Genomic DNA, 72089 nt, shown 5'->3' with positions numbered 1-72089 from the left:
AAATATTAATTTTAAGCAAATACACACACACACAGGGACGTACGCAGGAGAAGGGTTCTGGGGGTCCGGACCACCTCCAAAATACAACTTTTGAGTAAATTTAGCCTAAATTTAGGGACAAGTTTAGGAATTTCAATATTAAATACACTGATATTGAGTTTGGCCCTTCCCGAAATAAATTCCTGCGTACGCAACTGCGCACAGACGCTCATACACGCACACACACACACACAAATGGGCACCTTTGAAAATTGTCTCGTCGGCAGCGTACATAATTTTAATATATAAGATACGTGGAAAAGTGCCCCTTTCGATTTAATAGTTTTAGTTGCGGGTCCGGTTGGAATGAAATGCCGTATAAAATAAAGTCAAGCTTATTTTCAATCACCTATGCGATAAAAATAAACTTTCAAAGAAAGAAAAAGTGAGAGATAAACTTGTTGGGGATCGAACCCAGGTCTTTTGCACAGTAGGCTCACGTCGTTCCCTTACACTACTCAATTCCTTAGATTTTGGATTTCCTACTTACTGCTCACATAGTACTGGTACGTAGCGGGCCGCGTCCGTGGAATTATATACCTCTATAATCGGAAACATACTTAATTGTTTGCATACTTCCACAAAACATACAAACACCAAATTTTGCATACTTGTTCGTCATGGGATGTGAGTAATGGGAAAATTCCGATATCACGAAAAAGGCGACATTTTCCATGTAAATGAAGTGTCGAAATTTTTCGTCGTTTCGAAATGCTGGTTTTTAGAGTAGTTCCACACACCATAGGAACGTCATATTTTGTCAGGCAGTGAAGCTAGGAACATAGTTTATGATAGAAAAAAGAGCATTAAAATTCGTTTTAGTTTCGCGACGCAAATCGAAAAAATGTGAAATTTGTAATGGCTGTATGTAGGACGTTGAAATTTCGAGGTGATGTTTATTCTGATGCGTAGTTTGCGAATCCGCCCTTAAACTTGAAAAAAATAGTCATGTTCGGTGTAAGAAAGTGCTAGGAATGCTATAAGGGGGCGTCTAATTCTACACAACTTGTAGATATGGTGGAATCACGAAATTGCGTTCAAGTGTGTAGATTACAGCGCATGTGAGGGGAAAATTCCGACATGTTGGAAAAGTCGTCGTCTTCGATTCAAAATGGCGGCTCAAAAAATTTCTAACCATGAAAATTGTAAGTTGTGCTCTTGGTAGGTAAGCCAGGTTTCGCTATGTTATTAAGGACATAATTCAGTTTAATTGAAGAAACAAATCATTGGAGAAGTCGCCATCTTGAATGCAAAATTGCTATATTTTTGAATTGCCTTCATTTGGATTCTTATGTGGTATATTGAGGAGAATAAATGAAAGAGAATTCAACGTAGTAAGTTAGCTCCGCGGTAAAGAGTCTGCTTTCTGAGTAGCAGGTCTGGGTTCGAATCCCCGCAGACCGTTTTATCTTGCATTATTTTCTTATCACGTTGCTTCATTTTACCAAATAGTTTCTGTTGGCATTGCGTGAACAAAATATTTTCGTTATTACAGACAGACGGAAAGGATATATTTATACGCTAACTGTTGAGATGGTCTCGAAACTAGGCAGTATGTTTGTGTAAAGTTTCGAGACGATATTGAAGTATTTACAATCAAACATATGTAGCTTTGGAAATGGAGCATCACCAGTGTCTCTATCGGAAACAATGTTCAGGGGGGGGAGTATAACCCCAGGGGCACTGCTGATAACATTCTATTTGCTATTGTATTATAAAGTATTATTTTGATCTCGCCAGGGGCGCTCTGAGGAGGCAATGTCCCCCGAAAAGAGTCTGAAAGAAACATTGGGCATCATTTTCACAATATAGTGTCCATAAAAGACAACAATACATTTTGTCTCGCGACAACAGTGTCTGCTTCAAACCGGAAACGATTGCAAAATATCTCTCTCCCCTTTTAGGTTCCTCGTTAAGATACATGCGTATACCAAATTTGAAGTGAATACCACAAATGGAAAGTATAAAATATTAATTTTAAGCAAATACACACACACACAGGGACGTACGCAGGAGAAGGGTCCTGGGGGTCCGGACCACCTCCAAAATACAACTTTTGAGTAAATTTAGCCTAAATTTAGGGACAAGTTTAGGAATTTCAATATTAAATACACTGATATTGAGTTTGGCCCTTCCCGAAATAAATTCCTGCGTACGCAACTGCGCACACACGCTCATACACGCACACACACACACACAAATGGGCACCTTTGAAAATTGTCTCGTCGGCAGCGTACATAATTTTAATATATAAGATACGTGGAAAAGTGCCCCTTTCGATTTAATAGTTTTAGTTGCGGGTCCGGTTGGAATGAAATGCCGTATAAAATAAAGTCAAGCTTATATTCAATCACCTATGCGATAAAAATAAACTTTCAAAGAAAGAAAAAGTGAGAGATAAACTTGTTGGGGATCGAACCCAGGTCTTTTGCACAGTAGGCTCACGTCGTTCCCTTACACTACTCAATTCCTTAGATTTTGGATTTCCTACTTACTGCTCACATAGTACTGGTACGTAGCGGGCCGCGTCCGTGGAATTATATACCTCTATAATCGGAAACATACTTAATTGTTTGCATACTTCCACAAAACATACAAACACCAAATTTTGCATACTTGTTCGTCATGGGATGTGAGTAATGGGAAAATTCCGATATCACGAAAAAGGCGACATTTTCCATGTAAATGAAGTGTCGAAATTTTTCGTCGTTTCGAAATGCTGGTTTTTAGAGTAGTTCCACACACCATAGGAACGTCATATTTTGTCAGGCAGTGAAGCTAGGAACATAGTTTATGATAGAAAAAAGAGCATTAAAATTCGTTTTCGTTTCGCGACGCAAATCGAAAAAATGTGAAATTTGTAATGGCTGTATGTAGGACGTTGAAATTTCGAGGTGATGTTTATTCTGATGCGTAGTTTGCGAATCCGCCCTTAAACTTGAAAAAAATAGTCATGTTCGGTGTAAGAAAATGCTAGGAATGCTATAAGGGGGCGTCTAATTCTACACAACTTGTAGATATGGTGGAATCACGACATTGCGTTCAAGTGTGTAGATTACAGCGCATGTGAAAGGAAAATTCCGACATGTTGGAAAAGTCGTCGTCTTCGATTCAAAATGGCGGCTCAAAAATTTCTAACCATGAAAATTGTAAGTTGTGCTCTTGGTAGGTAAGCCAGGTTTCGCTATGTTATTAAGGACATAGTTCAGTTTAAGTGAAGAAACAAATCATTGGAGAAGTCGCCATCTTGAATGCAAAATTGCTATATTTTTGAATTGCCTTCATTTGGATTCTTATGTGGTATATTGAGGAGAATAAATGAAAGAGAATTCAACGTAGTAAGTTAGCTCCGCGGTAAAGAGTCTGCTTTCTGAGTAGCAGGTCTGGGTTCGAATCCCCGCAGACCGTTTTATCTTGCATTTTTTTCTTATCACGTTGCTTCATTTTACCAAATAGTTTCTGTTGGCATTGCGTGAACAAAATATTTTCGTTATTACAGACAGACGGAAATGATATATTTATACGCTAACTGTTGAGATGGTCTCGAAACTAGGCAGTATGTTTGTGTAAAGTTTCGAGACGATATTGAAGTATTTACAATCAAACATATGTAGCTTTGGAAATGGAGCATCACCAGTGTCTCTATCGGAAACAATGTTCGGGGGGGAGTATAACCCCAGGGGCACTGCTGATAACATTATATTTGCTATTGTATTATAAACGTATTATTTTGATCTCGCCAGGGGCGCTCTGAGGAGGCAATGTCCCCCGAAAAGAGTCTGAAAGAAACATTGGGCATCATTTTCACGATATAGTGTCCATACAAGACAACAATACATTTTGTCTCGCGACAACAGTGTCTGCTTCAAACCGGAAACGATTGCAAAATATCTCTCTCCCCTTTTAGGTTCCTCGTTAAGATACATGCGTATACCAAATTTGAAGTGAATACCACAAATGGAAAGTATAAAATATTAATTTTAAGCAAATACACACACACACAGGGACGTACGCAGGAGAAGGGTTCTGGGGGTCCGGACCACCTCCAAAATACAACTTTTGAGTAAATTTAGCCTAAATTTAGGGACAAGTTTAGGAATTTCAATATTAAATACACTGATATTGAGTTTGGCCCTTCCCGAAATAAATTCCTGCGTACGCAACTGCGCACACACGCTCATACACGCACACACACACACACAAATGGGCACCTTTGAAAATTGTCTCGTCGGCAGCGTACATAATTTTAATATATAAGATACGTGGAAAAGTGCCCCTTTCGATTTAATAGTTTTAGTTGCGGGTCCGGTTGGAATGAAATGCCGTATAAAATAAAGTCAAGCTTATTTTCAATCACCTATGCGATAAAAATAAACTTTCAAAGAAAGAAAAAGTGAGAGATAAACTTGTTGGGGATCGAACCCAGGTCTTTTGCACAGTAGGCTCACGTCGTTCCCTTACACTACTCAATTCCTTAGATTTTGGATTTCCTACTTACTGCTCACATATTACTGGTACGTAGCGGGCCGCGTCCGTGGAATTATATACCTCTATAATCGGAAACATACTTAATTGTTTGCATACTTCCACAAAACATACAAACACCAAATTTTGCATACTTGTTCGTCATGGGATGTGAGTAATGGGAAAATTCCGATATCACGAAAAAGGCGACATTTTCCATGTAAATGAAGTGTCGAAATTTTTCGTCGTTTCGAAATGCTGGTTTTTAGAGTAGTTCCACACACCATAGGAACGTCATATTTTGTCAGGCAGTGAAGCTAGGAACATAGTTTATGATAGAAAAAAGAGCATTAAAATTCGTTTTAGTTTCGCGACGCAAATCGAAAAAATGTGAAATTTGTAATGGCTGTATGTAGGACGTTGAAATTTCGAGGTGATGTTTATTCTGATGCGTAGTTTGCGAATCCGCCCTTAAACTTGAAAAAAATAGTCATGTTCGGTGTAAGAAAGTGCTAGGAATGCTATAAGGGAGCGTCTAATTCTACACAACTTGTAGATATGGTGGAATCACGAAATTGCGTTCAAGTGTGTAGATTACAGCGCATGTGAGGGGAAAATTCCGACATGTTGGAAAAGTCGTCGTCTTCGATTCAAAATGGCGGCTCAAAAAATTTCTAACCATGAAAATTGTAAGTTGTGCTCTTGGTAGGTAAGCCAGGTTTCGCTATGTTATTAAGGACATAATTCAGTTTAATTGAAGAAACAAATCATTGGAGAAGTCGCCATCTTGAATGCAAAATTGCTATATTTTTGAATTGCCTTCATTTGGATTCTTATGTGGTATATTGAGGAGAATAAATGAAAGAGAATTCAACGTAGTAAGTTAGCTCCGCGGTAAAGAGTCTGCTTTCTGAGTAGCAGGTCTGGGTTCGAATCCCCGCAGACCGTTTTATCTTGCATTATTTTCTTATCACGTTGCTTCATTTTACCAAATAGTTTCTGTTGGCATTGCGTGAACAAAATATTTTCGTTATTACAGACAGACGGAAAGGATATATTTATACGCTAACTGTTGAGATGGTCTCGAAACTAGGCAGTATGTTTGTGTAAAGTTTCGAGACGATATTGAAGTATTTACAATCAAACATATGTAGCTTTGGAAATGGAGCATCACCAGTGTCTCTATCGGAAACAATGTTCAGGGGGGGGAGTATAACCCCAGGGGCACTGCTGATAACATTCTATTTGCTATTGTATTATAAAGTATTATTTTGATCTCGCCAGGGGCGCTCTGAGGAGGCAATGTCCCCCGAAAAGAGTCTGAAAGAAACATTGGGCATCATTTTCACAATATAGTGTCCATAAAAGACAACAATACATTTTGTCTCGCGACAACAGTGTCTGCTTCAAACCGGAAACGATTGCAAAATATCTCTCTCCCCTTTTAGGTTCCTCGTTAAGATACATGCGTATACCAAATTTGAAGTGAATACCACAAATGGAAAGTATAAAATATTAATTTTAAGCAAATACACACACACACAGGGACGTACGCAGGAGAAGGGTCCTGGGGGTCCGGACCACCTCCAAAATACAACTTTTGAGTAAATTTAGCCTAAATTTAGGGACAAGTTTAGGAATTTCAATATTAAATACACTGATATTGAGTTTGGCCCTTCCCGAAATAAATTCCTGCGTACGCAACTGCGCACACACGCTCATACACGCACACACACACACACAAATGGGCACCTTTGAAAATTGTCTCGTCGGCAGCGTACATAATTTTAATATATAAGATACGTGGAAAAGTGCCCCTTTCGATTTAATAGTTTTAGTTGCGGGTCCGGTTGGAATGAAATGCCGTATAAAATAAAGTCAAGCTTATATTCAATCACCTATGCGATAAAAATAAACTTTCAAAGAAAGAAAAAGTGAGAGATAAACTTGTTGGGGATCGAACCCAGGTCTTTTGCACAGTAGGCTCACGTCGTTCCCTTACACTACTCAATTCCTTAGATTTTGGATTTCCTAGTTACTGCTCACATAGTACTGGTACGTAGCGGGCCGCGTCCGTGGAATTATATACCTCTATAATCGGAAACATACTTAATTGTTTGCATACTTCCACAAAACATACAAACACCAAATTTTGCATACTTGTTCGTCATGGGATGTGAGTAATGGGAAAATTCCGATATCACGAAAAAGGCGACATTTTCCATGTAAATGAAGTGTCGAAATTTTTCGTCGTTTCGAAATGCTTGTTTTTAGAGTAGTTCCACATACCATAGGAACGTCATATTTTGTCAGGCAGTGAAGCTAGGAACATAGTTTATGATAGAAAAAAGAGCATTAAAATTCGTTTTCGTTTCGCGACGCAAATCGAAAAAATGTGAAATTTGTAATGGCTGTATGTAGGACGGTGAAATTTCGAGGTGATGTTTATTCTGATGCGTAGTTTGCGAATCCGCCCTTAAACTTGAAAAAAAATAGTCATGTTCGGTGTAAGAAAATGCTAGGAATGCTATAAGGGGGCGTCTAATTCTACACAACTTGTAGATATGGTGGAATCACGACATTGCGTTCAAGTGTGTAGATTACAGCGCATGTGAAAGGAAAATTCCGACATGTTGGAAAAGTCGTCGTCTTCGATTCAAAATGGCGGCTCAAAAATTTCTAACCATGAAAATTGTAAGTTGTGCTCTTGGTAGGTAAGCCAGGTTTCGCTATGTTATTAAGGACATAGTTCAGTTTAAGTGAAGAAACAAATCATTGGAGAAGTCGCCATCTTGAATGCAAAATTGCTATATTTTTGAATTGCCTTCATTTGGATTCTTATGTGGTATATTGAGGAGAATAAATGAAAGAGAATTCAACGTAGTAAGTTAGCTCCGCGGTAAAGAGTCTGCTTTCTGAGTAGCAGGTCTGGGTTCGAATCCCCGCAGACCGTTTTATCTTGCATTTTTTTCTTATCACGTTGCTTCATTTTACCAAATAGTTTCTGTTGGCATTGCGTGAACAAAATATTTTCGTTATTACAGACAGACGGAAATGATATATTTATACGCTAACTGTTGAGATGGTCTCGAAACTAGGCAGTATGTTTGTGTAAAGTTTCGAGACGATATTGAAGTATTTACAATCAAACATATGTAGCTTTGGAAATGGAGCATCACCAGTGTCTCTATCGGAAACAATGTTCGGGGGGGAGTATAACCCCAGGGGCACTGCTGATAACATTCTATTTGCTATTGTATTATAAACGTATTATTTTGATCTCGCCAGGGGCGCTCTGAGGAGGCAATGTCCCCCGAAAAGAGTCTGAAAGAAACATTGGGCATCATTTTCACGATATAGTGTCCATACAGGACAACAATACATTTTGTCTCGCGACAACAGTGTCTGCTTCAAACCGGAAACGATTGCAAAATATCTCTCTCCCCTTTTAGATTCCTCGTTAAGATACATGCGTATACCAAATTTGAAGTGAATACCACAAATGGAAAGTATAAAATATTAATTTTAAGCAAATACACACACACAGGGACGTACGCAGGAGACGGGTCCTGGGGGTCCGGACCACCAACGAAATTCCAACTTTTGAGTAAATTTAGCCTAAATTTTGGGACAAGTTTAGGAATTTCAATATTAAATACACTGATATTGAATTTGGCCCTTCCCGAAATAAATTCCTGCGTACGCAACTGCGCACACACGCTCATACACGCACACACACACACACAAATGGGCACCTTTGAAAATTGTCTCGTCGGCAGCGTACATAATTTTAATATATAAGATACGTGGAAAAGTGCCCCTTTCGATTTAATAGTTTTAGTTGCGGGTCCGGTTGGAATGAATTGCCGTATATAATAAAACCAAGCTTATTTTCAATAACCTATGCTATAAAAATGAACTTTGAAAGTAAGAAAAAGTGAGAGATAAACTTGTTGGGGATCGAACCCAGGTCCTTTGCACAGTAGGCTCACGTCTTTCCCCTACACTACTCAATTCCTTAGATTTTGGATTTTCTACTTACTGCTCACATGGTACTGGTACGTAGCGGGCCCGCGTCCGTGGAATTATATACCTCTATAATCGGAAACATACTTAATTGTTTGCATACTTCCACAAAACATACAAACACCAAATTTTGCATACTTGTTCGTCATGGGATGTGAGTAATGGGAAAATTCCGATATCACGAAAAAGGCGACATTTTCCATGTAAATGAAGTGTCGAAATTTTTCGTCGTTTCGAAATGCTGGTTTTTAGAGTAGTTTCACACACCATAGGAACGTCATATTTTGTCAGGCAGTGAAGCTAGGAACATAGTTTATGATAGAAAAAAGAGCATTAAAATTCGTTTTCGTTTCGCGGCGCAAATCGAAAAAATGTGAAATTTGTAATGGCTGTATGTAGGACGTTGAAATTTCGAGGTGATGTTTATTCTGATGCGTAGTTTGCGAATCCGCCCTTAAACTTGAAAAAAATAGTCATGTTCGGTGTAAGAAAGTGCTAGGAATGTTATAAGGGGGCGTCTAATTCTACACAACTTGTAGATATGGTGGAATCACGAAATTGCGTTCAAGTGTGTAGATTACAGCGCATGTGAGGGGAAAATTCCGACATGTTGGAAAAGTCGTCGTCTTCGATTCAAAATGGCGGCTCAAAAATTTCTAACCATGAAAATTGTAAGTTGTGCTCTTGGTAGGTAAGCCAGGTTTCGCTATGTTATTAAGGACATAGTTCAGTTTAAGTGAAGAAACAAATCATTGGAGAAGTCGCCATCTTGAATGCAAAATTGCTATATTTTTGAATTGCCTTCATTTGGACTCTTATGTGGTATATTGAGGAGAATAAATGAAAGAGAATTCAACGTAGTAAGTTGGCTCCGCGGTAAACTGTCTGCTTTCTGAGTAGCAGGTCTGGGTTCGAATCCTCGCAGAACGTTTTATCTTGCATTTTTTTCTTATCACGTTGCTTCATTTTACCAAATAGTTTCTGTTGGCATTGCGTGAACAAAATATTTTCGTTATTACAGACAGACGGAAAGGATATATTTATACGCTAACTGTTGAGATGGTCTCGAAATTAGGCAGTATGTTTGTGTAAAGTTTCGAGACGATACTGAAGTATTTAAAATCAAACATATGTAGCTTTGGAAATGGAGCATCACCAGTGTCTCTATCGGCAACAATGTTCGGGGGGGGAGTATAACCCCAGGGGCACTGCTGGTAACATTCTATTTGCTATTGTATTATAAACGTATTATTTTGATCTCGCCAGGGGCGCTCTGAGGAGGCAATGTCCCCCGAAAAGAGTCTGAAAGAAACATTGGGCATCATTTTCACGATATAGTATCCATACAAGACAACAATACATTTTGTCTCGCGACAACAGTGTCTGCTTCAAACCGGAAACGATTGCAAAATATCTCTCTCCCCTTTTAGGTTCCTCGTTAAGATACATGCGTATACCAAATTTGAAGTGAATACCACAAGTGGAAAGTATAAAATATTAATTTTAAGCAAATACACACACACACAGGGACGTACGCAGGAGAAGGGTCCTGGGGGTCCGGACCACCTCCGAAATTCCAACTTTTGAGTAAATTTAGAATAAATTTAGGGACAAGTTTAGGAATTTCAATATTAAATACACTGATATTGAGTTTGGCCCTTCCCGAAATAAATTCCTGCGTACGCAACTGCGCACACACGCTCATACACGCACACACACACACACACAAATGGGCACCTTTGAAAATTGTCTCGTCGGCAGCGTACATAATTTTAATATATAAGATACGTGGAAAAGTGCCCCTTTCGATTTAATAGTTTTAGTTGCGGGTCCGGTTGGAATGAAATGCCGTATAAAATAAAGTCAAGCTTATTTTCAATCACCTATGCTATAAAAATAAACTTTCAAAGAAAGAAAAAGTGAGAGATAAACTTGTTGGGGATCGAACCCAGTTCTTTTGCACAGTAGGCTCACGTCGTTCCCCTACACTACTCAATTCCTTAGATTTTGGATTTCCTACTTACTGCTCACATAGTACTGGTACGTAGCGGGCCCGCGTCCGTGGAATTATATACCTCTATAATCGGAAACACACTTAATTGTTTGCATACTTCCACAAAACATACAAACACCAAATTTTGCATACTTGTTCGTCATGGGATGTGAGTAATGGGAAAATTCCGATATCACGAAAAAGGCGACATTTTCCATGTAAATGAAGTGTCGAAATTTTTCGTCGTTTCGAAATGCTGGTTTTTAGAGTAGTTCCACACACCATAGGAACGTCATATTTTGTCAGGCAGTGAAGCTAGGAACATAGTTTATGATAGAAAAAAGAGCATTAAAATTCGTTTTCGTTTCGCGGCGCAAATCGAAAAAATGTGAAATTTGTAATGGCTGTATATAGGACGTTGAAATTTCGAAGTGATGTTTATTCTGATGCGTAGTTTGCGAATCCGCCCTTAAACTTGAAAAAAATAGTCAAGTTCGGTGTAAGAAAGTGCTAGGAATGTTATAAGGGTGCGTCTAATTCTACACAACTTGTAGATATGGTGAAAACACGAAATTGCGTTCAAGTGTGTAGATTACAGCGCATGTGAGGGGAAAATTCCGACATGTTGGAAAAGTCGTCGTCTTCGATTCAAAATGGCGGCTCAAAAATTTCTAACCATGAAAATTGTAAGTTGTGCTCTTGGTAGGTAAGCCAGGTTTCGCTATGTTATTAAGGACATAGTTCAGTTTAAGTGAAGAAACAAATCATTGGAGAAGTCGCCATCTTGAATGCAAAATTGCTATATTTTTGAATTGCCTTCATTTGGATTCTTATGTGGTATATTGAGGAGAATAAATGAAAAAGAATTCAACGTAGTAAGTTAGCTCCGCATTAAAGTGTCTGCTTTCTGAGTAGCAGGTCTGGGTTCCAATCCTCGCAGACCATTTTATCTTGCATTTTTTTCTTATCACGTTGCTTCAATTTACCAAATAGTTTCTGTTGGCATTGCGTGAACAAAATATTTTCGTTATTACAGACAGACGGAAAGGATATATTTATACGCTAACTGTTGAGATGGTCTCGAAACTAGGCAGTATGTTTGTGTAAAGTTTCGAGACGATACTGAAGTATTTAAAATCAAACATATGTAGCTTTGGAAATGGAGCATCACCAGTGTCTCTATCGGAAACAACGTTCGGGGGGGGAGTATAACCCCGGGGGCACTGCTGATAACATTCTATTTGCTATTGTATTATAAACGTATTATTTTGATCTCGCCAGGGGCGCTCTGAGGAGGCAATGTCCCCCGAAAAGAGTCTGAAAGAAACATTGGGCATCATTTTCACGATATAGTATCCATACAAGACAACAATACATTTTGTCTCGCGACAACAGTGTCTGCTTCAAACCGGAAACGATTGCAAAATATCTCTCTCCCCTTTTAGGTTCCTCGTTAAGATACATGCGTATACCAAATTTGAAGTGAATACCACAAGTGGAAAGTATAAAATATTAATTTTAAGCAAATACACACACACACAGGGACGTACGCAGGAGAAGGGTCCTGGGGGTCCGGACCACCTCCGAAATTCCAACTTTTGAGTAAATTTAGAATAAATTTAGGGACAAGTTTAGGAATTTCAATATTAAATACACTGATATTGAGTTTGGCCCTTCCCGAAATAAATTCCTGCGTACGCAACTGCGCACACACGCTCATACACGCACACACACACACACACAAATGGGCACCTTTGAAAATTGTCTCGTCGGCAGCGTACATAATTTTAATATATAAGATACGTGGAAAAGTGCCCCTTTCGATTTAATAGTTTTAGTTGCGGGTCCGGTTGGAATGAAATGCCGTATAAAATAAAGTCAAGCTTATTTTCAATCACCTATGCTATAAAAATAAACTTTCAAAGAAAGAAAAAGTGAGAGATAAACTTGTTGGGGATCGAACCCAGTTCTTTTGCACAGTAGGCTCACGTCGTTCCCCTACACTACTCAATTCCTTAGATTTTGGATTTCCTACTTACTGCTCACATAGTACTGGTACGTAGCGGGCCCGCGTCCGTGGAATTATATACCTCTATAATCGGAAACACACTTAATTGTTTGCATACTTCCACAAAACATACAAACACCAAATTTTGCATACTTGTTCGTCATGGGATGTGAGTAATGGGAAAATTCCGATATCACGAAAAAGGCGACATTTTCCATGTAAATGAAGTGTCGAAATTTTTCGTCGTTTCGAAATGCTGGTTTTTAGAGTAGTTCCACACACCATAGGAACGTCATATTTTGTCAGGCAGTGAAGCTAGGAACATAGTTTATGATAGAAAAAAGAGCATTAAAATTCGTTTTCGTTTCGCGGCGCAAATCGAAAAAATGTGAAATTTGTAATGGCTGTATATAGGACGTTGAAATTTCGAAGTGATGTTTATTCTGATGCGTAGTTTGCGAATCCGCCCTTAAACTTGAAAAAAATAGTCAAGTTCGGTGTAAGAAAGTGCTAGGAATGTTATAAGGGTGCGTCTAATTCTACACAACTTGTAGATATGGTGAAAACACGAAATTGCGTTCAAGTGTGTAGATTACAGCGCATGTGAGGGGAAAATTCCGACATGTTGGAAAAGTCGTCGTCTTCGATTCAAAATGGCGGCTCAAAAATTTCTAACCATGAAAATTGTAAGTTGTGCTCTTGGTAGGTAAGCCAGGTTTCGCTATGTTATTAAGGACATAGTTCAGTTTAAGTGAAGAAACAAATCATTGGAGAAGTCGCCATCTTGAATGCAAAATTGCTATATTTTTGAATTGCCTTCATTTGGATTCTTATGTGGTATATTGAGGAGAATAAATGAAAAAGAATTCAACGTAGTAAGTTAGCTCCGCATTAAAGTGTCTGCTTTCTGAGTAGCAGGTCTGGGTTCGAATCCTCGCAGACCATTTTATCTTGCATTTTTTTCTTATCACGTTGCTTCAATTTACCAAATAGTTTCTGTTGGCATTGCGTGAACAAAATATTTTCGTTATTACAGACAGACGGAAAGGATATATTTATACGCTAACTGTTGAGATGGTCTCGAAACTAGGCAGTATGTTTGTGTAAAGTTTCGAGACGATACTGAAGTATTTAAAATCAAACATATGTAGCTTTGGAAATGGAGCATCACCAGTGTCTCTATCGGAAACAACGTTCGGGGGGGGGAGTATAACCCCGGGGGCACTGCTGATAACATTCTATTTGCTATTGTATTATAAACGTATTATTTTGATCTCGCCAGGGGCGCTCTGAGGAGGCAATGTCCCCCGAAAAGAGTCTGAAAGAAACATTGGGCATCATTTTCACGATATAGTGTCCATACAAGACAACAATACATTTTGTCTCGCGACAACAGTGTCTGCTTCAAACCGGAAACGATTGCAAAATATCTCTCTCCCCTTTTAGATTCCTCGTTAAGATACATGCGTATACCAAATTTGAAGTGAATACCACAAATGGAAAGTATAAAATATTAATTTTAAGCAAATACACACACACACAGGGACGTACGCAGGAGGTGGGTCCTGGGGGTCCGGACCGCCAACGAAATTCCAACTTTTGAGTAAATTTAGCCTAAATTTTGGGACAAGTTTAGGAATTTCAATATTAAATACACTGATATTGAATTTGGCCCTTCCCGAAATAAATTCCTGCGTACGCAACTGCGCACACACGCTCATACACGCACACACACACACACAAATGGGCACCTTTGAAAATTGTCTCGTCGGCAGCGTACATAATTTTAATATATAAGATACGCGGAAAAGTGCCCCTTTCGATTTAATAGTTTTAGTTGCGGGTCCGGTTGGAATGAATTGCCGTATATAATAAAACCAAGCTTATTTTCAATAACCTATGCTATAAAAATGAACTTTGAAAGAAAGAAAAAGTGAGAGATAAACTTGTTGGGGATCGAACCCAGGTCCTTTGCGCAGTAGGCTCACGTCTTTCCCCTACACTACTCAATTCCTTAGATTTTGGATTTTCTACTTACTGCTCACATAGTACTGGTACGTAGCGGGCCCGCGTCCGTGGAATTATATACCTCTATAATCGGAAACATACTTAATTGTTTGCATACTTCCACAAAACATACAAACACCAAATTTTGCATACTTGTTCGTCATGGGATGTGAGTAATGGGAAAATTCCGATATCACGAAAAAGGCGACATTTTCCATGTAAATGAAGTGTCGAAATTTTTCGTCGTTTCGAAATGCTGGTTTTTAGAGTAGTTTCACACACCATAGGAACGTCATATTTTGTCAGGCAGTGAAGCTAGGAACATAGTTTATGATAGAAAAAAGAGCATTAAAATTCGTTTTCGTTTCGCGGCGCAAATCGAAAAAATGTGAAATTTGTAATGGCTGTATGTAGGACGTTGAAATTTCGAGGTGATGTTTATTCTGATGTGTAGTTTGCGAATCCGCCCTTAAACTTGAAAAAAATAGTCATGTTCGGTGTAAGAAAGTGCTAGGAATGTTATAAGGGGGCGTCTAATTCTACACAACTTGTAGATATGGTGGAATCACGAAATTGCGGTCAAGTGTGTAGATTACAGCGCATGTGAGGGGAAAATTCCGACATGTTGGAAAAGTCGTCGTCTTCGATTCAAAATGGCGGCTCAAAAATTTCTAACCATGAAAATTGTAAGTTGTGCTCTTGGTAGGTAAGCCAGGTTTCGCTATGTTATTAAGGACATAGTTCAGTTTAAGTGAAGAAACAAATCATTGGAGAAGTCGCCATCTTGAATGCAAAATTGATATATTTTTGAATTGCCTTCATTTGGACTCTTATGTGGTATATTGAGGAGAATAAATGAAAGAGAATTCAACGTAGTAAGTTGGCTCCGCGGTAAAGTGTCTGCTTTCTGATTAGCAGGTCTGGGTTCGAATCCTCGCAGACCGTTTTATCTTGCATTTTTTTCTTATCACGTTGCTTCATTTTACCAAATAGTTTCTGTTGGCATTGCGTGAACAAAATATTTTCGTTATTACAGACAGACGGAAAGGATATATTTATACGCTAACTGTTGAGATGGTCTCGAAATTAGGCAGTATGTTTGTGTAAAGTTTCGAGACGATACTGAAGTATTTAAAATCAAACATATGTAGCTTTGGAAATGGAGCATCACCAGTGTCTCTATCGGCAACAATGTTCGGGGGGGCGGGGAGTATAACCCCAGGGGCACTGCTGGTTACATTCTATTTGCTATTGTATTATAAAGGTATTATTTTGATCTCGCCAGGGGCGCTCTGAGGAGGCAATGTCCCCCGAAAAGAGTCTGAAAGAAACATTGGGCATCATTTTCACGATATAGTATCCATACAAGACAACAATACATTTTGTCTCGTGACAACAGTGTCTGGTTCAAACCGGAAACGATTGCAAAATATCTCTCTCCCCTTTTAGGTTCCTTGTTAAGATACATGCGTATACCAAATTTGAAGTGAATACCACAAGTGGAAAGTATAAAATATTAATTTTAAGCAAATACACACACACACAGGGACGTACGCAGGAGGTGGGTCCTGGGGGTCCGGACCACCACCGAAATTCCAACTTTTGAGTAAATTTAGAATAAATTTAGGGACAAGTTTAGGAATTTCAATATTAAATACACTGATATTGAGTTTGGCCCTTCCCGAAATAAATTCCTGCGTACGCAACTGCGCACACACGCTCATACACGCACACACACACACACACAAATGGGCACCTTTGAAAATTGTCTCGTCGGCAGCGTACATAATTTTAATATATAAGATACGTGGAAAAGTGCCCCTTTCGATTTAATAGTTTTAGTTGCGGGTCTGGTTGGAATGAAATGCCGTATAAAATAAAGTCAAGCTTATTTTCAATCACCTATGCTATAAAAATAAACTTTCAAAGAAAGAAAAAGTGAGAGATAAACTTGTTGGGGATCGAACCCAGGTCTTTTGCACAGTAGGCTCACGTCGTTCCCCTACACTACTCAATTCCTTAGATTTTGGATTTCCTACTTACTGCTCACATAGTACTGGTACGTAGTGGGCCCGCGTCCGTGGAATTATATACCTCTATAATCGGAAACATACTTAATTGTTTGCATACTTCCACAAAACATACAAACACCAAATTTTGCATACTTGTTCGTCATGGGATGTGAGTAATGGGAAAATTCCGATATCACGAAAAAGGCGACATTTTCCATGTAAATGAAGTGTCGAAATTTTTCGTCGTTTCGAAATGCTGGTTTTTAGAGTAGTTCCACACGCCATAGGAACGTCATATTTTGTCAGGCAGTGAAGCTAGGAACATAGTTTATGATAGAAAAAAGAGCATTAAAATTCGTATTCGTTTCGCGACGCAAATCGAAAAAATGTGAAATTTGTAATGGCTGTATGTAGGACGTTGAAATTTCGAGGTGATGTTTATTCTGATGCGTAGTTTGCGAATCGGCCCTTAAACTTGAAAAAAATAGTCATGTTCGGTGTAAGAAAGTGCTAGGAATGCTATAAGGGGGCGTCTAATTCTACACAACTTGTAGATATGGTGGAATCACGAAATTGCGTTCTAGTGTGTAGATTACAGCGCATGTGAGGGGAAAATTCCGACATGTTGGAAAAGTCGTCGTCTTCGATTTAAAATGGCGGCTCAAAAATTTCTAACCATGAAAATTGTAAGTTGTGCTCTTGGTAGGTAAGCCAGGTTTCGCTATGTTATTAAGGACATAGTTCAGTTTAAGTGAAGAAACAAATCATTGGAGAAGTCGCCATCTTGAATGCAAAATTGCTATATTTTTGAATTGCCTTCATTTGGATTCTTATGTGGTATATTGAGGAGAATAAATGAAAAAGAATTCAACGTAGTAAGTTAGCTCCGCGGTAAAGAGTCTGCTTTCTGAGTAGCAGGTCTGGGTTCGAATCCTCGCAGACCGTTTTATCTTGCATTTTTTTCTTATCACGTTTCTTCTTTTTACCAAATAGTTTCTGTTGGCATTGCGTGAACAAAATATTTTCGTTATTACAGACAGACGGAAATGATATATTTATACGCTAACTGTTGAGATGGTCTCGAAACTAGGCAGTATGTTTGTGTAAAGTTTCGAGACGATACTGAAGTATTTAAAATCAAACATATGTAGCTTTGGAAATGGAGCATCACCAGTGTCTCTATCGGAAACAACGTTCGGGGGGGGGAGTATAACCCCGGGGGCACTGCTGATAACATTCTATTTGCTATTGTATTATAAACGTATTATTTTGATCTCGCCAGGGGCGCTCTGAGGAGGCAATGTCCCCCGAAAAGAGTCTGAAAGAAACATTGGGCATCATTTTCACGATATAGTGTCCATACAAGACAACAATACATTTTGTCTCGCGACAACAGTGTCTGCTTCAAACCGGAAACGATTGCAAAATATCTCTCTCCCCTTTTAGATTCCTCGTTAAGATACATGCGTATACCAAATTTGAAGTGAATACCACAAATGGAAAGTATAAAATATTAATTTTAAGCAAATACACACACACACAGGGACGTACGCAGGAGGTGGGTCCTGGGGGTCCGGACCGCCAACGAAATTCCAACTTTTGAGTAAATTTAGCCTAAATTTTGGGACAAGTTTAGGAATTTCAATATTAAATACACTGATATTGAATTTGGCCCTTCCCGAAATAAATTCCTGCGTACGCAACTGCGCACACACGCTCATACACGCACACACACACACACAAATGGGCACCTTTGAAAATTGTCTCGTCGGCAGCGTACATAATTTTAATATATAAGATACGCGGAAAAGTGCCCCTTTCGATTTAATAGTTTTAGTTGCGGGTCCGGTTGGAATGAATTGCCGTATATAATAAAACCAAGCTTATTTTCAATAACCTATGCTATAAAAATGAACTTTGAAAGAAAGAAAAAGTGAGAGATAAACTTGTTGGGGATCGAACCCAGGTCCTTTGCACAGTAGGCTCACGTCTTTCCCCTACACTACTCAATTCCTTAGATTTTGGATTTTCTACTTACTGCTCACATAGTACTGGTACGTAGCGGGCCCGCGTCCGTGGAATTATATACCTCTATAATCGGAAACATACTTAATTGTTTGCATACTTCCACAAAACATACAAACACCAAATTTTGCATACTTGTTCGTCATGGGATGTGAGTAATGGGAAAATTCCGATATCACGAAAAAGGCGACATTTTCCATGTAAATGAAGTGTCGAAATTTTTCGTCGTTTCGAAATGCTGGTTTTTAGAGTAGTTTCACACACCATAGGAACGTCATATTTTGTCAGGCAGTGAAGCTAGGAACATAGTTTATGATAGAAAAAAGAGCATTAAAATTCGTTTTCGTTTCGCGGCGCAAATCGAAAAAATGTGAAATTTGTAATGGCTGTATGTAGGACGTTGAAATTTCGAAGTGATGTTTATTCTGATGTGTAGTTTGCGAATCCGCCCTTAAACTTGAAAAAAATAGTCATGTTCGGTGTAAAAAAGTGCTAGGAATGTTATAAGGGGGCGTCTAATTCTACACAACTTGTAGATATGGTGGAATCACGAAATTGCGTTCAAGTGTGTAGATTACAGCGCATGTGAGGGGAAAATTCCGACATGTTGGAAAAGTCGTCGTCTTCGATTCAAAATGGCGGCTCAAAAATTTCTAACCATGAAAATTGTAAGTTGTGCTCTTGGTAGGTAAGCCAGGTTTCGCTATGTTATTAAGGACATAGTTCAGTTTAAGTGAAGAAACAAATCATTGGAGAAGTCGCCATCTTGAATGCAAAATTGCTATATTTTTGAATTGCCTTCATTTGGACTCTTATGTGGTATATTGAGGAGAATAAATGAAAGAGAATTCAACGTAGTAAGTTGGCTCCGCGGTAAAGTGTCTGCTTTCTGAGTAGCAGGTCTGGGTTCGAATCCTCGCAGACCGTTTTATCTTGCATTTTTTTCTTATCACGTTGCTTCATTTTACCAAATAGTTTCTGTTGGCATTGCGTGAACAAAATATTTTCGTTATTACAGACAGACGGAAAGGATATATTTATACGCTAACTGTTGAGATGGTCTCGAAATTAGGCAGTATGTTTGTGTAAAGTTTCGAGACGATACTGAAGTATTTAAAATCAAACATATGTAGCTTTGGAAATGGAGCATCACCAGTGTCTCTATCGGCAACAATGTTCGGGGGGGCGGGGAGTATAACCACAGGGGCACTGCTGGTTACATTCTATTTGCTATTGTATTATAAAGGTATTATTTTGATCTCGCCAGGGGCGCTCTGAGGAGGCAATGTCCCCCGAAAAGAGTCTGAAAGAAACATTGGGCATCATTTTCACGATATAGTATCCATACAAGACAACAATACATTTTGTCTCGTGACAACAGTGTCTGGTTCAAACCGGAAACGATTGCAAAATATCTCTCTCCCCTTTTAGGTTCCTTGTTAAGATACATGCGTATACCAAATTTGAAGTGAATACCACAAGTGGAAAGTATAAAATATTAATTTTAAGCAAATACACACACACACAGGGACGTACGCAGGAGGTGGGTCCTGGGGGTCCGGACCACCACCGAAATTCCAACTTTTGAGTAAATTTAGAATAAATTTAGGGACAAGTTTAGGAATTTCAATATTAAATACACTGATATTGAGTTTGGCCCTTCCCGAAATAAATTCCTGCGTACGCAACTGCGCACACACGCTCATACACGCACACACACACACACACAAATGGGCACCTTTGAAAATTGTCTCGTCGGCAGCGTACATAATTTTAATATATAAGATACGTGGAAAAGTGCCCCTTTCGATTTAATAGTTTTAGTTGCGGGTCCGGTTGGAATGAAATGCCGTATAAAATAAAGTCAAGCTTATTTTCAATCACCTATGCTATAAAAATAAACTTTCAAAGAAAGAAAAAGTGAGAGATAAACTTGTTGGGGATCGAACCCAGGTCTTTTGCACAGTAGGCTCACGTCGTTCCCCTACACTACTCAATTCCTTAGATTTTGGATTTCCTACTTACTGCTCACATAGTACTGGTACGTAGTGGGCCCGCGTCCGTGGAATTATATACCTCTATAATCGGAAACATACTTAATTGTTTGCATACTTCCACAAAACATACAAACACCAAATTTTGCATACTTGTTCGTCATGGGATGTGAGTAATGGGAAAATTCCGATATCACGAAAAAGGCGACATTCTCCATGTAAATGAAGTGTCGAAATTTTTCGTCGTTTCGAAATGCTGGTTTTTAGAGTAGTTCCACACGCCATAGGAACGTCATATTTTGTCAGGCAGTGAAGCTAGGAACATAGTTTATGATAGAAAAAAGAGCATTAAAATTCGTATTCGTTTCGCGACGCAAATCGAAAAAATGTGAAATTTGTAATGGCTGTATGTAGGACGTTGAAATTTCGAGGTGATGTTTATTCTGATGCGTAGTTTGCGAATCGGCCCTTAAACTTGAAAAAAATAGTCATGTTCGGTGTAAGAAAGTGCTAGGAATGCTATAAGGGGGCGTCTAATTCTACACAACTTGTAGATATGGTGGAATCACGAAATTGCGTTCTAGTGTGTAGATTACAGCGCATGTGAGGGGAAAATTCCGACATGTTGGAAAAGTCGTCGTCTTCGATTTAAAATGGCGGCTCAAAAATTTCTAACCATGAAAATTGTAAGTTGTGCTCTTGGTAGGTAAGCCAGGTTTCGCTATGTTATTAAGGACATAGTTCAGTTTAAGTGAAGAAACAAATCATTGGAGAAGTCGCCATCTTGAATGCAAAATTGCTATATTTTTGAATTGCCTTCATTTGGATTCTTATGTGGTATATTGAGGAGAATAAATGAAAAAGAATTCAACGTAGTAAGTTAGCTCCGCGGTAAAGAGTCTGCTTTCTGAGTAGCAGGTCTGGGTTCGAATCCTCGCAGACCGTTTTATCTTGCATTTTTTTCTTATCACGTTTCTTCTTTTTACCAAATAGTTTCTGTTGGCATTGCGTGAACAAAATATTTTCGTTATTACAGACAGACGGAAATGATATATTTATACGCTAACTGTTGAGATGGTCTCGAAACTAGGCAGTATGTTTGTGTAAAGTTTCGAGACGATACTGAAGTATTTAAAATCAAACATATGTAGCTTTGGAAATGGAGCATCACCAGTGTCTCTATCGGAAACAATGTTCAGGGGGGGAGTATAACCCCGGGGGCACTGCTGATAACATTCTATTTGCTATTGTATTATAAAGTATTATTTTAATCTCGCCAGGGGCGCTCTGAGGACGCAATGTCCCCCAAAAAGAGTCTGAAAGAAACATTGGGCATCATTTTCACAATATAGTGTCCATAAAAGACAACAATACATTTTGTCTCGCGACAACAGTGTCTGCTTCAAACCGGAAACGATTGCAAAATATCTCTCTCCCCTTTTAGGTTCCTCGTTACGTGGAAAAGTGCTCCTTTCGATTTAATAGTTTTAGTTGCGGGTCCGGTTGGAATGAAATGCCGTATAAAATAAAGTCAAGCTTATTTTCAATCACCTATGCTATAAAAATAAACTTTCAAAGAAAGAAAAAGTGAGAGATAAACTTGTTGGGGATCGAACCCAGGTCTTTTGCACAGTAGGCTCACGTCGTTCCCCTACACTACTCAATTCCTTAGATTTTGGATCTCCTACTTACTGCTCACATAGGACTGGTACGTAGCGGGCCCGCGTCCGTGGAATTACACCTCTAAAATCGTAATAGTAATCGTGTTATATATGTGTTTTTAGGATGGTTAAGGAAATGATCTCTTGTTATTTGATTGTAATAAGAAATTTGAAAGTCACGATTCTAGTTCAATGTTTTACTACAGTGTAGAAAGTGGTGTTGTTTAAGTTGCTATAAACAATTTTTTTAAAAGCCTCCAATAATATTCATATTTTAAATTACCTAGTAAATAAACGTCTTCATTGAAACTATAAGAGTAAAGATACAGGAAGACGGTATGTAATTGTCCAGTATAAATATTCATTTCAACAAGTCCTGCTGCCCAATATTTACTTTTGTAGCAAAGGACAGCATTGTAATACAGTGTACTTCGTTACTGTGCAAAAACTGGTGTTCAATCAAATGTTATGAACTAATGTTTAAAAAGCCTTAACAAAATTCATATTTGTAAATTACGAACAAATTTAGTCTTCATAAAAATACAAGACGAGAGATACAGGTAGACTGCAAGAAATTGTCCAGTAAATACGAAATATTTCAAAAAGTCTTGCTGCAGGTAATATGTACTACTATGCCGAAGGGTTCTTTTATAAGGGACTTTTCTATATTACAGTGCAAAATAGTGTTTTCTCAAATGATACCAACAAATGTTTAAAAAGCCTCCAACAATAATCATATTTGTAAATCACCTACAAATGGTAGTCTTCATTGAAAATACATGAATAAATATACAGGGAGACTGCAAGAATTTGTGCAGTATATATGAAACTTTTCAAGAAATCTTGCTGAGGTAATATGTACAACTATGTCCAAGGTTTCCATTATAATCCACTGTACTACATTATAGTACAAAGTAGTGTTCACTCAAATGCTATGAAAAAAATTTAAACAATCTCCAACAATATTCATATTTGTAAATTATCTAGTAAATTGTAGTCTTCATTGTAAATACAAGAATAAATGTGCTGGAAGACTGAAATATTTTCCCACCCTTATATCACAGATATGAATTACTTTTCCTGCTGGTAATATGTACAATTAACTACATGGACACTATTATATTACATTGTACTAAATTACACTGCAAAAAATAATATTAAAAAATGCTACGAATAAATATTTGAAAGGTTGCAATAATCACATTTGTAAACAGTGAGTGTTTTCGCAAAATGCAAGGTTTAATAGGTAGGCTATTGGAAGACAATGTCCGCTGTTTATGTTTGAGAAAATAAATTCTGTTATTGTCTCTAACATGTATAGGTGTGTGAAAAAAAGTGTACATAATAAGCCATGCACATGATTGCCAGAGTAGAAGTAGTAATAGGGTTCTTTCTAATAAATTGTGTGTTTGCTTTTCAAAGTTACATGGAAGGAATAATACCGGTTGAATTGAAGTATGTGTTGGTAACAGGTGTCTGCTGTACAGGAGAGTGAATTCCTGAAGGAATAGTCTTCTAGAACATGACACCTCATGGCAAAAGCCTGACCGGGGGCCTGGGGGCGGAGCTCCCAGCGAGCTTTAGCGAGTGGATGATATAAAAACAGAAAAATTATACGCGAAGACGAACAAGTTAGCGGAGGACCGTGGAGCATGGAAGCTTCTCAGCTGCGGCAAGTGACCTGCCAATAAAGGCAGAATACCTATGATGATGATTAAATCTTACTGCTTCTTTGTGTTTTCCTTAGCAAAGCAGTGTAATAACGAAGAATTATTTATAATTTTGGAGAAAAATAAAGCAAAATAAGAAAATTATAAGCAAAACATTTATTCTTATGAAACCTTAGTCTGTCAAATAAGACAGACGTGAAGAATGTTTTAGGCGAAGTCCAAGGGAAATTTATTCGATACAGTGCACAAGTGTTAGTGACACCTCACTAACATGTGAAGTTATTAAACAGAAAAATGAACTGAACAGGAAACTACCGACACGTATTTATGCGATCAACATACACTTCATAATTCATGCACAGTTACAATACGCAAAATCAATCAATATCTTGAGATTAAATTGCTGAAAAAGACAGAAAATGACTATTTATAATTTCGAGTGTGAAGTTGAGCTTGGAGTGCTCTATTAGCACTATTACAACGTAGCCTTCCGTAAGTTGCCTCGGTGGTCAAGCGAGTTTGGTACTTGGTAGTGCTTTTGAAATTCTAGTATCGAAGGGACGACAGTTCGATCTGCCTGCGAAAAGTTTGTTTTTATTTTTTCGACACAGGGAAATACTTTCAAAAAGTAAATTTCTATTTTGAAGTGCTTGAAAAACAAAATCAGTTGAAATTGCACATTTCAAAGCTCAGTCACATTTATTCACCATATCCGTCATTTATGAGGCTATATACGAAGACGCTAAATTGAGGAACGTTAACACTCCTTAATACGTTAATACCCCATTCGTTATAATGAGAAGAAATTTTGGATTTGAATAACAACCTTCAACCATGCGTCAAAAATGAAAATATTATTGTGAATGTTATCTGATACCTATTACAATATACAAGTGTATATATAACGTGAGGGACAACTGAGCCGTAGCCTGGGAGAGAGCGGGGCAGCTGTCTCGGACGCTAATAGCAAGAGGACGCCAAACAAGCAAAACGAAAAAGTGTTGGAAATGAGTAAACTACGTGGTTCCCCGGAAAAGTATTGGCGAACTATAAAATCAATATTGGTGTCGGTTTGCAAAAAAAAAAAAAAAAAAAAAAAAAAAAAAAACATTTGTTGAAAATTTTAATGCACGCTCCGTTCGCAATCCAAACGTTTCAATAAGAGTCACAACGGTTCACTTATTACTTAAGGAATATTATTATATATGTTTATATATAATAGGAGGTATATATACATCCAAATATATATAAGGAATATTATTATATATGACGATATGATATACAAGGTGAAGAGTAATGACATACTGTATGCAGGAGCGTTTTGAAAACCAGAGACGATCAGTACGTGTTCGGCGTTCTGGTAAGTTTGCTTATTGTTGTTAATCACGCATTTCTACCCAATCGGGTTAATTAAGATGTTAAAAATGAAGGTATGAAAATGAGAGAAGTGTAGAGAACACGCGCGAGAATATTAAAAATGGATGTAAATAAGGACAATAATAACATTTCCGAACTTAAAGCAGTTGTAGAATAGGGAATTAAGTGGATAGAACTTAACCCAACGAACTTTCTCTTTTTCACGGATTATCAATGACTTTTTTATATTCCATACACATCAAATGTTTCGAATTGGAAGGGATTCATCTGGATTATTTCTCAATCCATTATTTGTATCGCAAGGATATTTTTTGTGCCTGCGTATATAGTTCTGTGATACTTTTACCTATTTACATACATACAAAACATATACACACACAGTATATATATATATATATATATATATATATATATATATATATATATATATATACAAGGTGCATCATTTATAATGTCCACCTTTTATAACAGGGAAACCAAGAAAGGGAGAGAATAGGAGCTTTACACTAAGCAACCATACGAATGGAACATATATCTATATATTGGGTAACATTACCAGATGAACAGTGTTGCGAACCCAATATAAAGTTCGCCGTGTGGACTTTGTGGTGGACAAACACCGTGCTCGTGGGTTTCGTCGGTGTTCTCCCGTTTCCTCCCACTTTCTTCATTCCACTATTTCACTCATCTCTCATTATCACCGTCTCCTTTAGCCTAACCGGCATAAGCATGGGACGTACAACAAAGATTTTTCCAATGTAAAGTTATGTTTTTTTAAATGCATTGACCTAAATTTAATTTCATAATTCGAATTAGTAATGAAAGCAAATATGAAAGAGATGACACTCACAGATCAGTGTTGTATATTTTTTGAGAAATAACGTTAAATATGTGTCAAATTTAAACGCCTTTTACACACACAAGGAAGGAAGTAGTAACTAAAGAAAATGAAATCCATAAGTTTTACGTCCGACGTTTATGCCGGTTAGGCTAAAGGAGACGGCGATGATGAGAAATGAGTGAAACTTTGGAACGCAGAAAGTGGAAGGAAACGGGTGAATCCCGGGAAAACCCACGAGAATATATTAGCCTGAGATAGCGTATAGGAAGATTAAACGACTGCAATTTTTTAATGAGGCCATAATGCCAAACCTTATCGAATGCCTTCTCTAAATCCATGAGAGTGAGACAGGATGGAAAAGCTTTGTTATATTGATTAGTAATTATTGAGCTGAGACGAAGTAGCTGGTCATTTATGGAAAAACCAGGGCGAAATCCCGCTTGATGAACAGGTAGCAGAGAAGTGGCGTCAAGATACTTATGGAGTCGGCATACTAGAATTTTTTCCTGTATCTTACTGAAAACTGAGGTGAGTTGGATTGGTCTGTAAGAAGCTACTGAATGTACAGGTTTATTCGGTTTGTGGATCATACATATTTTGGAGACTTTCCAATCTGAGGGGTAAAACCCGGTTCTGAGGATGAAATTATATATTGTGACGAGGAGCAACAAGAGAGATGGCGGGGCTTCTTTGATATGTCGGTAAGATATCGTATCGATTCCAGGTGCTGTATTCCTTTTCCGTTTTAGAGCAGAGTGCAGTTCATCGACAGTGATGGATGAAGTAAGAGGATGATCTAGGTCTATGATATGCTCCGTGAAAGGTTGTAAGGCAGGAAGACAAGAGATAGCTGTCCGTTCACAATTTTTGGAAACAGCTGTAGGGGTGAAAACGTCCTGTAACTGAGCTGCAAAAGCGTTAGCTTTGTCTTCGTCAGAGAAGACAGAAGTACCGTCGGCTATTAGAGGATAGGTGACTTTAGTGCTTTTGCCAATAAGTTGGTGAAACCGCTTCCAATAGCGAGAAGGATGTGCTTCCTCGGATAAGGTGTTACAAGATTTTATCCAGTTTCGACGTTTATAAGCAACAAGATAATTACGCACCGTTCTTTGCCATCGGTGATGTAGGCGTAAATATGCTTCGTTCCCAGTTCTATAATATTCTCGAAGATGTCGGCGAGCTTGCTGGATGAGTGGAACGTATGTCGGCGGTAATTTCGGTTTGTGCGGATGCACTTGTTCGGTTGGAATATGATGCTTAGCACTAGTTTGTATTGCCGTAGTGATAGTTGTAAGACAGGAAGCTAACTCTGTCTCGCTAGTTGGAGGCGTTTCACTATGAAGTGCGCGCTCAAGTTCTTGCTGGAAAAGAGGCCAATTTGCTTATCATATCTCGGGACATAATGAGGTGCGATTTCTTGGCGTGGTCGTTTTCCTCGAGTTAGTGTTAGTTTGACTGGATGGTGATCACTCCCAATTCAGTCTAGAACTTGAAGCTGGCAGTCAGTAAGAAGATTCAGAGATGTCATGACAACATCTGGTGTAGTCTGACTTATAGGTCTGGTGTGCGAAGGTATGACATGAAGATGGAGCTGGAGATTGTCAGTTAAATACTGTTGAAAAGCTACTTTTTCACGATCACTACGACTATGAATATTAATGTCCGCCCTGATAATATTATTTCGATAATTATTGGCAATGTATCCAATACTCTAACGGGATAGGTTATCGTGGTCGAATGTAGATCGTACTAAAATTGATGACTATGGACGGAAAGTATATAGAGCAAAGGAGGAATTCCGGGAAAGTTCTAAAAGCTGGTGGATTATACGAGCGAACTGGATACTTAGGAAAAAAGCCTATTGCAACCCCGCCTTGCGCACGAGCCAGGTGATCATGATAGTCATGACGTTCTAGTTGATAGCCAGGAATGCGGGCTACCATGCTCGGTTTTATAGCAGTTTCATTAAGCGCAAAGACATAGATATGTTCCTGCAACAACATTGCCTCTAACAACATTTTATGCTGCGAAAAGGATCGAATATTGACAAATAAGAAAGTAATCCCCATAATGAAATTTACTATGCAGATTGTACTAAACTGCAGTTTCCAGAGATCCAATATGAAAATGGACATAGTTGTTAGAATACGTTGCATGTAGATTGATATGGAAGATGGATTTTGCGGCAGAAATGATGTGATGAAGAATATTGGCTCGCTGAAAGGGAAATATATTTTGAAGCACCAGACTGATGTAGCGGAGAAAATCTTCGATTGTTAGTGGTGGTAAGATGGATTGGTTTGGTTTAGTGGTCGTGTCAGTCTTTTTTAGCGGTACTGTTAGCTCCGGATGCTCGGGAGTTGGCTCTGGTTTAGCTTTACAGCGATAACTGTAGGTTGGTGTTACACTTGGGTGGTCCTTTTAAGTTTGGACATGCTTTGGTTTCATGTAGACCCGAGCAGTATCCACACTTAGATGGATTAGAGCAATTTGCTGTAATGTGGTCATTGTACACCTGACATTTTTTCGCAGCGTATAGGTAAAGGTCCCTGAGTTTTAGAGGGTTCGACACGATGTATTTTCTTATAAATTGGTGCACCGAATCGTAACAGATAATCGATTGTCTCCTGTTGCTTAGAAAGCACCCGGACCGTGTAGGTCGGACCATTAATATTTCGAATACGAATGCATCTGTCTACTGTAATCCCCTTCTGTTTCAGCTCCTCTTGGATTTCAGCATCGGTAAGTTCAGGGGAAACACCCCTAATAACAACCGAGAAATATGGTGGTTTGCGAGGTGGTGGAGGTTGTTTCTGCCGTTTATCTGTTAATTTTGTAAGTTTGGCGCTCTTACCGAAAATTTCGTAGGATGCTTTGTTGCGAATGGTAATACCAAAATCTGGATCTTTCGATTTCAGAATATAGCCGTTTCTAGTGGGGACGATTTGAACAAGAGTATCCCGTACCCGTGGAACGTATCTCATAATTTGGAGAAAAATCATTTTAGGATTGGTGAACTTTGTATCGTAGTCTGTAAGAATGAAATGATAAAGAGGATTGGTATTTGACTGTGCAGCGGTAGTAGTCTGAAGCTCTGTAACAGTATTGTTACACTGCGGATTGACTTGAATATTCATAGATTCTATTGGAGACCGTGACCGTATCCGTTTTGCTGAGCGTATTGAATCATTTGATGGATGTCTCTCTCTAGATGTAGACGGTATTGGTTAACTTCCCCAAGAAAAGTGCCGAGTGCGATTAGGAGGTACAATGGGTGCCGTTTGTGCAAGTGCAGAGCTTGAGTTTGCAAGAAGAATAGCAGGTAATCCGGAATGTCGTCCTAGAATCGATTGTCCGTTAGTGTTGCCAGAGTCCGCCATTTTAATGAAGCTGCCCAGGGCGGAAGCCCAAACGAGGATGAAAAAGATGAACAAGATGATGAGATGTTGTTCAAAAAGCAAGTTTGCCCTTCGAAAGTGAAAACTTCCGTCAACCCTCTAAGTGTTGTATGTGTGCTTTGCTCCCAAATACGTATTGCAACACTTGTTCCTCGCTGGCACACTAACTAGCACAAGAGAGGTTAGGCTCCTTGATTCAGTATGACTTTAAATGTTTTTTTAACGTTCAAAGGGTTGCGCCCTTTCTTCGGTAAGAGTTAGGTAGAATAGCAGAAGAAGTCCAAGTTATCGTTAGAAGGTCTAGGTGCTATTTAATTATCAATTTATTTGAAACTTTATTAATTTTCATGGGGAGGGTCATCAATTGAGTGAGGACAAGCCTCAGTTGCAGTGGATGTTGGTCCAGATTGGCTGGCTTAATAAATTATGGTCTTTGCTGGAACTGCGGTGCCTGAAATGAATAAATACAGCAAACATATGGTGGTTTGTTGAACACATGGGGAGTTATGAAAGCATTATTGTTAACAGCTAAACTTACGACAGTCATTAAATCTGTAATGATGGATGGTATGAGGGTGAAGTGCTACGACGCCACAACACATGGGTGATGTTAGTTAGACAAATGCTGTTATCTTCTGTTCCTGGGGTGACGCAGGAACTGACGGAGACAAAGGCAGCCCTGTTAGTGGATGGTTTCACTGTGCATGAGATGGATAATGAGTGGTGAAACTGTGCCAGGATGATAAATGTCAAAAACTTCTGGATCAATGTTGTCTGGGCCGATGTTGAGATGGTAAAGGGTCATCAGATGCTGAAGAGGTGTGGGATAATATACAGCGGGAGTGTCATTGTCTCGGTCATTGCGGAAAATGCTCAGGAATATGGGATGAGCAGTTTCAATGCGTTTCTGAATGTACTTTGAGCGGAGAGCCTCAAGATGTGATAATAGTGGAGGAAAATTGATGCGCTCATAAAGAAGGCGTGTCGGATGTGGTAGACGGATGCGAAAGGCTAAACGAAACGCATGTCGTTCGAGAATGGCTAACTTAAGATAATATTTAGGACTTTAAATTTTTTTTTAGTGCTAGCTTGATGGCTAGCTCCCCCAAAGGGTTATGCCCTTTATATGGGAAGAGAAGGAAGAGGGTTGTGGATAGAAGGTATATAGTGCTGGTCTATGAGTGCGTTCTTTATTTATTAGCTTCAATAACAAACAAAACAAAAAATAATAATAAACAGGTATATTGCGAAGTTAAATATAGAAATAGATGTGAACGTATGATACAACTGCAGACATTATAGCATTATGCTATAATCATAAGGATGGGGAGTAGGTACGATTTCGAGCGATGGCATTGCCTTTATTTTGGTTATGGGATCATATGAATTTCCACGAGTAAACAGCGGCAACGTCCTGCCCGGTCCACGCGGCAGAAAGGGGACACCCCTGTAATGACAGATCTGAGTCAAGTTACAAAAACTACACGTCATGTACCCGAACGACATGCACCCTTGACATCCTCTGTAAGTGCTACAAATTCCGACGCTAGGTCCCAACAAGTGTCAATACCGCTGTCTATTTCAGAAACTGATTTCTACCAATTGACTCATCCGCTACCATATTAAGAGCTAAGCAACCCTCAGTTCCCACTGATTTGGATGACGGGGTACCATGCTCCCCCAAGGCCCCCCAGGTACAACACCCTCATCTCTCGCTTCATATGCGACAGTAGTACTTCATGATTCAGAAACAGGTCTTCCTTCTGCTAAGCATGGCATGACCCAGGATATATTGCTTCGTGCAGCTGTACCTCTGCCCGCTGACGTCTTTAGTGATGATACAAACTGTTTTTCGCCTATATTATCAGTAAAACACGTGAAAAAAACGTAAACCGAATATACGAGAAAGTGTGAGTGACCTCCAAACGCCTGACCTTGTGGAATAGCAACTGTGGTAAGACTTCACTGGTTTCTTTGCTTCGTTTCGTCATCACGAGTTGTATGCTGTTCTGGTGTTTTGCTTCCTGCTTGTGTTACTTGTGTTATGTGGGAAAGCTATGTCAATTTGGATTTTTTCTGCTTGTGTATAGCAAAGATATTAACCTATTTTCTTGAAGTTCATGGTTTTGTGTTTACAATCCAGAGCTTATTATTTTGTGTGTGTGTGTGTGTGTGTGGTCAACAATATGTACGGTGTTTCGCAGATTTAGTCAGTGTGTATATTGTTCTAGGGGCGAGGTACATTTGCAGGTATGTGTCCTGGATATTTTACGGCCTTGTAAGGTACACAATTATCTTGTAAGTACGCTTCTTGTACCTAATGAACGCTGGGGTTAACTCCCGTTCGTATTTAACTTTAAACATTAATTCCATAAGCAGCATACCGAATAAACAGCTATTAGCGCACTTCATAGACCTTCACGATGCTGATATTTATTGTTTGCAGGAGGTAAAGGATCCCGACTTATCCTTTGTGTCTAATTATACTGCCATTGTCAATATTGCGCTCCAACATCGGGCACTGGTTTACTTGTGAAACGAGACCTCCACGCTACGCATATCCACCTATCCTCGTCAGGGCGGGCCATTCGATGTGCTATTGATGGTATATGTATTTTGGCTGTCTACGACCACTCAGGAACAAATCAGCGTATGGCCCGCGAACGCTTTTATCACGAAGAAGTTGTTGACATGCTACCTATTACACGATATCCAATTTTGTTTCTTGGAGACATGAGTTGTCACATGTTTCCTCAAGATACGAGCGGTGAATATCACCCATCTCCAGGTTTTCATCGTTTTATTACACATTTGGGCTTAAAAGACATTTGGCTTCATTTTCATAAGAATCATACTTTTACTTTCAAATCGGCCAAAGTGGGCTCACGCTTGGACCGATGCTATCTCCCGGCAAGCCTCCTAAGCAGAGTATTTGATATACAGCAATATGCGGCTTGCTTTACAGAACATACAGGTATTAAGCTGGTATTACGCTTTCCGACGCAACTTCCCAAATTGTACGGTCATAGTTATTGGTAATTAAACAATCAACTTTTAACTATCGACCACGTCCGGTGTTTATTCCATGCTAGTTGGACACGATGGCTACGAGCTCGTACGATCTATCCTAATATTAACAAGTAGTGGTGTCGCTACATTAAACCTCAAATTCGAACTTTCTTTCAAGGCATGGGGAAATTACATCGTCAAAACTATCGCGAGATGCACCAATTCTTATACAGTGTCCTATGCGAACTGTGGAACCAACCAAGTAACGTTTCCAATATGGCGGTGATCATGCGTGTTAAGCACCAATTGAAACAGGTGCAACATACCCAATCTCTGAGCGTTCACATCGACGACACGACGACAGATAGACTTGTTTTATGAACCTTCGTCTTTATATCATTATGTTAAACGCCTCAGTCGCCAACATCAGTTTATCTCTCATGTCTGCACCTCGGATGGGCAACAGCTCACTATTAAAGACGCCTTGTATGAGCATTTTCAGGAATATTACATGTCATTGTACGCATTACCCGACGTTAATACAGTACCTCCCCCTTTCCTTACCAAGATCCCATCGTGACTATCCGAACAAGACTGAACTTTTTTACTTGCGCCCATCACTCTTTCCGAAATCAAGACAACCCTCTCCCAAGTTAAACGGAGTACATCTCCGGGCAGACATGGGATCGGATACCGCTTTTACTCATGCTTTTTTTTTTACATCAGTCCAATACTCTGTGAATTATTTAATTTTGTGTTGCAAGGTGGACCGGTCTATCAACATGCAGGCGTTATCATTCTACTACCCAAAGGCGGCAATCCGAAAAGCGTGGCGGACTATTGCCCGATCACACTTCTAAACACAGATTACAAACTTTTTACTAAGCTTTTAGCCACCCATATTATGCAAGTTATCCTTTCATACATCTGCCCCGCTCAAAGGGCTTTACACTCCTCCCACGATGTTCATACCGCATTTGCGACCATTCGCTATTTCCTTGCTTATGCACAATTTCAATCTCTTCCCGTAGGAGTTCTTGCATGGGATTTTCGAAAAGCTTTTGACACCCTAAACCATTTTTATTTGTTTGAAGCTTTACAATAGTATCACTTCTCTCCTCAGATACTTACCGTACTGCACCAGCTTTATCACAATGTTACTTCCCACTTACAACTTAATGGCCATCTTCTTTCCCCTTTTGGGATTCATAAAGGTGTTAGGCAAGGTTACGCTCTCTCGGGAATTTTGTTTTGCCTTGCAGTAGATCCTCTCCTTCATCATTTCCAGCACCTCCTACATCGGCTCTTCACAGCTTCCATCAATTGACAGCCATTTCGTATATGGATGATCTAACGTTCCTCTGTGCTACCACTGCTCAACTTGTCTCAGCGTTTCGAACACTTTTTCTAGTGAGTTATTTGCACCTTAACCTACACAAAACAACTCTTTTGACGGTCAATAACTTTTAGACCTTGCTTCCCAGGGGCGTCTTAACCTCTCTGACCTGCACGACAGAATCACTCATTTTAGGTGTCCGATTTCAAGTCGTATGTCGCTCGTCTTACGACCATATTTGGCAGACATTACTCCAGGTGCTGCGTATGAACTTAGCAATGTGCTGCTCAAGAGCTTTCACTCTAGCTCAACGCATTCACTATCTGAATATTTACATTAGTTCCAAACTCTGGTTCCTAGCGCGTCTTTTTCCACTGCCCGACAAATATGTTCATATGGAAAGGCTACATGTTCCGCGTGTAACGACGCGTTTTATATCTTCCGACTGCACGTGGCGGTTTAAATCTAATCAGTGTGCGTCACAAATGTCGAGCTCTTTACATGCTCACCGCCCTACATCATCTGGAACATGCCTCCTCCCACACTGCGCAATGGTTCCAATGCTGGGTAGATCGCCTTTGGCCAGGGAACAATCCTGCCCATGTTTGTTTTCCTGAATCGTGTTCAATATACATCTTATAGGTCATCCTTGCCTGGTCGATGGTTCCGAGTGACAATCCTTCCAAGTCTTGGACTCCTCAATCTGTCCACATCACATTGTTGCAATCTGTTATTCTTATGTTCTAACACATAAGAAAAACAGACAGCAGAACTGCTACTCATGTAACTGTTGTCAGATCTTTAACAAGTTTACAAAACTATTATTGTGACCGATTACAGAAAACATAGAACGCTATTAGATATTTGGTATAAATGCCAAATATAGTGCGTTAAGCTTCGTCCATATCAACAATAAAAACCAATGCAAATACTCACAGTCAGTAGAAAGTTATTTCTGATATACTCAGAAAGCGATATCCTCACTGTTGAATTAATATATATAATTAGCACGTTCAAGTGGTAGTCATTTTGTGTTGCTTCAACGCCTCCTTTTTTGCTGTATAGTACTAAGAATGCTATGTAATACAGAAGTTGAAATATGTTCATGAAATTTATTGTGAAATATAAAATTGGTGGGTAAATTTATCTTTTCATTCTCCAAGTAGTAAGTATGATTGGAAAAAGATTCGAAGGAAATATTTACCACATTGTATCAAACAGAATATTATCGTAAAAGTCACTATGGAAATTGATTTCGTATCACACTAAATATAGGAGAATACTTTCTGATAAGGTAAATTAAATCTCTTTTTACCCCTTGTTCCCAACAATTTAATTCTCGTAGCCGGGAAACTTCCCAGATGATATACGCATATGCTTTATTAGGTCAAAATAGAGGAATTATATTGAAAATGCTATCGTCGAAAATTGTTTCGTTATTACATTATGTAAACTGTATATACTATTTCCCAACGTGTCGTTTGATTTACTCCCCTTTTACAAGAGTTTCAGTCTTAGACAATACACTAATTTTTATACCTGCAGATAGTGACATGCCGGGTTTAGTCAAAATCGGATCAATTTTACGAAGTGCTCGTGAAGTTCTCGTGGTCGAATCAAATGGTGAAAGAGCTCTTAGGCTTGCTTTGATATCATGCAATAAAACACATTGTACGAAATAAAGTTACTAAAATACAAAACAATTTACTATTAAACGTTTATTAGTAAGTATGAAAATTATACAAAAGTTTTATAAAATATACAATTGTTAATATACAGTTATAAGGATATAATAATACGAATATAAAGATACACTATAAGTAGGAGATAATTTCATTGATGTACTGTGTCAGCACTGACTAAATACAAAAGACGTCCACTAATAAGTACTTATGTGAATTTATGAGAAACATATATAGATAACTAATTGTGAAATGGTTTAGTCCGTGGAATATATTTGACTACCTTTGCACCAAGTATGAAAACTCAATTTATATATTATTAGGAGCTCAAATGTACGAAATGAATCTGTACAAAGTTCAGTTCGTTTCTAGATTATTAATATTAAACAAATTGTTACTTTTTCTCTCCTATAAAAAGTTCATTTTAATAGTTCAACCTCAAATATATCATAACGTGCAAATAGTTGTAATGAATATTATTTTTAAAAAATCTTTGTTGCAGTTTCATAATTAAATAGAAAAGAAACATAATTAAATTATTACAATACAGTATTACTACTACATATAAACGTAAAAGCGTAACAGAAAATATATATAAAAATGTAAAAATAATAATACGAAGTGAAGATGAAGTAACTTATGAACAAAGTGTACAAAGTTAAAGCATCTCATCTGTTTAGTGATTATGATTACTTATATACATAACCAAGATCTCAGATTACTTTACACAGTATATCAATCTGAGCTTTCTTTGTTCAAGGATTCTTGTTAATACATTTCTCACGCTAAGTGGGACGAATTTATTCTTAACGATGGTGTTAATAGATGTAAGAATATATTTAATAAATCTAAAGATGTTTTAAGACAAATTAGTAGAAAGAAAATACAATATAACTTTATTGTTATCCCTTCACTTCTCAGACATATTTAAAACTTCTTAATTATCACGACCAATCATCAAAATTACATTTGCCATAAGAAAACCTCACTATAAGCATGGTAACGCATAGACTTCCATTGTAAGAAATTTCTTAAATCCCCCTAGACTTTGGGGTTGTCCAAAATTTTATATAATCAACAAGAAAACCATCTTTAATTATATTTTTATGATATATTGAAACAAGTTCTACCAAGAATTGAAGCGTGCATACGGGTAACAAAGTATGATACATTTTGTCACTTCTAAAATACAAGTTTAGTAATATGTAATATTTCATATTACAAAAATTACTATTTTACACCAACAGGTCCCAAACTTCCTGAGACTACGCCGCCAGTCGCATTTCACATTTTCACAACGACACCACTAGGTTATTTTCATTTTTTTTAAATGTAATTCATCACTGGAAATCAACAGCATCACTTATGCTTACAACCATGATCTCCTAGATGAAAATGAACGATATTCCAGACATAGAAATTCCTGTTTTCAGTGTTACTGCAATGTCAACTATTGAAGCTATATTATTAGTGATATCCGGTATTGGAGTTACGAACTCTTTGGGTATTCTTGAAAACTGTTTATGTATCAGTTCAATCAGGGGTAAAAGTGGATCTGGAAAGGTAGCGGGACGCACGCCGTCCCCAGTGCCTATCTTTGCCCATTGTAATTTTTTAGAAAGTGGAAGGACGCGACAGATATTTTCTGGAAGTGAGGGGATGACGTCCTTCGCGTTCCCCTGCACTCTTACCCCTGAGTGCAATGAAAACTATTGAAGCTGCATTATTAGTGATATTTGAGGTTGGATATGCTGACTAGTTACATATACCTGAATACGTTTCGAGTATTAATGCAATGAAAATTACAAATGCTATTCTATTAGTAATATCGTATGCTAGAAATAAGAACTTTTTCTATGCAAATTCGTTATTGGTCATTGGTACAATAAGAGTTATTAAAGGTACACTACATATTAATGATATCTGATACTGAACATAAGGACTGTCAGTTTATATCTGAAAATGTTGTGAGTGTTAACAAATAACTCATAAGAGAAGAAAAGCTATTGAAATAACACTATTATTAATGTCTTGTGTTCTATATAAGGATTATTTCCGTATTTGTGAACACGGTTTGGATATTAGTATTGGATACTAGTGCCGCGAGAATTATTTAAACTACATTAGCATGGAATTCCTGTGTTCAACATAAGAGTTACTTGCATATTCATAAACGGGTTTTCAGTTGTGATTGCATTCATTTATTAAGAAATTTATCTATAACACAATTTACATAATTAACTATAAAATCTGGAATATAATTGTCATAAATGTGTTCTTCTCATCAAGACTATACTTGCAAATTAAACAAGATCAGTAGAAGTGAATGGAAACTTGAGTCCAAGATCTGACTTAAACAAACATAGAAAACCATGTGGAATGAAAAAAATTAATTATATTATTTAGAATATCACGTATACAGAGTATCCGAAAAAGATAGTAAGTTTTCTTTCAAGTTGACCAATACGTGCAAACTAACAAGTAGTGACTGCAAGAAGATTCGTAAAATTTCATATGGAATATCCATCCCTTTCAGTTAAAGGAACCAACCAGGCGATAGAATTTTTTTTTTTTTTAATTTTGAAATAAGCAAAAGTAACATCTACTATTAGCGGTTTCAAACACCAATATTTAATAGAGCTGTTAGCAAATGAAGTAGCTGCAAATTGTTGCCGCAAATCGCTTGAACGATTATAGCAATTTCGCTTATTCTACAATACAAAATTGTATATGTAATTGGCTTGCTTTTCTAAAAGAAAAACTGTAAGGTTGGAATTTCAAACACCGAGTACAACAAAGTCCACACACACAGAACGCATAAAAAAGGAAAAGAAGAAATAGGTAAAAATCAATCACGGACTCCATGTACTCATGTGTGGAACAAAAACAGCTTATTTCTAAACATGTTCAAATTGTACCATGCACTTTTGCTAGGAAGCACACTTCAAATTTCTAGTGTAAGTTTAAGTTAACTTCTATGATTCCAGTGAAATTGTAGATGATATTCTAAATTTTAATCTTTGACAACTCTACTTATATCATTATTCAAGCAGTAATTTTTGTTCTGTTTAAGACATAAATTCAAAACTTCATCTATCACACTTTTTTTTTTACCAGTAGTGTTTTGTAACCTACCAAACAGTTTCTGACCCGTCAATCTCCAAGTAGCTCATATGATAACAAAATACACTCATGACACACATTGGCAAGGTAGCATTGAATACCACTCACAACATGGAAATTCGTCCATTACACTTATACATTCGCCTGATTTTTTGGATATCTTTTCTACTAAGGCCATCTCGTTGTCCAATTTTAACACCTTGAGTCTGTAACAAGATCATATAAAAAGGTTAGTAAACAAAAATTGGCCAAATATCCTTAGAGTATAGCTTTAAAGAAAGCAAATTCATTCTCAAATAAAGTCAAACAACTTCTAGCCTAACATTAGATTCGAGCAATCTTATAAAAAAAAATATAAATGAAAGGAAATCTTTCATTTTAACGTTCTATGATTATGTCCTTTAGGCTAAGGGAGACAGATCATTAAGACAAGTGAATGTTGATGGAAGAATTGGTGGAATGAGAATTTGGGAGGAAACGGGAGTACTCCGAGAAAATCAATGGACAGGATCTTGTCCACCACAAAAGTACTTGCCCAGGGCAGGAATCCCACGCGCTCTACTATTGAGTCACTGTGTCCCCTTAACTTAAAGTGAGATAGATCATAAATACAACGAATGGTGATAGAAACAACGGAGTGAAACAGTGAGGGAATAGGAAACATCCGGACATGACTCGGTCTACGTATACCCACTTGGTTCGTGATTACAAGGACAATTAGCAGCGGAAGCAATTATTGCAACAGAATCATAAATAAAATGTTACGTTTGTTTCAAATAATAAAATAATAGGATTATTGATTTTTTTTAAAAAAAAAATAATATTAACATATCTAATATATCTTAAGTTAGCATGCTATTTTAAACTTGTAAAAGACAAAGTAACCCCGGAAGCTGCCTGAAATGAATTCCATAAATAAGCAATGTTGGAAACACATCTAACAGCAAGGATCGTCTTTTTAAATTCATTAAATCACATAATATTTGTATCCTAAACTTGTAAAGAATACCTAATAAATTATAAAAGCGAGACCACGAAAGACATCGTGGATTGTTACTAGATCGCTCGAATTTTAGTCAACAAATGCCATATTTGCAGTTTCATTTCAGACATTTCCATTTTTTGGGGCCCATTGAGTAGGGTCACGAAATTCACATACATGAAATTCTTGTATTACTCTAAACACTAATTTTCTCTAACCAATCAGATGCTGAAATTCAAAATAAAATCTTATTATGCTCGTGAAAGAAGTTTTATATTCTTTTTTGTAATGTAATGTAAAAATGTTATACTAAATGGCTATTAAATAGGTTGAAACTCTCAGAGCATGAGCGCCCGAAGGGGAGGACAGGGTGGGGCCCGGGTCTCTCCTGGCTCACGAAAATATGTATACGTAACATAGCAAACCACGTATATTAAATAACAGAAATACCAGACTAGTATAGCAACCATGGAGATGCCACCCCGTAGAAAATTTTCTTCGGGCGCCCTTTTCTCAAAGTACAGAATTTCAACACTATTTCTGCATCTGGTTTTACCTTACTTCACTACATACATAAAAGTGAACACGGACATGAACATTAAATGTACATTAGAAATTTTAGAAAAACCCATCCTGAAAGTTCATCTTAATTAAATTAGAAAATTGTTAAACAGATCGTAAGAATTCAGTTTAATATTATTACGAAAACTTCGTCATCAATCAAACATTACTTCAGGACTACTATTAAGTAGCAAACTATAGATTGAGCTCTGTTATTTTCTCTTCTGACAATTCATTACTGTGTTATGAGAGTACAAGGTAAAGAACACAGATAATACAGTAAAGGAAGTTAAAAACTTTTGCGTTATGGTAAATGTGTGGGACCGGCTGCAATTGCCACTTGGGTCATCAACGAATCTATCCAAGAAAATTAAGTACAAAGTTGTTAGCATTTTTATGTAAAATATCAAAATACATCACTATGGCTCCACACCAGAAAAGGCATATATTACGCTGTTAGTCCAGACATGCAACATTTCAGAAAAAATGTTCTCGAAAAAAATACACCATCAATCAGCTGCTTTCGTCAGTCTAGAACATTCTACAAGTATGAACCAGTGTGAGAAAATTTCCAACAATACAAAACTTTCCCTTATTTTCTTTAAGTTAAACTTTCACAAGTTTGTAAATTGTAATTTTCCTTCACTCATGACATAAGTTTTCGTGTTCTCATGAAAATGTCCTATGTTAAATTGAGAATGTCCTTATAGATAAAGAAATTTGACAAATCCTCTAGTTCACCTAAATAATGGACAAATCAGATCATACTTTTGAAAATCATTGCAAGTAAATGTCAATGAAACAAAACCGAAAGAAACGGTCCTGTTTTTTTAGTTTTTATTCTTCTTTTTAAGCGAAGACTTTCAACAATATCGTAGACCTTTACGTTGACGGACCTAGTACCCCTTCTAATTGTCACAGGGACAAGAACTATAACTCGTTGTAAAACTTATGTAACATAGATTCTAACGAGCTAACTTCTGTACCCCTTGTGCCAAATTCGTAGGAAAAAAGATTTTGTTTTTAAAAAATGAAGTTTTTTTGTTTATGGAAAATTTGAGAGACTGGCAAACTGTTACTTATCGAACGCAGGAAAATATATTTTCACCTGTATGCCAGATATTAGGTACAATCGTGTAAAAAATTTTGCAAAACCAAGTTCCGAACATGTTTCCTACGAGAATCACTTTGTACATATTTTTCGAAATATATTTTGGTTACCCTCACGTTGGCAGTCGTAGCGACGTCCCTAATTGTCATAGAAATATAAGCTATATCTCGTTGAAAATCTTATGGAGCATAGATTCCAATGAGGTAACCTTTGTGCCCCCGTACCCAAGCCGTGCCCAACCCGTAAAATAAGAAGATGAATAAAATCAAAAAATTTTAAAAAAACATAAATTTTTAGCAATTTATGGGACTATGGCAAAACAGTTATTTGTCGTATCCAAGAGAAATGTTCTCACATATACACCAGACATTGGTGACCATTGTACAAAAAATGAGGGGCGTATAACAGAGCAAACAATTCGGAACATCGTACCTACGCGAATCATCCTGTATATTTTTCGATGGACTGTCGTCTATTCTGACGTTGGCAGCCTTTGCAACAGCCCCAATTGTCACAGAGACGTCAACTCTATGTCATTGGAAAGCTCAAGGGACAAATTTCAACAAGGTAACGTTTGTGTCTCCTTGGGTCTGGCAAATAACAGTGTTGCTATAGCCCCACAAACTTCGAAAAAGTGTATTTTTCCTGACTTCTTTATTTTCTTCTTCTTCCTCTTTTAGGGGTTGGGCACAGGGACCACAAAATTAACTCGTTGGAATTTGTGTCCCATAAGCTTTCCAACGAGGTATAACATATCTCTGTGACAATTAGAGCAAATTCCCCCTCATTGTGTATTACTTCTTTGAGCACATGTTATAACTGTAAGCACATGCTATTGTTTACAAACACGATTAGAAGCAGACGATACAAGAAAGAAACAGGAAGACGCGAAGCCGGCCCGGAAGAGACCGAAGATGGACGAACCACCTAGAAGTCACCCATAAAAGGGAACCAGGGGAGGACCAAACTATCCCCCATCCTAATGTACGCTCACCCGGCTTGAGACCATACATTCCAATGCCATCTTCGCCACCTCCAGGTGATCCAAAACAGGGCAGCCGCAGCTATAAAGGGACATTTCTGGACACCCGTATCTCACAAATTCACGAGGACCTGGAAATTCCTCTCCTAGCTGAACTATGCCACCTTCATTCCATGAAGTTCTGAACAACAACAGCAAGATCAGAAGATGAACCATCGCCACCCTTGGTACAAGAGAACCGCCCGGGAGAAGATACAGAATATTCAAACCACCGTGAACGCACAGCCATGAAGAACCAAAGGGGTCAGCGACAGTTGCGATCCTTCCAATGACATACGTTTGCCAAAATAAATGCCAAGTAACAATTCAGACAGAAGAGAAGGGCTCTTTCCCGAAACTTCTCACCTGAACTCGTCAAGAAATCTCAACGGCGCAACCAAACTATCAGTTCACAACTGATGAACTAATCTACAGCACCTACTTCTGACGTCGCACTGGACAAGGGAATTTCTTGATCCCAATTTTTATAATCAAATTGGTGAAGGGCTAATCCCGGATTATTATTGACTCTACCAAAAGAACATTTCAATATATTTAATCTCAATCCTTAGTTTTCTACTAAAATTTAAAGTGATAGAAATTCCCTACAACTTCCGGTTTCTATCTGTATAGAACAAAAACAATTAGAGATGGTGAAGGGCGGTTTGCTGGAATCGAATTACCGTTCTAAGAATGGGTACCATCTTCTCTTTTAACTCTCTATTCTAATCAGAAATGGGATAAATCAACTACTTCCGGTTTCAGCATTGATCGTTATAGAATGAAAATTGTAATGGATAGAGAGAAGCTTCTTGTGCCGTCAATTAAACGTCCGAAGAATATATTTATTCTACGCTTCGATCTCTAGTAAAACGGGAAAAGGTAGAATTCTGTTACCACTTCCGGTTTTAATATTAATTGAAAAAATATTATGTCATACAAACCAAACAACTTCACATGGTGTACACTGTTAATCGTTTCTAACTACAGTAATAATCCCAATTTTTGTCTGTCGTTATCTCTTAAATTGACCATCATTTGTACAGAATTTCCTTTCAATAAATGCAATCTACAAGGAAATAAGTCTAGATTGTAATAGCAGTTATACACTAACACTATTTTCTCATACCTTAGGAACAATTGTTGGTTTCCCATTTTTGGAGAATGCATGTGAAGAGTAATGCATGACACTGTTGTAGTCGTAAGTGACTCCTAAGTCATCCACGGCACTTCGAGGAAATTTCTTGAAATTCTCCTGGCGACCTAATGAAGCCAAGAAAAAATTAACAGTGCGTTGAACAGCAAGTTTTCACTCCTTACTATCAATTTAAACAAAATAAGTTTACTTTTCGAGATTCCTATTATATTACAAAGATATAAATTCGTATGACAATACACCCTGTTGGGGTTAAAAGTTCCCTTCAACATTTCTATAACATCACAACAATAGTTTATGGTAGATGTAATTAAAACAAGTTCTTGAAATTAAATAATTTTGAGTAGTGTTGGACACTTTAACAATTTTTTACCATATTTCCAGGACGATTTGAGATATAAAATACCTGTAAACAGCATTATGATCTTCACATATCGCACCTTCTCGAGAAAAGTAACACAACACAAAAAACCTAAAGGTCCAAGTTCGTATCCCTCGTGAGAAAAATGACATAACACGAAATTTGTCATTTTTGTCCCAATACACTCCGATTTTGGGATACTTTTAAAGCTGTATTTACAACACTTTTACACATAAAAGAAAAAAACATTGTGATTATAAAATAACTTTAAAAAGTTACGAGTTACGTCATTTTTCTCGCGAGGGATACTAACTTGGACCTTTAGGTTTTTTTGACTTGTGTCACTTTTCTCGAGAAGGTGCGATATATATTGAAAGGCATCTATGCCATTAGACGGGAGGCTTACCCAAGTAGTTAATCGAAATAAAGTTGTTTGAAAAAAGTAAAATTTTCAATCCCTTGTAACTTTGTTCCTATTCATTCTATCTTTCTTACAGAATTAAACACTAAAGTATTTTAAATGTACGTTGACCAGCCCGTATCACTTGCGTTATTACTGCTGTAGAAGTTACCAAAATTTGTTAACACTGTATAAAATTATTTCTCCTTTCAATGTTGCTCACCATAGAGCAAACACGGAACGAGATAGCGAGAAGCAGTCTTTTCCAATCGATTCAGGGTCCCAGCAATAGATTCAATTTCATCCGTTAACCTTCTGTTCAAACAGGAAGTGGTAGAAATCAACTGTTTCCGCTTTCAACGTTGTTTGCCATAAAACGAAGACTTCAATAGATAGCATGAAGTATTTGTTTTTACAGGAATTAGTACATTGCGAAAAATCAGTATAAAGGAAGTAAATGGGGTGATATAATTAGTGTATAGAATTAAAATTGAAATGAAATATTTTCACCCATACAAGCAACAGAGCCTGGTGAAACCACCTTGAGGTTTAAATGGTTAAGAGTGAGCAGAAGTGGATTAAGAACGGAGCTTCTTCGTGGCTAAGCAGTTAGCGTACGCGCCTTTGTCGTGGGAGGCCCGGATTCGATTCCCGGCGGGAGCTCATGTGGTTCGGATTCCACGTTAATCAGTAGGTCCACGTCTTATATAGCCTCGCTGCTGAACGGGACGTTAAACTCAAAATCAACTCAACTGGATAAAGAACTACGATTTGGCTTGGACCATAAACAATTCTCATTACATATTTCGGATCTATGGAAGTTCATTTTAATGGTTCAGTAGTTCAATGTATTAATGATGAAAAAATTAAATGAATTATTCTAGTTTTACGTCTCATGGTTATGTCAGTTAGGCTAAAGGAGACGATGATGATGAGAAATGAATGGAATGGTGGAGTGAATAAAGTGGGAGGAAAAGGGACAATCCCGAGAAAACCCACGCACACGGGGTCTGTCCACCACAATATTCACTTAGAGCGAGCTAGGATCGAACCAGGGACCCCATGCACCAGAGGTGAACGCTCTAGCATTGAGCCACCGCAGTTTCTTAAATTAATGATTCATTAATGCAGCTCTATAAATAGAAGCTTCATGAAGCATATTAAAGTTGTGATCTATTTTATTAATTACCCACTTCATTGTAATGTTTTCAATTATTAGCGTAATAAATTATAAATTTAATATGCCTTATGAAGCTTCCATTGGTACATCTGTAACTGTAGCAGATCTGTAACTTCCACTGAACTATTTTGTAATTTTTTTTAAAATCAAACCAAGAAAAGTCTTCATAGACTCGAGTGTCTATTTAATATAAAGTGTTTATGGCTCGCTTTAAATCGAACTTATTGATTCATACTAGCTATACCACCCACCATTTCTTCTAAAGTTCTTCCCTTGCTCATTGGACAATTTAATTTACCTTTCTGAATATTGTCCCATTGTACGGTGACGTATCTATCTCTTTCCGATCTGTTCTGTTCATGAAGAAATCCAGCAGAATGCATGAGTTCATGGATAACTGTTCCTGTTTTATGTAAACAGCCAGGACTCTGGAGATTTACTTCTTGGGCTCCACCAGTACGCCCTACAGACGACCAACAACCAGACTTTCCTCTTACGATCTTCAAATAGTCTCTTTCCTTCTTACGAGGAACAAATCGGACACAAGTTGTTTTTCTAAAAGCTTCAAATGCCTTCTTGATTATAGATAACTCTGAAGAGGCTGCAGGAGTAATTTAAAAAATATCCATAAGTTATTCATTTATTTAACAAAGGTCCAGACAGTTCTACGAGCTACTTAATACATGAATAATTAATAATAACCTATAAGAGCAACAGTATTGGAAAAGAGAGGTGAAGGAAGTCAAAGTTATATATTTAAAGGTACCATATTGGCTTTACAGGGATGAACTGGGTTTTATAAATATCACGATAGTACAGATATTGTGAAGATATCATACCAATTACTCGGAAAGAAGAATATTTTTCCATTTATAGATGTCTATGAACATATAATGGCTATAACCACATATGATTTTAACTTTAACGTAACACATAATTTTGAAATAAAGATACTTCATACAAAAATGTATTAGTTTGGTGTTTGATTACAGAAGTCAGCCACGATTCTCCGGCGAGCTATAATCTGATGTTAGCCAACCTCACACGAGTTTTGCAAAGTTATTACCAAAATAGATTCACAAGAAATGCGAATTATTTTCTATGTTATTCCAGGAAAAGAATACAAGGAAATATCATTCAAGGAAATTGGGGCTACTTTTTTTAAAAAAAAAATCTCCGCTAAACCACTAGGGAAGGAACAGAGAGACGAAGAAACAGGGATAAAGTAAAATTAGTCATTGGACGTCTCCCACGCTCATAGACAGAATACCATTCAATCGTAGAATAGCGAGCTTTAAAACATACGTATGTGTAGAGAGCAACTAAATCTTCCGTCAAGTGTAAACTATGTGATGTATGTAATGCGACTTTTCCAGGCACTGATCTCCAAATTTCAGTGAACAGTTCAGCAATCGTAGCACACACCTTTCACAAACTGCATGATTCTTGTCAACATGATCAACAAGGTGGTCTGCCGCCAGGGACGTGCCGTAGAAAATCAGCGCCCGGGGCGAGAATATACTACGGCGCCCCCATACATATATTCCAAGCAATTTTTCCTATCTTTTTCCTTTTTTCTCCCGAGTTTTTCGCCCCCCTTACTTCTGCGCCCGGGGCCGTCGCCCCGCTCTCCCCCCCCCCCAAGGCACGGCCCTGTCTGCCGCCATGGATTTTCATGCTGGCTGCCCTGCTCTACCGTATACGTTGGTAAGTCAATCTTAAACTATCTGCACACAACCATCACTTATAAAGTTCCCACTGCAATCTTTCTTCTTTTGACGATGAACTTGAGGCTCTATTATCTTTCTACCTGGAGAAATAGAATCACATTACTTGGCGCGGACTGTTTGATTGCACTCGGTATGTGTTCACCCTAGCTACTCCATACTGGTAAAACACTTGAACGGTACAGCATATTTATGGATGTAGGAGGTTGGGTAACGTCCAGTAAAGAGCTTCGTATTGTCTCCGTTTCTTTATCTCACGTCAGATGATTCTCCCCTGCTGGCTTTGCGGAGGTGGGAAGAAAATACGTAGTTTTCGCATATCCATTTTATTTTCGTTACCAAAATATACTTTTTGGCGGGACGCCACAAAAAAGGAGTGCGCAACCGGTGTTTGTACACTTACCCAGCGCGCCAGTCAACCAATGAGGATTTACCTGTTGGTACTCAAGAAACTATTGAAAAAGAAAGCATCAGTTAGGATGCCCATCCACCGGTTTCGAACCTAAAATGTTCCGATTACGAACAACATTAGCCATTGTTCTACTGAAATGGAAATGCTTTCAACAATACAAGTCTAAAACTCATATACTGTATTTATAAATAAGATAAAGTGAAGTATATCAAGGAAATAAGAAAACGAAGTAGAAATAATATCCTGTGTCAACGTGATGAAATCATTTACTATAAAGTGAAACATACTATAAAGTAATGCCAAATCTGTCCCTCGATTATCATTATATTTCTGGAATAATAAAATAAACTGACAAAAATCAAATGTCAACCTGTGGAAAGATACTGGGAGGCTAATAATTCGTGGACTCGTATTGTGCTGAGTCTCAAAGTGAAGAGCTTGAAATAAACAAACCAGAAATCAGTCGAACAACGCTCTCAGATAGAGTTATTTTAGGTTGAAATTAAGAAATTCTGCTAATATTGCCACAGTGATTTCAGAGCATACTGGGATTACCTATACACAGCACCGCATCAGGATTGACGTTTGGGGTCAGACAATTACTGCATAGCGTGCTGTTGCCAAACCTGTACTGAGAAAGTCAGTTTTTGAAAGATGAATATTGTGTGTTGATAAGGCACTCGCTTAATTATAAAGGTAACCAAGAAGGTTCTGTCGTTCTTTCACCCGCCACCCTCGAACATCGATATGTCAACTAAGACGTACCTGGAAGATCAAAAATAGTCCCCATCAGCATCGACGACCTTCTGCCAATGTTCTGGAAGGCCATGGATTCCATCGCGATAGAACTTGGTGGGCCATGAAGCGAAGAATGTATCAAGTGCATTTTCCATCTCTACTAGGGATTTGAACTGGCGTCCTCTAAGGAATAGAACAGGTTATAATCGGATGATGCAATGTCCGGGGAGTATGGCGGATGCAATAGTGTTTCGCATCTAAGGCGCAGAATGGTGTCCCGGGTCATCCTAGACACATGGGGCTTAGCGTTAAGCTGTAACAGGATGACCCCTTTGCGATTGAGAAGTATTGGCTCCAGAATTTTGAGTTTTTCTTCAACACGGCTCAACTGCTGACAGTACACAGTTGCATTGATGCTCTGACCACCTGGTAGCAGTTCCCGATGCACGATGCCAGAGCAGTCCACTAAACACAAGGAGGACCTTCTTCTGCTGCAGTGTTGGTTTCGGCTGTTTTGGAACCGGTTCATGGGATGCTATCTAATGATGATGGTGCCGTAGAGCTTTGTACAGGGCCCATTTCTCATCACATGTCAACACCCTGTCCAGAAATGGCTCCTCCCTCAGACGAGGCAGCAAAGAAACACAGATGTCTGCTCGCATTGCCTTTTGGCTGAAATCAAATCATGTGAGACCCATCGACCCAACTTGTAGTGCTTCACAAGCTAATGGAGGTGCCGCCGAATGGTTTCTCCAATCATACTAAATTGTAGTCCCAGTTCCTCACATGTCTGGCCATTGTTCGTCTCAATTGCTGTTCATTTAGTACATATGTTGGTCTTCCGACACGTGGTTCATCTTCGAGTGTTTCATCACCGTCCTTAAACTTGTTAAACCACCGCTGTACTGTCCGCATAGTCACGATATCCTTACTGGCATATCTTCTGGCCCGCTGCAGTGGCGTTTAAACCCAGTTTGAACTCGTGCAGTATACACGCCCTTATGACTCTCTGGAGGTTCCATGTTCACTCTATCCTTACGCAAGTTCACGGTGTAAGTGAACTGCCACAACCAGGTAATATGTTGGATATACCTACACCAACAACTGACCTTCGCCTTATCTCCATTCGCATTCAACTCATGGTAGAGGGCCAATTGAACATAGACCTCCATAGAAGCTACTGAACTTTCTTGGTTACATTTATAAGAACACGCAGTATGCTGTACACAGTGGAACTAGACAATCTAGGTGGAAATTATCTGACAGAAGGAATCAAGGACATTATAGTATTGTAAGCTTTCATTGTGTGAGTAATGAGTAAAGCTAATGGAGGATATGTGCAGTATAATAATGTGAATAATGTAGATATTTGGTTAACGGAATTTGGTTTTACGTCTCAAGGGCTCTTACGTGTCACTAGGCTAAAGTAGAAGGATGATTCTTAGAATTCTCCGATTTCGCTGACAGTTTGTGTCCACTACTTTTTCCAGTGAAATTCAACATTTTTTTCCAAAATTGTTGAGAAAAGAGTGTGTGAGAAAACATGAGAACCATAAGAAAATCCTAGGGATGGTACCGAGACCGAGACGGACTTTTATATACCGAGACCGAGACGGAGTTTTACATACCGAGACGAGACCGAGACCGAGACCGAGACTGAATTTTTTCACTCGAGACGAGATCGAGACCGAGACCGCTACTTATCAACCGAGACGAGACCGAGACTGTATGAAGTCTCGTCTCGTCTCGTCTCGATACCATCCCTAGAAAATCTACAAATATATTTTCCATTATATAGTCCAAATGCTCGAGACTGAACCACGAAGCTTGTACCACACGAAACGAATGGTGCCACTTTAGATAGAGCTCCCTCGTGGCTATATACAGCTAGTGTATGCGCTTTTGACGCAGGAAACCCGGTCTGGATTCCCGTTGGGAACTCATGTGATTTGGATCCGACGTTAAGTTGTAGATCCATGACACCAGCCTTGATGCTGAAAAGGGACAGTAAACTACACCCAATTAACCAAAGTGCCATTAAGCTACCACATTCTATTTGATTGTCTATGGGTAGATAACATGGAAGACGTACTGCACCATCATAAATTACCAAGGGCTGGCTGATATTTGCTGTCAGTTACTTTATTCTGTTTTATATATATGAGTGCCACCTGATCCTAATATGTTTATTCGAATACATATCCCCAAAGTGAGATTACGAATGAAATTAAGCAAGATAGAATATTCGAGACGAAACATAGCTCTTCCAATAGAAACACGTACATTTTTTGAGACGAAACATTATCTTCACAATATATAGTATTTTTCAGAGGCGAGTTAATCTCAACTCTTGTCCCGTGCACATTTCTACCCCAAGGTCCGTCGTTTTTTTATTATCCTCAAATCTTCTTGCCCAGTCAATCTTAAACGTCTTTGCATTATTAATAATGTAATATTAATATTTAAAAGTATATCTATATTTTGAGTATATAAAACGATTATCATGCCTGTTGTTCTGCATGGTTGCGAAACATGGTCGCTTACTCTGAGGGAAGAACATAGACTGAAAGTATTTGAGAACAGGATTCTGAGAAGAATATTCGGACCCAAGAGGAACGAGAATGGGGAATGGCGAAAGCTTCATAACGAGGAACTACATAGTTTATACGGTTTACCCAACATTGTTAGGGTCGTCAAGTCTAGGAGGTTTAGGTGGGCAGGACATGTAGCTAGAATGGAAGAAAGTAGAAACGCTTTCAAAGTCTTGACTTGTAGACCCATCGGAAAACGACCATTAGGAAGACCTAGGCGTAGATGGGAGGATAATATTAAGATGGATCTCGCAGAGATAGGAATACAAAGTAGAAATTGGATCCAATTAGCTAAGGATAGAAGTCAGTGGAGAGCTTTTGTGAACGCGGCACTGAACCTCCGGGTTCCATAGGCCATAGAGTTACTTAGTTAGTTAGTTATATCTATATTTTGAATTTATGCGTTGTGTAACACTTTATAGTTAGCCCATTAGTTTATTTAGTTTTGAACTTAATGTTTTCCTTAAAAATAATATAGATCTAAGCTTGCATCCATTTCTACGAGTTAGTAACAGAGCTATCACATAAATTCATTACGCAAAGTTATTATTTTATATTTTGTAACTTGAAATTATACGAATAATTTTACTAAGTTTATTAGTTTGTATATTTACTTCCTAGTCTTCACTGCAAACATATGGTTAGAGGGAGAGAAAATCGAAGACGTTAAGACGTTAAGTCCCCTATTTAGGAAGTCTGATATCCTTGGGCGGAAGAAGTGAAAAAGACTTAAGTTCCAGAATAGCGCAGGCTAAATAAGCATTCAATAGGAAAAGAGGACTGGTAACATCAAGTAACGTGTCATTAGACGTTCGAAAACGATTTATTAAGAACATGGAATGTGCCGCTTTACGGATCATAGACGTAGACATTGAGAAAAGATGAAATATCCAAGCCGGAAGCATTTGAAATGTGGTGTTGGCGCAAAATGCTGCGCATGTCATGGACCGAAAAAGGAATGAAGATGTACTGAAAGAAGCTAATGAAGGATGACAGATCATGAAGATAATAAGAAAAAAAGACGCAGCAATCTTGGTCGTCTTATTTGGCACTCCGATTACATCACCGTGTTGATAGAAGGAAAGGCAGAAGGAAAACCAGGAAGAGGAAGATAAAGGGTAGAATATCTAGATGCAGTTATAAAGAAGAAACCTTATCAAAGTATAAAACAGCTCTTCTAAGGGAGAGAAAAGTTTTAAAATTTCCATGTTGCCCACCAACCTATGGTTGAGGTGAGGAAGAAAAAGAAGTATTCACTGAATGTAATATAAAAAACAACAGAAATAATAATTTTATATGATTAAAATATTCAGTTTAAATTTTCCGACCCTTACTAAAAGGTAAATTCAGGAAATGTTAGCGTCTCTGCAAATATTAGTCATTTACAGGCACTCTGCCTTAAGTAATTAAATCAACTGCTAATTTTACTTTGTAACGTACATGATACTCTGTATCTTGATAATGTCAAATCATAAATTCAGGTATTATGTTTATTGATATAGCTGCTGGAAACGTAATAAATAGATAATTTAAGTTATTACTTACTGAAGTCTTTACTAATAGTGTAAGGGATAGTTCCTCTAGGCCACCTGGCACTCTCTGCCTTAATCCCGTTCCTTCCTGTAGGGAACAGAAGATCTCCTTCCAAATAATAACCCATTTCTTCAGGATTCATTTTGCTCTCAGGTGTCCAGGCCGCTACTTTTTCTCCTGTAATTGACATGTTCAGTGTTGTATTATACGGTATATAAGACCTTCATGTGAAACTGGCAGCGATATTATAAATAGCTTACTCTGGGCAATAGACTCTACAAGAGGAGAAACGGAAAACAAAGGTATTTGAAATGTGGTACTATAGAAGGATGTTGATTATTAGATGGATGGACAAAATGTCAAATAAAAGAGTATTGAAAATGGTAGAGTTGAAAAGAGTATATTGAAGAATGATTCTCAAAGATTAAGGAAATGGCAGGATGGGAAAATACCTAGAAGTCCGTGATTGAAGTATGCGGACCAAATAGCCTTTTATACGGTGCAAGATAGAAAAAGCACATGAAAATGAAACGTCTGACTCAGTATAGAGAAAAATGTAAAGCTGAGTCAAACCAGTTGAATGTGACTGAAGTGCGTGAATCAAATAATGAATCAAATACGTATATGGTCCAAGTAAGAAAAATTATATGAAAATGAAAAGTTTGGCTCAGTATACAGAAAAATGTAACGCTGAGTCAAACCAGTTGAAAGCAATTAAAGTATGCGAACCAAATACCCTATATATGGTGCAAGGAAAAATAAGGGCATGAAAATGAGAAGTCTGGCTCAGTGTAGAGAAAAATGTAAAGCTGAGTCAAACTAGTTGAAAGTGACTGAAGTATGGAAACCAAATAGCCTACTAAATGGTGCAAGAAAGAAGAGTACGTGGAAATGAAAAGTCTGACTCAGTATAGAGAAAAATGTAAAACTGAGTCAAACCAGTTGAAAGTGACTGAAGTGCGTGAACCAAAGAACGTAATACGTATATGGTCCAAGTAAGAAAAATTATATGGAAATGAAAAATTTAGCTCAGTATACAGAAAAATGTAACGCTAAGTCAAACCAGTTGAAAGCAATTAAAGTATACGAACCAAATACCTTATACAGTACAACCCCTCAAATCCGAACCCCGGAAATCCGAAAACCCGGCAAATCCGAACACGTTCTCAGGAGAAAAAAATAACTACAGCTGGAAAATGAAAAAAAAAGATTTAATCACACAAATTTAGTGTTTTTTAAGGTTTTAACATTTTTATACTTAATGCTTATTCTAAATCATTATCTACTTATATTCTTACAAGAAGTTATAGATATGCGACAATCATTTTGGACATGAGTGTACACCCGCCAGTCAAGGTCACTGCCCTTTCGACCACTGGGCCACCCTGTCTAACCTCAGTCGTTGTTTTACCGCCAATTCAGTGACGAAATAAGTACGTAATATTATTTTCCAGGTAATCCGAACCCCTCGAAATCCGAACAGGCTTCAGCCCCAATTAGTTCGGATTTGAGGGGTTGTACTGTATATGGTCCAAGGAAAAATAAGGACATGGAAATGAGAAGTCTGGCTCAGTGTAGAGAAGAATGTAAAGCTGAGTCAAAGCTGTTGAAACCGAATGAAGTACCTGAACCAAATAGCTTAATACATGATGCAAGGAAGAAAGAGTTCATGGAAATGAAAAATCTGGCTCAGTATAGAGAAAAGTGTAAATCAAACTAGCTGAAAGATTGCTGCCTTGAGAAGAAACTCTAAAATATTATAAAATAACTAATTGTAACTAATAACTATTATATCTAGTTAAAATACTTAATTGAATCATTTTTGTATTTATTCTCAGGATTTCCAAAGGATGAGTAGATACATTTGTTGACCATTGGTAGTAGAATTTCAGAAAATACTTCTTTGATTTATTGACATAAAGAATCAACAGTTTATTTTCTAGCATTTCTTAGTCTCTTTTCTACTCAAGATTTGAAATATAATTGTTGTCCAACAATTTAATTCTTAGAATGACTCTATCAATAGGACAAATTTGTTAACCTTTGCGCCATTCACTTTTAGATGAGATTATTAGCTCCGTTCTTCTTATAAACAAAAGCTTAGTTAAGAACTATAACTGTCTTGTTTACTGTTGAATTGCAGTTCAATTTTCTATCTTACTTTATTTTCTCCTTTCTAGTATAACCTGACCAGGATAGCTGTGCGGTTTTGGGAGGATGGCGCTGCTGTCGTGTTTACATCAGTTTCTTGGCAAGCGCGGTGGGACAGGGGAGCGGAGAGTTTCACTTTGCAATGTATCCAACGTTTTTTTAAAGTTGCAGTTTAGATGTTGTGCATAGTCTAATCTCTTTACGCTTAATAAAAAACGCAGTAACTTATGTATGTATTGTAGTGAACCATCCCTGAAGTAATGCAGATGTATTGTGAATAGTGATTTATGAATGGAAATTACCAACTTAAGAACTACATAGCACAGTTGACAATTCAGTGAGCTGCTACCGTGTATTAAGCAGATTGTATAAAAATTGATTACGTTTTATTCGATTTCATTATAAAACAGTAGCAGCCTGTAAAAAGCAGGCATGACAATGTCAGTGGCTAAAAGGTTAATTTTGGGTTGATAGCTTAGAGTTTTGCGCAATATCTTGTAACTGTAAGTTTAAATCAAGTTAAGGTTAAGGCTCATGATGCTGCTGTTAAGTGTATGTTTATCGATTGACAAATAAATTATTTTTTCGAGTTTTAGCCAGGGAGGAATCTCAAAACGTTTCCTCTCGAGAACTGTGAAAGTCCTTTCCGCTGGTCTATTGGCCAGCGCATGTGCTTTTATTGTATGTGGTTCTGGGTTTAATTCCCATTGAGAAAACAAAATTTAATTTTACAATCCTTCACTCTCATTAATCATCTGTCTCCTCTAGCATAAACAACGTAGTCATGGGACGTTAAAATAAAGAAATTTCATTTTTTTTTTTTTTTTTTTTTTTTTTTGTTCAAGAAATGTGAACCCTTTGGGGGAAAAGGAGGTGAAGAAATTTTTCCTTTATTTTTTTAAAGATTTATGGGATTGGATAACTTGCCTTTAGGGATTGATTTGTATATACAATTTGGTTCAGTGCACCCTTCTTTTAGGGTCATTATAGAAATCCAGCCCTTTGGTAGAGTTCGAATAAAAGTATTGATAAAACATCAGCGTATGGGTAGTGTAAAAGTAAGTATCATTGCTTCAGCACACAATAAATTTTATTTATGAGGGAAGAAATTACCTCTGGACTAACTCTGAATTTCTCTAAGGTTTTAGCTATCAGGTCACAAAGAATTAAATCTACTAACTGTTTTCACACACAATATAATTTTGAAACTTGGGAGTCTAGTGTTATATTTGTGTCTGTAGTATATAATAATGCTGATACGTTATTCTGTTGAACATCTTAAAGGTATTTGTCGATTGACTTCAGAGGACTGAGTTTAGCCCGTAAACACAAGTTGCCTATAGTTCAAAAATATCAGATGTACGGTCTTGTTTAATAAAACCTGCTCCTCCCTGTCCTCTATCTGAAAAGTCCTATATTGTTATTCACATATGAAATTCAAAGGCAAACTCAATCGTCTTTATTCAGTTGTATTTTTATTTCAAGTGTAAGTATTAAAATGCGCTACGCATGGTTGCAAGAGGTTGGGAGGCTTACTGAACTGACATATCTAACATTGGCACTCATCTTCTTTATAAATTGATGTAAGAAACGGCCTATTGATTTCCAGCCAATTACTTCATCACCGGTATCTTTGAGCAATGAGATAACAATGGAATACAAACTTCGTTCTTTTCAAACTTGATACTTTGAAAAACTTATGAAAGTGGTTTTGTTATTCAAATACATATTCGCTCTAATCAATTTCAAAGTAACATTAATCTTAGAATAACGTAATGGCTGTAAGAGTTACCCTGAAAATGTATTTTGTATGTTTTCTTTTTTACGTAATTCAGAGATTTTGTCTGAATTTTACTGGAGTTATAAGGAACCTTCAATTATCAGGCACCCCATTTTAATGGCTCCCCCTTCGCCGTCAATGCAACACTTCTAACCGTCTCCCCAGGAGTCCTGGGTCCACCCCTGATTGAGATGGTACATAAAAATAACTTTGTCTAATCTCTGTCATTATTTAGCATGGTTTAGTATTTTTTTTAAAAAAAAAACGATATTTCTGCCACATTTTGAAAACTTTATTTGAAAGTTCTCAAAACGTGGCAGAAATATCTTTTTTTTAAAAAAAAAAAATACTAAACCATGCTAAATAGTGACAGAGATTAGACAAAATTATCTTTATGTACCATCTCAATCAGGGGGTGGAACCAGGACCCCTGGGGAGACGGTTAGGAGTGTGGTGGTGAAAGATTATCAGTTCTCTCTTTCACCAAATTTTTGAAGTACATCCGAATATGATGTCAATACAAAAGAATTTTCTTACTCAAAACCCCGATCGCTCCGCCCCTGACTTGAGCATATGTGTGAAGTGGTTTATTACGAACAAGACAGAAAGAACTGTGATAGATTTATTACAAATAGTCCGGTTGGAAACACTGCTGCTTGCATTTTAGTTCCAAAACCGGCCGCCCGCACTCGTTCGCTGGTTGTGTTATAACTATTATAAGTAATGTAAACAATGAGATACACATGTATACAGTCAGAAACAATTTTTTTTCGGAATGATGAAATTAGTTTTGTAAATAACTTCAGAATGGAAGGTCAATTTGCGTACAGTTTTCAGTGATTTTTTTAAAAGGTGATTTTCAGTGAATGTGATTTTCTGTACAAGAAGAATGTTCCTGCCATACCACCGTTCTGTGTTACAGCCATACCAGCGTTAATTCCAAAATAAATTTTACCAAACGGAAAGAACTTTTATCGCTGGGTGTACATACATTCAATAACTCCTCTATTGGTCATAAGCACGCAAAGATTCAATGACACTTCTAAAGGTATATAAACATTTGATAAATGTTAATACTAAATACTTAGGTTAGTTATGCTATTTATCTTAGCGAAAAAAAGAAGAATCTTATTACACAAGTTGGTATAGATCTATTCAAATAAAAGGTGAAAGTGACTCGCTTAGACGTTAAGAAAATATATCCTGCAAGATTTTTTTGCTTCAGTTTTGGCAAGTTATTGTAAGATGAAAATCAAGTTCTGAATATGTAACAATATGTATTTGCTACTAACAAGGGACATCACCCAATTGTCCGGCTCCGATTTCAATGAAATTTTTCTGGCTGATAGAGGACATATATGTATTATTTGTGATGACAGAAATTTTTGCCATGGTGCATGTTTTCTATTTTTTATAATTTTTAAGAGTTGTGATGTGGTTATTAGAGATTACTGCAGAAGTCCCTTACTAACCTTTGTAAACGGAGCGTTAATAAAAGAACAACCATGTAGATACATATAAGGCCTAGGGGGAAGTTGTATGGTAGGTATGACCTTGATGGCAGCCATATTGAAATCCGCCATTTTGAATTAAGATCAAGTTTTTTAAATGGGAATAGGGTAATATGATACATAATTTCGGGCTAGAATTTAATCAGGAAGACAATGGTGAAGCTAGTTTTGAGATACACTCATTTGGGGAAAAGTTACAGACATTTAATTGTTCACTTACTAGTGCGAAAGTCACTTATTTCCGCTTCTAACCCGCGTATTAATGATAATAACTGAAGAAAAGCTTCGATAATACATATTATGTCTAGAGGGAAGTGATACGGTAAGGATATCCTTGACGGCACCCATCTTGAAATCCGCCATTTTGAATTAAAGTGAAGTTTGAAAAATGAAAACCATAGCATGTGACACCTCATTTTAATAGCAAATTTTCTCCAAAAGCCAATGGTATGCTTATTTTTGTTGTATATTTAACCAGTGTGAATTTAGGACTGCTTCTAATGTGCTCCAAACGTCCATTATTCGATCTTTCAAATTGGCAACACTCCTAATTTTCGCCGCATGTTTTAAGATTCCAACTGGCACTCTGCAATTGTTGCCATGGCTCATGTTTTCTAAATTTATTACATTTTTTAAGAGTTGTGATTTGTCAGTTCATGAATAGTGTTTGGATAAACATCCAGCAATCTTTCTGAATTTTGAAGACTTGCCATGTAATTATTTATTTCCTATACCTGCCCTTCAAAAACTTCGTTTACTGACATGAATCATTGCATAACTAAACAACTCCAACTTTGCATTCAGGTAATACCGAAGATGTAGCTTTTGTAGTAGATGAGTCGAAAAATCAAATGAAAATTCACTTCGGAAAGGGAAACGAAATATGATTGATGTGTAAATCAAGGGTCTAATGAATTGTGAAAACTTACAATGTAATTATTTATTTTAAACGAGAATACATGAAGAACCTATGGACCTATCTGACGTAAAGAAATACAAATGAAATTATAACAAATTGGTGGTATACGAACAATAGATTATCAGGAAATGTAGCCTGCATGTTGCGCAAACGACAAACAATAAAATATTTTTAATAAATATAACATTAAAGAAACAGCAGGAATGCTAGAAAATTTCAAAAAGGCATTATATGACTGTTCCCACAACATTGTTTGTGCCATGAGCATAATATGAAGGCAACTTGTTTATAAAGAGGTGTAACTTAATTGAGTGCCCGAACAATACTGATTGTAAATTTTACAACAATTGCTAGAAAACGAATGGCTTTTTGTCTGACTAGCTAAAAAAAAAAAATTGCCATAGAAAATAAATAAATAAATAAATATACAATGAAGAAATAAATATAAAAGAAAACAAAAGACCCTTGATTTACACATCAATCATATTTCGTTTCCCTTTCCGAAGTGAATTTTCATTTGATTTTTCGACTCATCTACTACAAAAGCTACATCTTCGGTATTACCTGAATGCAAAGTTGGAGTTGTTTAGTTATGCGATGATTCATGTCAGTAAACGAAGTTTTTGAAGGGCAGGTATAGGAAATAAATAATTACATGGCAAGTCTTCAAAATTCAGAAAGATTGCTGGATGTTTATCCAAACACTATTCATGAACTGACAAATCACAACTCTTAAAAAATGTAATAAATTTAGAAAACATGAGCCATGGCAACAATTGCAGAGTGCCAGTTGGAATCTTAAAACATGCGGCGAAAATTAGGAGTGTTGCCAATTTGAAAGATCGAATAATGGACGTTTGGAGCACATTAGAAGCAGTCCTAAATTCACACTGGTTAATTATACAACAAAAATAAGCATACCATTGGCTTTTGGAGAAAATTTGCTATTAAAATGAGGTGTCACATGCTATGGTTTTCATTTTTCAAACTTCACTTTAATTCAAAATGGCGGATTTCAAGATGGGTGCCGTCAAGGATATCCTTACCGTATCACTTCCCTCTAGACATAATATGTATTACCGAAGCTTTTCTCCAGTTATTATCATTAATACGCGGGTTAGAAGCGGAGGTAAGTGACTTTCGCACGTAGTAAGTGAACAATTAAATGTCTGTAACTTTTCCGCAAATGAGTGTATCTCAAAACTAGCTTCACCATTGTCTTCCTGATTAAATTCTAGCCCGAAATTATGTATCATATTACCCTATTCCCATTTAAAAAACTTGACCTTAATTCAAAATGGCGGATTTCAATATGGCTGCCATCAAGGTCATACCTACCATACAACTTCCTCCTAGGCCTTATATGTATCTATATGGTTGTTCTTTCATTGACGCTCCGTTTACAAAGGTTAGTAAGGGACTTCTGCAGTAATCTCTAATAACTACATCACAACTCTTAAAAATTACAAAAAATAGAAAACATGCACCATGGTAAAAATTTCTGTCATCACAAATAATACATATATGTCCTCAATCAGCCAGAAAAATTTCATTGAAATCGGAGCCGGACAATTGGGTGATGTCCCTTGTAAGAATTATGAAATAGCCCAGATCAAAATATTTTTTTGATACCGAGGATAACGAGCCCAGGCTAGCCCAGCCAGAACACTAAGATACGGGGAGATTGGGGGATAACTTGAGTTCACTTTACATTGTTGACTACCTTTCTAAAACATAAATTTATCTAAATAAGCAACTGAAGTTCCATGGGGACTTGAAGGTGCTCGCACGGGGTTCTGAGCGTCTTTGGCCGGTCACACCCTAACTACAGGTATGACCAAGCCCGAGTCTGATAGAAGATGGCGACCCTAAGCCTGATTGAGTTTGAGTTTGAGCTAGTGTGAATCATATTGAGATTAGTGAGCGCAAGCCCATTAGGGATGCGCACGAGACAAGATTTGTGGCTGTCTCGTCTCCAAAATGTGCTGTAAAAGTGATGTCTCGACTCGACAAATGTATATTTCTCTATTGGAAGAGCCGTGTCTCGACTCGAATTTTGTCAGGAAAATCCTGTCTCGACTCATCTCGTGCGCATCCCTAAAGCCTATTAAAGAAAATGAAGTCGGCTCGCGCGGGCTTGATCGAGTTCCAATTTCAAAATTGGCATCTCTCTCATGACTTTATTATTACGAAAATAACGACATAACACCCGCTTTGGGTGCATCTGAAAATTGTTTCAGAGATCTTGATTGGCTAATCGTCTGTTTCAGCGTTCTTCATCGGTCATCCCATTCTTGATTGGAAAACGAGTAGTCATCACTCGTACATCTTCCATTTACGTTGATTGTTACATTATGCTAGCCACCTATACGGCAATTTATAAAACGTCTATAGCCAACACGTCGCTGCTGAAATACCATTGCGCACGTCGGTTATCTGTAATAGACAGCACACCTAGTACGGGGAGAACGTCTTACCTGTGGCATTATCCGGACCACCAAATAAAAGTAGTTCCAGATCTTCTTCATTGAATATGTCATCTGTGTCGTCTGGAATCACCATTACATCTTCCTCACTTTCTGTAGTGTTGTTGTTGCTTGTTGCTGTCAAATTCTCTTCCTCTGAGTAATAATCGATAGGATAATCAATATCTGGATAGCCTTCGATTAGGTTCCCAAACATCTCTTCTTTGCTGTGAGTTTCCTCTTCTTCCTCCGGAATTGGACTGGATGAAACACCAATCACGAGCAAAGTTACACACAACGTAAAATATATGATATTCAGGATAGTCATCCTACGACACAGAAAAAGAAAATAACGATAAATAATAGTAAAGGCTTTCTACCATGCCAAAACTACGTACTAAACAGATTTCGACAAGCTAGAAAAGTAAACTTAAGACTTACGCTTAGAAACATTTTCAGTATTTTACTTCCATGTAGTACATATTTATGACAATCCTGCGAATCCTCTATTGATTGTATTGTTACTGGGGACGAGATTTGGGTTAAGCAACTTAATCGTAAACCAAAAGCAGTCCATGTAAGGAGGACACACCAGTTTAAGAAATGCTTGCAGACCATGTCTACATGAAAACTTAACGGCTAATGTGTTTTGAGACAGGGAAGGTGCACTGCTGGTAGACTTTTTGAAACTTGGTACCACTAAAACATATTGGGAAACATTATACAAGCTGCGAAGAGCAATTCAAAAATAATATCGAATAAAATAGTGCAAAAGTCCTGCTGCCTCATGATAACACTCGCCCGTACTCCGACAAGCGCGCTCAGGAACTCTTACAAACCTTACATTGGGGGAAGGGGTTTCACCATCCAGAATATGGCCCAGATCTCGCATTAAGTGACTACCACTTGTCCTACTTGTTTTCCCCATATGAAGACCTGGCTAGCAACACAATGCTTGATGACACACAATCCTTCTGGCTGCCGTGCAGGAATGGTTGAGGTCACAGACAGATTTTTTTAAAATTGTTTTTATGATAATAAATTTTATAACCTTGTTCACCTCTATGACAAGTGTCTTAATTTGTACGGTGACTATATCGAAAGATAGTATAAGAGTGTCGCTTCAATAAACGTTTTATATTAAAAATGTCTACTTTCACTTGTCATTTTTATTGTAAAACGTGACTTACTTTCTAGATAGCCCTCGTATATTAATACGAAGAAGATCCGCAGTATCATTTTTTACTTTCCAGCGAGAAGAAATGAGAAAAGACAATGTATTGCTCGTGACAAAAACCGAATTCGAGATATCAATAGATTTTTGAATTGAACTTCTCCTACTATGCTAAATTCAAATATATTTGCATTATGTTGACAAGAAATCAAATAACAATATATAGGCCTACATTCTACTACTGAAACGTTCATATTTTTCTCATACAGTACGTAAATTAATAATTTAAAATAAAACTATTGAAGAATAAAAGCTACCAATTAATCAGATTGCCAACGAACAACATACATTTTAGTGCCATAAAAAAAATATTTTTTCGAGATTTTCTGGAAAGCTACGCACAACAATTCAACTTGCAAGTACGTCATTTTGCTAATTTTGATCGGATCTATTGTTTAATAGTTATATGTCTTTGGGAAATATCATAGTTAAACAAAAATTAAAGGTTTAAGAGTTAATCATAATTTTGCGCTATATCTTACTAACCAACTTATAAGAGTTCATAATTTTGGGTTATATTTCATTAATTAATTTATAAGAGTTTATAATAATTTTGAGCTATTCTTATTAATCAATTAATGTCATAATTTTCGGTTATATCTCATTAACCAATTTATAAGAGTTAATCATAATTTTGTTATATATCTTATTTACAAATTTATAAGCGTTAATCATAATTTTGGGCTGTATCTCATTAACCAATTTATAAGAGTTAATCATAATTTTAGACTACATCTCATTAAGCAATATAGGCCTATAAGAGTTAATCATAATTTTAGGCCATATCTCATTAAGCAATTTATAAGAGTTCATAATTTTGGGTTATATTTCATTAACTAATTTATAAGAGTTAATCATAATTTTGGACTATATCTCATTAACCATATTATGTACTGCCGTACTGCTAATATCATAAGGAAATACTTGTTTTGCGTATATTTCAGAATCACTTCCACCTTAATACGAGTGATGTCATTATCGTACAGCATACTTTTTGTGCTTATAGAAAACAAACTTATTTTTATCGATTTTCTCAAGAGGCACACATTAGGATTGAACATTCATGCACATCATTATGTTCAGCTCTATGAAATCTATCCATTATTATACTGTTTCATTTTCGAACTTTTTTCTCGTTAGACGCTAATGATATTGTTGAACATCCAGTACTTACTATGGGATGATTTCATGAATATATGATTTTCAATTGCTTTTAAACGTTCCAAATAGTTAGTAGTTTTAAATTCTACTTTGTCATTATCCGGAAAATATACAAGGTCTATTCTGAAAGTAAAGTAAGTGAATTTATTGAGACGCGACTGTACGTCGGAGCGCGGTCTAACGGGTTGAAACTGGTAATGTGGGAACCCAGCTAAGCAGCGCTCCATCGCTCAGTGTGCTACGGGCATCCGGAGAGTGAGGACGGGCCTGTCCGTAAGAGTTGTTTTTGATCTTGTGCAAGTGAAAATGCAACGCTTGTTAGAAAAACGTTTTGCGTGAAACTTAGCAAGACCGCTACGGAAACTTTTACTATGATCAAGACTGCTTACAAAGAACAAGCCCTGTCAGATTGGCAGTGTTTCGGTGGCACAAGGCCTTTTTGGAAGGCCAGGAAGAGGTCGATGACGAGGACCGCGCCGAACGATCGATCACGACCACCACGGCTGACAATGTGACACGAGTGAGAGAACGTTGAACTCGGGCCGACGATTAAATGTTCGTTTAAGGCATACATGTTAAGCATTCCGAAAGCTCTTGCAGTCTTACCAAGTTTCACGCAAAACTTGATCGCAAATCTTTTGTTCTAACGAGCGCTGCATTTTCACTTGCACAAGATCAAAAAACAATCCTCACAGACAGGCCCGTTCTTACTCTCCGGATGCTCGGAACACATTGAGCGACGGAGTGCTGCTTAGCTGCAGCGTTGCCAGACTCACAGCTCGGAACTATTCCAAAACCTGATCGAAATTATGCTAGATTTGGTCAAATTATGCTAGATCCTCATAATTACTAATTCAGGAGTTTTAAAAGAAAAAAAACGAAGTTGAGATACGATAACGTAACTTAAAATATGCAGAGCGCAAGAATGCGTGGATAGAACTCAATACTTCACGCACCAAAGCTTTAACTCAATTAAACTAGTGCAGTCGTTGCCAGACTCAATGGCGTATATATCGTATAAATGAATGCAAAGTGTTTGTTTACATATTTTGAAAGAAAATTACCTCGCAGCATAAGCGGAGTTGGGAATTGTTTACTGGAGAGCAGATTTTTGGTCGGTCTCGGACCTTTCATTTCAGGAATAAAGATGGTCATGAAGTCAGAAATAAAGATGGTGAAGTTGTAAAAAAGTTGGGGGAGAATGGCCCCCATAGCTCCGCCCATGCCTCGCAGTTAAAGGATTAGAAAACCCTGGCTGGAGCCACAAAAAAAAAAAAAAAAGGCCAAAGCCGTTTCTAACTTACTTCGGAAAATGAGACTCCCTGTAGGTTTACCGACTGCATGAATCAATGGGAGAGGATACATTTCTGCCGTTGTTTTTCTTCCCACGACCAACTTCTTTCTCATCTCCAAGTTTTGCGGCTTTTTGATAAACTTGCTGAAATTATGCTAGATTTGGGCAGGATGCTAAAAGCAAGATGCTAGATGCTAAAGATATGCAAATTATGCTAGATCTAGCATCATTATGGTAGATCTGGCAACGCTGCTTAGCTGGGTCCTCCCACTACCAGTTTCAACCAGTTAGATCGCGCTCCGACGTACACTCGCGTCACAATGAATTCACTGACTACTTTCGAGGCAGGCCTTGTATTAGCTTCATAGAAACCCACTTCATATTAACTTATGCTGTGAATCAGAATCATCTTCTAAAAATAAAACCACGTTTTCTTCCAGTACAACTCAGAAATAAGAACAAAGTACAGACAAATACACTGTAAATCGTTTAATTTCTTTCTTTTATACAAGACAGTTTACTTTTACACCTTTTGTGATTGGTTATCAGGAGAAGGAAAATGTGAATATTGAATGTGTAACTGCCCGTTTCGTTACAAAAGCTTTCTCTTGGAGATGCTACCTCCCAAGTGATATGTTATTCTTTCTTTGAATGTCATTTAAAGTTTTATATATATATTCCATGTTATATAGTATTTATTTGTTTTCAATTGTGTTCTGCAGATTGTTCTAATACTTCATAATTTAGAATACACTGTGTATGTACAGTATTTCTGTTATAATATTTTTCATATATGTATGTTGTATTTTAAACTGTATACTTTTGAACTAATAAAAGTGGAGGATATAATGGAATTCTAACTAGAAAAAAAGAACATATACATTATGTAATTTTGGTTACCCTGTAAATTTTTATCCATGATTTCTAATTTTTGAAAAGATGGACGAACATTGGTGAAAAACGAATTAATATAACCAAATGTGGCAAGATATTATAGTTGTTTTTTTTCGTAACTGTTAGAAGTAAGTGTGTCACTGCTAAAAGAAAAGATGATCTAATATTTAACAGAAATGAAATGAAATCTTTCAGTTTAACGTCCCACGAAAATGCCCTTTAGGCTAATTGACGCGGATAATTAAAGCAAGTAAATGATTATGAAAGAATTCGTGGAATGAGAATGGAGGAAGAAACGGGACTACCCCGAGAAAACGATGTTGTCCACTACAAACTTAGTTGGCCGAGGATTGAATCAGGGACCCCACGTACCAGAAGTAAGCCACTGTGTCCCTAATGATATTTAATAGAAAATTTCTTTTTACATATACAGTACATGTCATGTACTATTAACAATCTGTTCGATCAGAACTATCAATTTGGAATCGAACAACGTGTCATTTTTCTCGAAAAGTCCAAGGCAGAATGTAACTTTATTAAACTTGAATGTGACTTATGAACTGATATATGTGTTATCATTGAGCAACGTTTTATTAAATAGTAATTAAAATTAAACGTTAACGTACTAACAATTTTGGTCTATGTCTCGTTACCCATACTACGTACTGTCGTCCTGTTAGAGTCATAATATAAAACTTCATGAAGATGCACTTCAGTATCATTCTCGCCTTAATAAGTATGCATGGCTTTAATTCAACATCATCAGTCTTGTCTTAATAGCTAGAGAGGTTTCTGTTCATCATCAGTCTTGTCTTAATAGCTAGCGTGATTTTCGTTCATAATTAGTCTCGCCTTAATAGACTGCTTGGTTTTCGTTCAACATCATCAGTCTCGGTTTAATAACTAGTGAGGTTTCTGTTCATTATCAGTCCTGTCTTAATAGGTAGCGTAATTTTCGTTCAACATCATTAGTCTCGCCTTAATAGACAGCTTGGTTTTCGTTCAACATCATCAATCTCGGCTTAATAACTAGTGAGGTTTCTGTCCATTATCAGTCCTGTCTTAATAGGTAGCGTAATTTTCGTTCAACATCATTAGTCTCGCCTTAATAGACAGCTTGGTTTTCGTTCAACATCATCAGTCTCGGCTTAATAGGTAATGAGGTTTCTGTTCATCATCAGTCTTGTCTTAATAGTAGCGTGATTTTCGTTCATCATTAGTCTCGCCTTAATAGACAGCTTGGTTTTCGTTCAACATCATCAGTCTCGGCTTAATAACTAGTGAGGTTTCTGTTCATTATCAGTCCTGTCTTAATAGGTAGCGTAATTTTCGTTCAACATCATTAGTCTCGCCTTAATAGACAGCTTGGTTTTCGTTCAACATCATCAGTCTCCGCTTAATAGGTAATGAGGTTTCTGTTCATCATCAGTCTTGTCTTAATAGTAGCGTGATTTTCGTTCATCATTAGTCTCGCCTTAATAGATAGCATGGTTTTCGTTCAACATCATCAGTCTCGGCTTAATAACTAGTGAGGTTTCTGTTCATTATCAGTCCTGTCTTAATAGGTAGCGTGATTTTCGTTCAACATAATTTGTCTCGCCTTAATAGATAGCGTGGTTTTCATTCAACATCATCAGTCTCGTCTTAATAGCTAGCATAGTTTTCGTTCAACATCATCAGTCTTCCCTTAATGGTTAGGGTGGTTTTCATTCAACATCATCAGTCTCGCCTTAATAGATAGCATGGTTTTCGTTCAATATCATTAGTCCTCTCTTAATGGTTGGCGTGGTTTTCGTTCATATCACCAGTCTTGCCTTAATAAATGGAGTGGTTTTCGTTAAACATCATTAGTCTCATCTTAACAGGTAGTGTGACTTTCGTTCAACATAATTAGTCTCACCTTAACAGATGGCATGATAATCGATCAACATCATTAGTTTAGCCTTAATAAGTATTGTGGTTTTCATTCAACATCATCAGTCTTGCCTTAATAGACAGTGTGATTTTTGTTTAACATCACCCCCTATGCCGTAAACGTCGACAATACCTAGTGGCCCACTTGCCAGTAAATGTCGATCGTCGATATAGCGACGCGTCGAAGGATTCCGCTAGTGTACCATTGGTTTCGTCGAGTTGTTGAGTTGAGTTGATTTTAGTTTAGCGTCCCTGTCAGCAGCGGGGATATATGAGAAGTGAACCTAGTGAGTAACGTGGAAGTCGAAACAGATATCTAGTGTCGGCGTGTTGAAGTTACCACTACGTAGCAGCGAGGGCTTTATCTTGTTCCGCGCTTCTTCAATTCGTCGCGAAGAATCACGGAAAGACCAACACGAACTATTAGTCCAGTAAAGATAGGATTGAGCATGTGATTATTGTTATATATTATTTTTTCGTGACGAATTGTTCCTAAAGTGATTTCTTGGGGTCAAGAGTAACACCTGCCTCTACATCATGAAGTAAAAAAATCTTGAGATGAGTGCGTATAATTGTATGAATTTAGATGGGAACCATCGCCGATCATTAGAAAGTGAATATGAGACAAACGCGCTAATTTTGTTACAAAATTACATGGCGAACGCATTTTATCTGATCCCCCACGGTTATCTCCGAATATACACATTTATAAAGGAGCAATCTGATTGGCCAAATTAAAAAGATCTCAACGATTTATCTCTCTACAAATGAGGTTTTCTTCATTACCAGCACTGCGAAGTCGGAAGAACACGCACCTGGTAACCATGAAGTTGGTGGTTCGCGCCCAACACGAGGTACTTTCTTTTAGTGTTTATTTTTAGATTCACCTTAATGTAAACAAATGACGCATATAGGCGATTTAACATGTTTTGGGGAAGTATTTTTGTCGCGTTAATTGGCATTTCATCGCATCTCTACCGCTGGTAGTATAATTTTCAAAACGGAAGTGGGGCCACCGCGGATCTCGTCGCTGCTAATTTTGGGCGAGATGTCGCTAGTTGTCTATCGGTGGTCCACCAACGCTTATGGCATGTCTCACCTTAATACACATCGTTGTTTTCGTTAAACATCAATTTTTAGGGTTAAAAAAAAGTTTCTTTCTTCGATTTCTCAAAAATTACGCATCAGTTTTTACACTGACACATATTATTTTGTTTTATTTAATGTGATCTATTGTTCCGTATACCTCTGCACATTTTTTCGTTAAATGCTAACAATATTGAAGAATTTTAATTCATGAAAAAGCAGAAAACAGAGATATCCTCCTCGTTAATGAAAATTATATGTTATATTGAATAAAATACATATAAGGCAAAAGATACATAATTGTTAAATGCTATACCACTTTAAAAATACATAATTAGTTAATACTCACCTTTTACGTCTTGAAGAGAAAGAAGGAAGAAAAGTTGAATAACAGGAAGAACTTTTTTTAAAAGCTATATAGAAACAGAGATACTATATTGATTGTGAGTGGAACGCTACTACTCAACCACACAAGCGTCGGCCAAGAATCGTTTGCACCGTTATATATAGCAAATGGTAAAAGAAGGGCACTGCCTTACTAAATGGTAGTTGTTTATGTTTTATCCATTCAGATTATAGAGTAGCCATTGCTCAATGTGGGACAACACAGATACATTTCGAAAAAAATAGTAAAAGAAGAAGAAAATTTGAGTCTGTGGGTGTTAAGCAGATATCAGTGCATAACTTTTAACACGAAAGAAACATTTGTTAAATGTCATTGCTAGAAACAAAACGGTTATTTCTTTTATCTCAGGAAATGATAAGTGTTTTAAGTTTCCGTAATCACTCTTTCACACACAAAGAAATAATTTTGTAAACTAATATGTATGAACACGTATCTAAAAACAACAATGTTGATGTTAAATACCCAAACATTTTCGAAATAATAGAATAAACAGATAAACAAATTTTGTACGTAAAGTTTTCTTCTGATCATCGTTGCACTGGTTGTTGAAAAAATCCAGAATAGATATCTTTCACAGAAACAGTAAAATATTTTCTTTCCAGGAACTATGAAAATCCTAGTTTTCTAAAGAATACAGATATCTATTCTAAATACTGTATAAGCAATGTTTCTTCCAGAAATACTGCTCCTGGGACAACCCCTCCCCACCCGCATGGGGCCGCGGTGGTTCAATAGTTCATCTCTCGTGCGCGGAGACCCTGTTTCGATCCACGCTCAGGCCAAGTGAATTTTGTGGAGAACAAACACCGTGTGCGTGGGTTTTCTAGGGCTTTCTTCATTCCACAATTTTATTCATTTCTCATCATCACCGTCTTCTTTAGCCTAGCCGGCATAAACGTGGGACATAAAACTAAAACAGTTAATTTCATTTCATTTCCCTCCGCCCCCCGCAAAGCCTTCGGAGGTAAGATGAATTGCGATTTAAAATTTCACTTTTGAGTATAACACATTCTTAACAAATGATGTCATAGTAAAAGCATCTCACATTTTCATTTCTCCTTCCTACAGAAAAATTCTAGGGAAAAAAAGCTCATAAACAAGCAAAAGTGTCACATGTATACCACGTGAAGAAGTTTGGTTTATTTGGTGTGATATTTCCTCAATTATTATTTAAACCGGAAGTGGTAGGAGACTATCGGTTTTAGTAGAGAGATTAATGTCAGGATGGAATAGGCTCTATATTCTTGGGACGCTTAATTGATTACAGAAATACAGTCCTCATTGTTACCGTTTTCACTCTTTAACAATCATCGATAAAACAGGAAGAGGTTGATTTCTACCTCTTCCAGTTTGAATAGGGATTTAAGAGAGAAGATGATAACTATTCTCATAACGTTAAATCGATTCTACAAAACTTCTTCTCCCCATCTCTTAGCGTTTTTGCTCTGCGTAGACCAATGCTGAAACTGAAAGTCAAAATGGATTTCCACCATTTCCAGTTTCAGTTCAGACTTCAGAGTAAAAATAAAATGCATTGATAGGACCCTTAATCGATTGCACGAAACCGTTTCTACTTCATAGTGATCAATGTTTAAACCCAAAGTGGTTAATTTTGATTGATTGATTGAATTTTCTTTGTTTTACGTCCCGTTCAGCAGCGAGGCTATATGAGACGTGGACCTACTGATTAACGTGGAATCCAAACAACATGAAGTGGGTAATTTTGTACCATTTTCAGTTTTAATATAGATATTAGATTGGAAATAAAATATATTCTTGGGACACTTAATCGATTGCAGAAAACCGCTTCTCGCTATCTACTATCATTTTTAGTATATAATAATCAACGTTAAAACTGGAAGTGGTTAATTTCTTCCATTAGATATAGTTCAATATTGGGAATGAGTGTTATAATGTGTTTTCCGGTTTTAGTAGAGGCTGAGGTGGCTCAGTGGTAGAGCGTTCATCTCTGGTGCTTGGGGTCCCGCGTTCGATCCCAGCCCCCGCCAAGTGAACTTTGTGGTGGACAAACACAGTGTGTGTGGGTTTCCTGGGGTTCTCCCACTTTCTTCATTCCACCATTTCATTCATTACTCATCATCACCGTCTCTTTTAGCCTAACCGACATATCCGTGGGACGTAAAACTCAAGGACTTCCGGTTTTAGTAGAGAGTAAAGGATGGAGATGTACTATAGGCTTATTATTTGGACGTCTAGTCAGTTACAGAAAACCGGATGTCTCTATCGATTACCGTTTTAGCTCTATAGCGATCAACAATAAAACAGGAAATTTCTTATTTCTACCATTTCTGGTTTGAGTATTGGCTCCAGGAAAAGAACTCGGTCACTAACTTTTGACCCTCCTACATTTTTACCAAATTGTCATTTTTTTAATTTTTTTTTTCTCCTGGACGGATGGACAGGGTAAATAAATAAAAGATTTTTCAGTAAATCAATCTACTATCATAGAAAAGGAAAGAGTTTTTTTTTTTTTTTTTAATATGCGGGTAAAGTGGAGCTAATCATCTTAATCAAAATCTATTTATTATATGATGCAGTATGTATTGGAGTATTAAATGATAGACTGTGTAAGTGATTTTAATAAATAATACTAGCTGAACCTGCGCTCTCTACACAGCGCATCATTCAGATATGAGCATGAATCTCCTTGTCATTCCTCACAACATCTGCACATGTCTCTTTACAGACACAAATGAAAGAAGTCTTGATAAAAAATCGGTAAATAATTATACTATAAAGGGGATATTTTTTCTATTATTTTTTCAATATCTCGCACCGTTTGCAAGATTTGAGCCTACTTCCGGTTGAAGTTTCT

At 37.5% G+C, this 72089-nt stretch overlaps 1 protein-coding gene across 1 annotated transcript; it reads right to left on the bottom strand.

The window, feature by feature from the left end:
- Positions 1–35569: 35569 nt before the first annotated feature.
- Positions 35570–69334, bottom strand: LOC145692898 (hatching enzyme 1.2-like). Its single transcript, XM_081768453.1, has 6 exons — positions 69197–69334; positions 61277–61593; positions 52451–52615; positions 45736–46038; positions 43470–43603; positions 35570–38871 (listed from the first exon to the last, which is right to left on the bottom strand). Exons 2-6 carry the CDS (start codon positions 61590–61592, stop codon positions 38770–38772), a joined length of 1020 nt encoding a protein of 339 aa, XP_081624579.1. The 5' UTR covers position 61593; positions 69197–69334; the 3' UTR covers positions 35570–38769.
- Between the last annotated feature and the right edge of the window lie 2755 nt (positions 69335–72089).

This window comes from Thermobia domestica, chromosome 8, assembly GCF_964235325.1.
Source record: "Thermobia domestica chromosome 8, izTheDome1.hap1.1, whole genome shotgun sequence".
NCBI classification, from domain to species: domain Eukaryota; kingdom Metazoa; phylum Arthropoda; class Insecta; order Zygentoma; family Lepismatidae; genus Thermobia; species Thermobia domestica.
Note: the sequence above shows the minus strand (reverse complement) of the source record. Positions and strands in the feature narration are given on the sequence as shown.

Bases quoted from the DNA above. Each gene is read 5' to 3' on its own strand.
- LOC145692898 (XM_081768453.1), bottom strand. From the start codon at position 61,592: ATGACTATCCTGAATATCATATATTTTACGTTGTGTGTAACTTTGCTC. The intron at 52,616-61,276 runs GTAAGACGTTCT...TGTCAATTACAG, and splicing joins TGGTCCGGATAATGCCACAG to GAGAAAAAGTAGCGGCCTGG. The intron at 38,872-43,469 runs GTATGAGAAAAT...ATCTTGTTACAG, and splicing joins AACCAACAATTGTTCCTAAG to ACTCAAGGTGTTAAAATTGG.